Source organism: Microtus oregoni, unplaced genomic scaffold, assembly GCF_018167655.1.
Source record: "Microtus oregoni isolate MIOR12 unplaced genomic scaffold, Mior012 000013F_ref0000133, whole genome shotgun sequence".
Classification (NCBI taxonomy): domain Eukaryota; kingdom Metazoa; phylum Chordata; class Mammalia; order Rodentia; family Cricetidae; genus Microtus; species Microtus oregoni.
The window spans coordinates 14266699-14325254 of NW_024543072.1; the positions used below are offsets into that span (position 1 = coordinate 14266699).

The 58556-nt window shown below is 44.9% G+C and overlaps 2 protein-coding genes across 5 annotated transcripts; one reads left to right on the forward strand and one right to left on the reverse strand.

The window, feature by feature from the left end:
- Positions 1-28953: 28953 nt before the first annotated feature.
- Positions 28954-41470, reverse strand: Rgr (retinal G protein coupled receptor). 4 transcript variants are annotated; one of them, XM_041663096.1, is made up of 7 exons: positions 41392-41470; positions 39250-39406; positions 38246-38367; positions 34406-34559; positions 32880-32997; positions 29660-29773; positions 28954-29206 (listed from the first exon to the last, which is right to left on the reverse strand). In XM_041663096.1, the coding sequence occupies exons 1-7, from the start codon at positions 41468-41470 to the stop codon at positions 29084-29086; spliced, it is 867 nt and encodes a 288-aa protein (XP_041519030.1). In that variant the 3' UTR covers positions 28954-29083. The 4 variants fall into 4 exon arrangements, with proteins under 4 accessions (XP_041519030.1, XP_041519029.1, XP_041519031.1 ...); XM_041663095.1 differs by having other exon boundaries at positions 38246-38394; XM_041663097.1 differs by lacking the exon at positions 29660-29773.
- Positions 41471-47713: 6243 nt separating this feature from the next.
- Lrit1 (leucine rich repeat, Ig-like and transmembrane domains 1) lies at positions 47714-55712 on the forward strand. The gene is made up of 4 exons (XM_041663113.1): positions 47714-47835; positions 49951-50417; positions 52140-52445; positions 54007-55712. Exons 1-4 carry the CDS (start codon positions 47714-47716, stop codon positions 54981-54983), a joined length of 1872 nt encoding a protein of 623 aa, XP_041519047.1. The 3' UTR covers positions 54984-55712.
- The last annotated feature ends 2844 nt before the right edge of the window (positions 55713-58556 follow it).

Consider the following 58556-nt stretch of genomic DNA (forward strand, 5'->3'; position numbering starts at 1 on the left):
CAGCGCCTCGTCGGCTGCTGGGCCTCACTTCTGGCCAGGGTGCTGAATGAAGGACATTTAGCGGCTGGCATTCCTTCCCAGCTCATTTTTGTGCCCACCTCTTTGAGTGACAGAGTGGTTCATCGGTTCGGAAAGAAGCCTGGGCCCATTTTATGATCCATCTCCATACTTAAGTTTCACAGCTCTTCATCAGAATCATTTGCCCAGTTCAGGAAGATACTGAAGGAGTTTGGCTATTGGAAACAGGATCTTTGGTCATATTGTAAAAAGCTGTTGTCAAACCGGGCACGGTGGCACACGCCTTCAGTCCCAGCCACTCAGGAGGCTGAGACAGGAGGATCGCTTGAGTCCAGGAGTTCTGGGTTGTAGTGTGCTATGCCGATCAGGTGTCCGCACTAAGTTCGGCATCAATATGGTGACCTCCCGGGAGCGGGGGACCACCAGGTTGCCTAAGGAAGGGTGAACCGGCCCAGGTCGGAAACGGAGCAGGTCAAAACTCCCGTGCCCATCAGTAGTGGGATCGCGCCTGTGAATAGCCACTGCACTCCAGCCTGAGCAACATAGTGAGACCCCGTCTCTTAAAAGAAAAAATAATAGTAAAAATTTTAAAAAAAATTAAAAATTTAAAATAAAAAACTGTTGTCAAAAATGCTACTTCTCTTATGTTTATTTGTGTGTTTGTGTATATTCCAGTGAATGTGTCAGTGTGGATGTGTATATGTGTGTATAAGTGTGTTTAAGTGTGTGTGTGTGCATGCATGTAGGAGTTAGAGACAATCTGGGGTGTCATTTATGCTGTCCACTTTTTAATTTTTAAGATAGGTTATTAAAACACGATCAGTAAAATACTCAGGGTCAGAAATTGGGGTTCAACCTGAAGATCCAAAAAGCAAAGCAGCCAGCCACTGGCTCATACTTCAACCTCAGTCTGAAATGGCGATCCTGCCTCCAGGAATCTCAGAAGGAGACTCGTGTCTGAGAGCTGTTTCCTCCCCTTTTATAATCCTCTCTAGAGCTGGGATTAAAGGCATGCACCACTGTCATTAAAAGGCATGTACTGCCCTGTTTCTATGGCAACAAGTGTGGCTACTGAGATTAAAGGTGCAAGTCATTATGGCTTCTGCATGTTATTGTGGCTACTGGAATTACAGGTCTATCTTTATGGCTATTGAGATTAAAGGTGCGGGTTACCATAACCTGGTCTATAAGGCTGACCAGTGGGACTATTTTAGTCTCAGATCTTCAGGTGCTCTTTATTTATTAAAATATGAGAAGATGAGCAAAGAAGTCAGGACCACGAGGGGTGCACCCACCCACGGAGACAGTGGGGCTGATCTATTGGGAGCTCACCAAGGCCAGCTGGACTATGACTGAAAAAGCATGGGATAAAACCGGACTCTCTGAACATGGCGAACAATCAGGGCTGATGAGAAGCCAAGGACAATGGCACGGGGTTTTGATCCTACTTCATGTTCTGGCTTTGTGGGAGCCTAGCCAGTTTGGATGTTCACCTTACTAGACATGGACGGAGGGGGGAGGACCTTGGACTTTCCACAGGGCAGGGAACTCTGACTGCTCTTTGGACTGGAGAGGGAGGGGGAGAGGAGTGGGGGGAGAGGGAGAAGGATGGGAGGAGGGGGAGGGAAATGGGAGGCTGGGAGGAGGCTGAAACTTTTTTTTCCTTTTCTCAATAAAAAAAAAATACAACTGAAATGTCACTACAAGCTCTCTCACTGGCTTGGCGCTTACCAAGTAAGCTATACCGAATGGCCAGTGAGTCTTAGGACTGGTTGTCTCTGCCTTCTCAGTGATGGGATTTCAAGTGCATTCCACCACACCTGGTTTTTTTTAAAAAAAAAAAGTAAGGGTTCTGGGGATTGAACTCATGTCTTTGTACTTACAAGGTAAGCACTTTACTTTGTAAACTCTATTTCCAGCTCCATTGCAATATTTATTTCTTTTTAACATAACTTTTTATGGATTCTTTGGGAATTCACACTTTGAACCCTAATTCTGCTCACTTCCCCATGCCCTCATAACCTCCCCTCACCCCTGCAGCTCCCCCTGCCAAAAGAAAGCTTAAAAACAAAGCAAACCAAAATAAGCAAACAAATAAACAAAAATAAGAACAGAACAAACCAAAACCAAACAAATGAAACCCTCTTCCTTTCTCCTTCTTTCCTGCCTCTCCAACACTTCTTCATTCATCCTGGTGACGTTGGAAGCAGTGTGTCACATAGTATATACCATTTCTGTCCAATCAGCTAAAGTTCATTGTAATGAGTCACTGACCTGGTTCAAGATCTCTGGTTTTTGGTACACAACCATCACTGCATCTTCACCGGAACTCCACTGGGATGCAGTTCAGGGATCCACAGCAACCACCCCGAGTCACAAAGATCCTGTCAACGTGGTTCCATTGGGCCACTTCCTTCATGAGCTCCTGCAGATCCTAGATGGGGTGGATGTGAAGGTGGGCCAATCCAAGGCCCAGCTGTGGGCATGGGTAGTAACTGAGCTGATCATTCTGGGCCACTGGGGCCACCTGCCTCAGGTGAGGGGGCAGAGTTGGCTCCTCTATGACCATGCTATCAAGGTCAGTTCTCCCTCACCTGTGGCGAGAGGTGGGCCCATCTCTCTTGAATACAGGGTCCAGCTCTCCCATGAGAGTCTTGAGGGTCAGAGTCAGCTCTCTTTCTGCAGTGTTCAGCAAAAGGCAGGGACAGTTTTCCCTGGGCCAGTAAAGGTTGGGGCCGGCTCAAGATGGACCTCTGATTTCACCATGCATGGTTCCTATGACTTCTTGAGGTGACATAGGCCACACCACAGACATCAACGCAGATCCCAGCTGCAGACGGACCATGGACCCAGGCATGGCCCTCAGCAATAGTCTGGCCCCGGACGACATCCTGGCTCTGCGTGGAAGCACTGCCATTCAGGTTGGGATAGCTCGGGAGGTGGCATGGTTTCCAGACACCACCAAAGCCTCAGGTTGTGGCCCCAGCCTTGGGGTTCTGAATGACCTTTGGTAGCAATACTGTACTTGGACTTCAGCACAGACTCCAACTGTGATAGGATCATGGACGCAGACATGGTCCTCAGCAACAGCCGGGTCTGGATGTCACCGCTGCCCCAGATGGCAGTGCATGCCACTCAGATCAGCACGACTTCAGCACATTACACTCTTTCTTAACATGTTCCTAGTCACATGAGCAGAGGTACATAGTGTGACTGTACGATCCAACTGTTTCTTCTGAGCTAAAACTAACAGTACTCAGGAGATGACGCTCATGGGTTCGAAAGAGCTGATCATGGCTCTTCTCAACTTTGTGCTCAGTGACATCATACCTGCAGCATGAGATTTGTTAAGGTGGGACTATTTATAGCATGTGATAGGTAAATATGACAAATCAATGCTAAGTATGTCTAGAGATGTGGATCACTGGCCAAGGCTATGAGTAAAATATGAGCAATGTCAAGGATTATCAGCTACTCCTGTGACTTTTAACAGCATGATTTTCTAACTACATATGTGCTATATATAACACAAAAAGCAAATGAAAATTGACATTATCATTGTATTAATTATGTATTGTTGCATAGCTTATGATCTTGAAATGTAGTGACCTAAAATAACAAATACTATATCTTGCAGATTATTGGGCCATAATTTGGAATAAAGCTTAACTAAGACATTCTGACTTGAATATCTTATGAGGCTGGGCATCATGGTACAAACCTCTAATCCAAACTCATGGCAGGCAGAGAGAAAGAGAGAGAAAATTATTAATTTACCCAACTTAGTAGGGTAAATATCAAGGTTCTGACTAAAAGAACAAATACAAACAAACAAAAATGTGTTTATGAAACTATAGGCAAGACAGTAGCTGGGATTCCAATTATCTGAGGTGTTAGTCCAAGCAAATTTGTGTTAGCTTTGGATACACCAGATTCTAGCCATTTGGACTTTACCAAAGGGCTATCCCCGTGATCTTTCACCACAGTCAGTGATCCAAGGGAGCAAGGTAAAAGCTGCATTGTCTCCCAGACTTAGCTTCAAAAGTCAAATTCTGCTGTTTGCACAATATCTTTTTGCTTCCACATCACCCTGTCCAGTGAAGGAGAAGACTACACCTGGTCATGGATCCCAGGAGATGGGGATCCCTGAGGGAGATTGCGAAGGCTGGCACCATGAATGCATCAAGATATTGTGATTTGTTCATCCCCTGGGTGTGTTAGCAAATATTACAGGCCCCTGCTCCATATCTGTAGCAAACAGTTTTTTTTCTAAGCAATAAAGGAGGTTGGCTGTTTGCAGGACAGACAAATGCTAGTGTCTGCTACAACATTAGACACTGCCAGACAAGAAACTCTTCCTGTTCTCAGCAGACAATTGGCCTCTACATGCTTTCTCCCATCTTATTAGCCAGAATAAATTACCCTTGTGTCTTCTATGCCTGGTTGGCACAAGGCAACTTTGTGTCTCTGATTGAATAGGCAGCCTTTTCAGGGGAGTAGGGCTGGAGCCCAGAAGGCATCTCTGGGCAGTGAGTAAGAGAGAAACAGAAACTGACACGGAAAATAGGATTAGTTTCTCTGGCTCTGAGGAGCCAGGGCAGCAGACACCTCCAGCACATTTGTTCTGGTCTCAGGTGTGTGGCTCTGACATTTCTGCTTCTGAGCCTGGAATGGAGGAGAATGTGTGTGTCTGGTCCGGAGAGTCCTCTTTGGAAGGGTTTGAAACATTTCCGGTGAAGGAAGAGTAGAGAGCCGACTTCTAATAATAAATCATTTCTTTCTGATTATCAATATCAGATGCCTTCAAAATATAAATGGGGCAGGCGAGTTCCGAGGAAGATATTTTGACATTACAGATTGCTTGCTGTTCCAAACTGTCCCATCTCTGTAAAACACCTCACTGGTTTATATAAATATGCAGGTAAAATGATAGATTTACACACAATCTTTTGTGCACTCGGACCAATTTTCTTTCGCAGTGGTGCTTTGTTGGTATCTCAGTATCTCAACACTGATAGAATTCACTGATTTTTTTTATTTCCACTGTACTTGTCCTGATTTGCATTTTAAGTTCTATACAACTCAACACTGTGCAGAGTCACGTGTTCTCCAACATCACAAGGATGTCCTTTGGTTTTTTTTTTGACAGATGCATCCTCCTCCTTTCTATTCCCATCTCCATCCCTAACTCTGAAAAATACCAACCTGCCATGCAAATCTAAAATATTGTCATTTGAGAATTGTCACATCAATGGAAGCATAAAGCATGTACCATTTTCTGGAAGAATTTTTTCCACTTGGCCTAATTCTATGAAGAGTCATTCAGATGACTGTGTCTAGCTACAGTTGATTCTTTTCTCTTGATGTGGGAGTGTCATATATCAATCTGTTGATTTCATTGGTTAAGTAATAAACAAACTGCTTGGGCTCATAGCTTAGAACATAGGTGGGTGGAGTGAACAGAACAGAATGCTGGGAGGAAGAGGAAGTGAGGTAAGACGCCTCAGACAGAGACGCCATGCTCCCGTCTCCTGGGCAGACGTGAGCCATGAAGCTCCAACCCAGGATGGATGTAGGCTAGAATCTTCCCGGTAAGCGCACCTTGGGGTGCTACACACAGATGATTAGAAATGGGCTAAATTAATATGTGAGAATTAGCCTAGAAGAGGCTAGATAGAAATGGGCCAAGCAGTGTTTAAATGAATACAGTTTGTGTGTTGTTATTTCGGGCATAAGCTAGCCAGGCGGCCGGGGTGCCGGGGACGCAGCCCCGCTGCTCTTATTACTACATTCTCTGTTGTTTGTGTGTGGGTGACTGCAATGTATTGTGTGTGCATCTCTATGTGGAGGTGCATATGCACACACTTGCATGTGAAGCCAGAGTGTCGCTGTTTTCTTCCAGTCATTGCTCACTTTATACTTTTTTAGACAAGATATCCACTAAACCTATATCTCATGGTTTTGACTAAGCTGACTGGATATTTTACGCCAAGTGTCTATTTTCTGTCTCCATCCCTAAATCTGAATACATACTACCCTGGGTCTCTTAGTTCTGGGGTTACAGATGTGTGCTTAACTTGTTGCAAATCTGAACTCAGGTCCTCATGCTTTACTAAAAATCACTTTATTGACTTTGATGTCTCCCTAGTCCTCAATTCTCTATTATTGAACAGTCTACTATGCGTGTATAGGTCACGGTTTGTTTACTTACTCTCCCAGTAAAAGACTGCTGTTGTGATTATAGTCTGGGGCTATTACAAGGAGAGAGAGAGAGAGGGGGGGGAGAGGGAGAGAGAGAGAGCATGAGCGCACAGAAGTCTCTGGCTCTCTGGGATGAATACTAAGGAGTATGGTTACTTGGTGGGATGATAGTTGTACGTTACATTTTTAGTGTGGTTTTTCTGGTTTTATTTAAGCACAGTTAAAGCAAGCACATGCGCCACCGTTTCCTTCACTGCAAAGCCTGGCATTGGAATCAGTGACTGACATCTAGCTGTGCTCCTCATTTCAGGGTGGCTCTGTGGCTTTTGAGGGAAGTGTTGGGAGTGACCTCAGCATGATAAGATCTGCTGCACACTAGGAGTTCTTAAAGCCACCAAGCAGCGCATGCTATCCTCATTGCTCATAACTGTTAGGAATATTCCTAACGTAAGCTCTCTGCCAACATAAAAATCCCAATCAAACCAAATTAAAACTATCCAAGTTTAATGGGATTCCTGTGCTCTCGGGTGGCCCTGAAGGGAACAGGGAAGACACAAACAAAACCACCAGGGGAAAAAGAGACCCTGAAGGGGTTCTCCAGGGACCAGTTTAAATAGACTGGGGGAGTGGTCAAGATTTGGCCGGCTGCTTTGACCCTCCTCAGGCTTGGTGGGCACAGGGGTGGGGCCTCCAAAGATGGAGGCCCGAGACCAGGACTTACAATAACCAGTCCTGGTGTCAGTATCCAGTTCTTGGGGTCTTCTCTAAGCCTTGTTATCCATAACTCCAGGTTTCAGCTACTTACACTTAACTTTGCTGTTATCAGTCTGACTGGTGCTGGATGAACTCCTTGGTTAACTTTTTGACGTGCTGGCTTGTCCCCAGAGATCTCAGGGCAGGCAACCAAAAGCACCTTGCAGGCAGAACTGAGGAAGGAGAAAGAGCTGCATTTTTCATTTTAAAAAATTCATTGACTCTTAAAAGATTTTGTTCATACAATATACTTTTAATGTATTCTTTCCTCAACTTTTCTCAGATCCTCCCCGTCCCCTACTCACTCAACTTTATCTTCTTTCTCACTCTCAAAGAAACAAACACAAACACCAATAAAAATAGATCTCTTACCACCAAGTGAAATCTCCAGTGCCAGGAATGGGTTACATCTGCTTGAGTTTTGGGCCAAAGGGTCCCCATGGAAATCCCCAAACAGCTCAGGCTATTGCCAAAGCTATTGGTTGCTTTCTACAAATTGATGGCAAGGCCCCATGGCTAAAAACAACACCCACATATATGGTTGAACATGGAAAAATCTAGCTGCTGCCTAACTAGAGCCTTCATGTTACTGGGAGGTACTCTGCATGCAACCAGAGAAGAAATGTAAACTCCGAGTCTTCTGTCTACAGGGGTGACCCACCTGAATGAAAAACTGATGTAATAGAGACACAAATGTGGGAGTAACAAACCACTATCTGATTGAGATTAAAGCCCTCTCCATAACATGGAACCCAGCCCTGACACCGCTCAGGGGGCCAAGGATGTGAGACTAGATAGGCCATGAACCTAGAGCAAAAGAAAACACTATTGTTCTGCTAAAGGGACTTAGAAATAAAATAACTCCTAATGATATTCTGCTATGATGTGGGATTCCCTTTTTTATTCTGTGAATATGTTTTACTATCATTGGTTAATAAAGAAGCTGCTTTGGTCTGTGGCAGGGTAGAATAGAACTAGACAGAAACACTAAACTGAATGCTGGGAGAAAGAAGGCTGCATCAGGAAAATGCCATGTAGCTGCCAAAGGAGACAGACACCAACTGGATGGAACTTTATCCATCAAGTCACAACCTTGTAGCAATATATAGAATAATAGAAATGGGTTAATTTAAGATGCAAGAGTTAGTTAATAAGAAACCTAAATTAATAGGCCATGCAGTGATTATTTTGGGTCTGAGCGGCTGGGTAATGAAGGAACAGCCTCCGCTTACACTGCTATAGACCCATAAGGAAGTGTCTTGCTCAGCTCTCATCAGAGACAATTCCTACTATAGTAGATAAGAACTAATGCAGAGAGCCACAACTGACAATGTTAAGAAAGCAAGAGACCTTGGAACACCTAGTCCTAAATGGGATGCCTTTATCAAATTTCTCCAATCAGGACTAAGTGAAATATGCTGAAGAAGAGATGAAACAATTGTATGTGCCAGAGAAAATGGATGATACCAAAAAAGCAATGTCTTCCAGACACAGCAAGAATGATTTACTGATGGATTTACAGAGACTGTGGCAGCATGAACAGGGCCAGCACAGATCCAAACCCAATGGGTTCCCAGCCTTGAGAGAGGAAGTAAACACAGCTCTCATGCCCAACTAAAAGGCTATCACCAATTAGCAAGCATTCCCAAAGAAAACCTTAGTTTCCCTAAGGGAGTCTCAATGGGGATTCAGTCCCACTTAAGGGCAAGCCCCATTTCCAATAGTAGATACCTAAAACAAAATAAACTCAAAGGTATTTTTGGACATTTTTGTCTCATATTTCTTTGGTTTATTTTTTTTACTTAAGTTGGTATTTTTCCTGTATATTATGTTTTTCAATTTTGAATTTTTAGGGTTTTTGTGTATGTGTGTGTTGTGTATGTTTCTCTTGCGCTTCCTTAGTTTCTTACTTTCTCTTATTTTTCTTTGTTAGTTTGGCTTTTTATCCTTGCTTGTCTGCCTTTTATATTTGTCTTTTTGTTTTCTTATGGGAGAGAGAGAGAAAGAAGCTTGGAATTGGGACAGGTGGTGGTGGTGCCCAGCACTCAGGAGGCAGGGACAGGCAGATTTCTGTGAGTTCAAGGCAGCCTGGTCTACAGAGTGAGTTCAAGGGCAGGTGGCTCCAAAACTACAGAGAAACCCTGTCTCAATAAACAAAAACAAAACCAAAAACTAAAAACAGAAGTAGAAGGTTTGGAGTTGGAAGGTTTGGAGGTGAAGAGGGCCTGGGAGGAGATGGATGAGGGGAAAGCATAGTCATAGTATATTTTATTTTCAATAAATAATATTTTAAATAAAATAAAGATTAAAAACAAACAAAAAGACAAAAATCAAACAAACAAACCACACAAAACACATGGAGTCCATTTTGTGTTGACTAACCACTTCTGAGCACTGGGCCTGCCGTGGAGTGTGGTGCACCAGCGTCATCCACTAAAGAAAACTGACTTTCCTCTCCAGGCAGGAATCAATTGCAGGTAGATCTTGATCAGGGTGGGACTTCATGTTCACTTCCCTTTTCAGTACCAAGATTTTATCTGGCTTGAACTTGTGTAGGCCCTGTGTGTGCTGTCACAATTTTATGAGTTCATGTAGGTCCCCGTCCTGTTTTGTTTGGAAGACACTGGTCCCTTGGAGTCACCCACCACGTCTGGCCCTTAATGGTCTTTCTGCTTCCTCTTTTGTCAGAAGTCGCTGAGCCTTGAGGGGAGGGTTTTCGAAAAGATCCCATAAACATCTGGTATTGTCTCCACTGATCATATTAGTCATTTGGCAGCTCTATCAGATGATCCCATTGTGAAATGATTAACTGGTGGATTGATTAGTTTTGAGGCAAGGTTTTGCTGTATAGATCAGACTGGACTCAAACTTATGATTGCCCCCTCTCAGCCTCTCAGAATTGGAGCTACCATTCAGTTGTGAACCGCCATTATCAGATTCATTAGGGGCAGCAATTAGTATATTCTTTTTCAAAGTATTTATTTTATGTATGTGTGTGTGCCTGGGAATATGTATAAGTGCCATGTGTATGCAGGACCCTACTGAGGTCAGAAAAAGCATTAGATCCTCTGGACCTGGAGTTAAGCCATGTGGGTGCAGGGAACAGACCCCCAGGGCCCCAGAAAAGTAAGTTCTCTTACACATTGACCCATCTCTCCAGCCCAATTAGCGCGTTCTTAATGGTTAAAGACGTCGGAAAATATTTCCTCAGGGGTATCTGTCCTCTCATGCTTCCCTACATTCTGGAGTTTGTTTTCCTGTTTGTTCCCATCCTGGGGCTTATTTGTCTTTTCATTCTCTTAGTAAGACGTTCCAGAGAAAAGCAGTGTAACTGATTGAAGCTCTCTCTACCTTTCCTTTCTTTCAGCTGACATTTGGCCTCAGATCTGAAAACAGTTTACCTGACTGTATTTACACACATTTTTCTTGAAGGCATGTTTTTCTCAGAACTTTTTAGTCTGTTTTATATTTATATTCATCTCATATTTTGAGTTATCTTTTCTATAACATGTTATATAATATAGTTCCTTTTTATTTATTTTTGCCTATGGTTATACAAATACACTATTTTATATTATTTTATCTTTCTATTGTTTTTATTAAGCTATATATTGTCTTTTTCTATTTCCCACGTAGTTTAGATCCATGTATTTCTCTCTTAGGATACTCATTGTTGTCTAGGTTTTCTGGGATTGTGAATTGTAGGCTGGTTTTCTTTGCTTTGTATCTAAAAGCCATTTATGAGTGTGTTCATATGATATTTGTCTTTCTGGGTCTGGGTAACCTTACTCATATGATGTTTTATAGATTCATCCATTTGCCCACAGATTTCAAGAAGTCATTGTTTTTTCTGCTATGTAGTACTCCACTGTGTAAATGTACCACATTTTCCTTATACATTCTTCAGACGAGAGGCATTTAGGTTGTTTCCAGGTTCTGGTTATGACAAACAATGCTGCTATGAACATGGGCGAGCACATGTCCTTGTGGTATGATTAAGCATCCTTTGGATATATACCCAAAAGTGGTATTGTTGAATCTTGAGGGGGGTTGTTTCCTAATTTTCTAAGAAATCGCCACACTGACATTCAAAGGGGATGTAGCAGCTTGCTCTCCCACCAGCAATGCAGAAGTGTTCCCTTTACCCCACATCCTCTCCAGCATAAGTTGTCATCAGTGTTTTTGATCTTGGCCATTCTTTCAGGTGTAAGATGGAATCTCAGACTTGTTTTGACTTGCATTACTCTGGTGGCTAAGGATGTTGAATATTTCCTTAAGTGTCTTTCAGCCATTTTAGATTCCTCTGTTTAGGTATATACTCCATTTTTTTAAATTGGACTATTCTATTGATAATTAATTTCTTGAGTTCTTTGTATATTTTGTAGGCAAAGTGGGGTTGGTGAAGATCTTTTCCCATTCTGTAGGCTGCTGTTTTGTCTTGTTGACCATGTCCTTTACTTTACAGAAGCTTCTCAGTTTCAGTAGGTCCAATTTATGAATTGTTTCAGTGTCTGTGCTCCTGGGCTTATATTTAGGAAGTGGTCTCCTGTGCCAATGTGTTCAAGTGTACTTCCTAATTTTTCTTCTATGAGATTCAGTGTGGATGGCTTTATGTTGAGGTCTTTGATCCATTTGGACTTGAGTTTTGTGCATGGTGACAGGTATAGCTCTATTCTCATTCTTCTACATGTTAATATCCAGTTATGCCAGCACCATTTGTTGAATATGCCTTCTTTTTTTCCATTTTATACTTTTTGTTTATTTGTCAAAAATCGGGTGTTTGTAGGTGTGTGGATTGATGTCTGCATCTTCAATTCGGTTTCATTGGTCCTCCTGTCTTTTTTTTTTTTTTGACAACACCAGGTTGTTTGCAGTACTATAGCTCTGTAGTAGAGTTTGAAGCCAGGGATTGTGATGCCTCTAAAAGTTCCTTTATTTTACAGGATTGTTGGCTATCCTGGGTTTTTTGCTTTTCCATATGAAGTTGAGTACTGTTCTTTTAAGGTCTGTAAAGAATTTTGCTGCGACTTTGATGGGCATTGCATTGAATATGTAGACTGCTTTTGGTAAGATTGCCATTCTTACTATGTTAATTTTACCTACTCAAGAGCATGGGAGATCTTTCCATTTTTTTTTTTTTGGTGTCTTTCTCAATTTCTTTCTTCAAAGATTTAAAGTTCTTGTCATACAGGTCTTCTATTTGTTAGGTGAGAGTTACTCTGAGATATTTTATGCTATTAGTGGCTGTTTTGAAGGGTGATGTTTCTCTGATTTCTTTCTCAGACCACTTATCATTTGAGTAATAGAGGGTTACTGATTTTTTTTAGTTAATCTTATATCCTGCTACATTAGTGAAGGTGTTTATGAGTTGTAGACGTTCCTTGATAAAATTTTTGGGGTTGGTTATCTATCATATCATCAGCAAATAGTGAGGGTTTGACTTCTTTTTTTCCAGTTTGTATCCGCTTGACCTCCTTTTGTTGTCTTACTGCTCTAGCTAGAACCTCAAAACTATATTGAATAAATATGGAGAGAGTTGACAACCTTGTCTTGTTCTGATTTCAGTGGGATTGCTGTGAGTTTCTCTCCATTTAGTTTGATGTTGGCTGTTGGCTTGCTGTATATTGCTTTTATTATGTTTAGGTATGTTCCTTGTATCCCTGCTCTCTCCAAGACCTTTATCATGAAAGGTTGTTGTATTTTTTCAAAGGCATTTTTAGCATCTAATGAGATGATCATGTGGTTTTTATTTTTCAGTTTGTTTATATGATGGATTACATTGGCAGACTTTTTTTTTATGTTGGACCATCCCTGCACATCTGGGATGAAGCCCACTTGATCATGGTGGATGATTTTTCTGATGTGTTATTGGATTAGGTTTGACAGTATCTTATTGAATATTTTTGTATCGATGTTCATGAGTGAAACTGGTCTGCAATTCTCTTTCTTAGTAATATCTTTATGTGGTTTGGGTATCGGGTAATTTTAGTCTCATAAAAAAGTGTTTGGCAATATTCTTCCTATTTCTGTTGTATGGAACAATTTGAGGAGTATTGGTATTAGTTCTTTGTGAAAAATCTTGTAGAATGCTGTGTTGAAACCATATGGCCCTGGGCTTTTTTTTTGGTTGGGAGACTTTTGATGACTGTTTCTATTTCTTTAGCAGTTATAGGTCTATTTCATTTGCTTATCTGGTTTTGATTTAATTTTGGTGATATTTATCCAGAAAGTTGTTAAAGTTTCCTTTAAGTTTTCCAATTTTGTAGAGTACAGGTTTTGAAAATATGATCTGATGAGTCTCTGTATTTCCTCCATTTCTGCTGTTATGTCCCCCTTTTCATTTCTGATTTTGTTATTTGGATATTCTCTCTCTGCCCTTTGGTTTCTCTGCAATAGTGGGGCTCCTTTGGGCCTGCTCCCAGGGAGGTTGCTTACTTGGGGCTGCTTCCACTGAGGTCACTGCCTTGGGCCTGTTCCCGCCTGGGGAGGTCTCTGTCTCAGGCCTGCTCCAGCAGAGGAAGCTGGCTCAGGCCTGTTTCCATAGATGAGTTCACTGGCTCAGGCCCGCTCCCTTGGAGGTCCCTGACTCACACCAAGGTGGTCTTGAATTGCTGCTCACTCATATCACAGATGCCCGTTGACTGTCACTTATGTCCTGTGGTCTGTGCTGGTGATCAGGATCTCTATGAAATCCTCAGACTGAGTGGGGGGACATCCTGTCTTCTACAAGTCCTCAGACTGAATGCCCCAAATACACTATTTATTAAAAGAAAATTATTCTTCCTCCCGCGAATTGCCTCTAAGCACGTTGGAAAAGGGGACAATTGAGCACAGGCTTGTTTCTGGTCCTCTGATATTCATGACAGTCTTTCTCCAGAGATACAAACCCTGATTCCTATAAGCCTTAAATTCAAGTTGACAAAATCTTACGTATTATCTTTATCCTTATTCAAATTGGGTATGGTTTTGTGTCCACACCTACGCATGTATGTGTATTGTGTGGGTAAAAGTACATGCATGCTTGACATGATGCATGTGTGGCGGTCAGAGAACAATTTTCAGGAGTCGGGGCTCTTTTCCACATTATTGAGGCAGGGTCTTTCCCATTCCTGCCACTCTGTGTATGCCAGGTTAATTGGCCTGGAAGCTTGCGGGCAACTCATCTGTTTCCACCTCCCAATTGACCTTATGAGTGCTGGGATTACATGGCATCTGGCTTTTTTGATGCTTCTGGGACTGAACTTAAGTCACATGGTTTATGCAGCAACTGTTTTTACCTACTGGGCCACCATGCCAGTCACCAAGTCCCATTCAGCACAATGCTGAACATTCCAGATAGTACAAGTAAGGGAAAGAGATAAAATGAAAGTCATGCAGATTGGAAAGGAAGAAGCCAGACGCTTTTACTTACGGGTGATGGGAGTGTCTACATAGAACACCCCAAGTAATCCAGAAACAGACACCATAAGCAATGAGTTCAGCATCAGCGGAAAATGCAAGACAAACGCTGAGGTGGCGATTGTATTTCTGTGTATTGGCTAATAACACGTGGAGCTGAAATTGAAAACTATAACACCATTTACAACTGCTCAGAGAAAGTAAAAATAGGTACAAATGAAAAGAAAGCAGACCAAAGCAGCCACACGTAGGGTTTAATATGCTGAGTAAAGAAATCCAAGCTCTTAAGGAATAGACTCAGTTCATTTATGAACTGGAAGATCAACACAGCTAACAAAAAGTTCATCTTTAAATGGATAAAGAAGGGTAAAGCAATTCCTTCAGAAACCTTACCAAAATTATACTATTGTGAATTCTATAGAGAAACACAGTGTTATTACTTCAGGACTTGCTCTGGCATCGTATGAGTAGCTGAAGCTAGGTTATGATGCCTGTGTTCTCATTCCTGCCTGAAGAATACCTTTCATATTCTTCATAGGGATCATCTGCTGACAGCAAAATCTCTGGTTTATTGGTGTTTATATGTCCTTTGTTACTAACTTCAGGATGTCTTAATTTCTCGTGTGATTTCTTAGGAGCTTAGGAGTTTTTTCTTGTTTGCAATTTGGGCTTACAATCTATCATGATTCAGGAAGTCACAGTGACTGGTCATGTTGCATCCACATTCGATAGGCAAAATATGATGATTGCTCTCTTGTATTTTTGAAGGATAATTTTGTTAAATGCAGATATCTTGGTTGACGGTGACATGTATTATATTCATATATAAAATTTAAGTATGCGTCAATGTGTATGGAATGTCTGTGTGTGGTAGGTGCACATGTGTGCAGATGTATGCTGAGGACCTCATGTGTCCGGCTCCATCACTCCTCTCCTTATTCTTCTTAAGTCAAAGTCTCTCTCTGAACCTAAAGCTAAGCTTGCTGCCAGTCTCAGTGATCCTCCTGTCTCTGTACAGCTCCCCGACACACACACACACACACACACACACACACACACACACACACACACACACAATGGGGCTATAGCACTGCGCGCATTACTATGCATGACTTTTTACATCACTGCTAGGGATTTGAACTCAAGTCATTGTGATTGCACAACACATGCTCTCACCTGTTGAGCCATCTGTCCGCCCTGTTTTTCGTTTGTTTGTGTAAGCTCTTTCATCGTGTTTGCAATGTCATTTCACTGTCTTCTGCCTCTGTGGCTTTTGTTAGAAGGTTAGCTGTTAACTGAATTGAAGACGCTCGATGTGATGAATTCTTTCTTCCAATATTTGGCTGGTCTTTGGCTTTGAGACATAGACTGTCCTTTGTCTAGTTGGATCTTTCAGTTTTAGTCCTTCTTGGAGCTCATGAAGCTTTTCTAGGTGCGCACATCAATGTTTTTCTTAAACACTGTGAAATTATTGGTCATTATTCTTCTAATATTTTTTCTTTCTGTTGTGGAATATTATTTTAACGATATAAAAATGTGTTACATTTGTCTTTGCTGTATTTGTTTAATTATGTAAAGATGTATTGCATTTGCTTCACCTTGCCTGCCTAAGGCACCTGATTGCTCTAATAAAGAGCTGAGTAGCCAATAGTGAGGCAGGAGAGGGGTAGGCAGGGCTAGGTGGGCAGAGAGAATAAACAGAAGGAGGAATCTAAGTTTGAGAAGAACAGGAAGAAGAAGGAAAAAAGAATGAGGTCAAGAGGGTCATGCCCGAGAGCAAGAAGCCAGGAAGCCCCCAGCCAGCCAGATAAGAGAAACTGTGAAAATAAGATATACAAAAAAAGAAAAGAAAAGTAAAAAGCCTTGAGGCAAAAGGTAGGTAAAGAGAAACAGGCCAAATTAAGTTTAAAGAACTAGCCAGAAAGGAGCCTAAGCTAGGCCAAGCATTTTTAACTAATAAGAAGTCTCTGTGTCATGATTTGGAAGCTGACTGGTGACCAAAAAGAAAAAAGAATCCAATCTGGTCCATCTTTCTTTTCTCTCTCCTCCCTCCTTCTGGGTTTCTGGGATGCAAGTAGTGTGGACTCTGATATGCTTGATGGGCAGTGTAGGGCTCAGCGTTTTATTTCTGCTCTTTATCTTAAGAGAGCATCCAATGCCGATCTTTAAGTTTAGCGGCCTCCTTTTTCTGCGTGTTTATATTTGTAGACACATTAGTGAAAATATTTCGTTCAGTCATGAAAATATTTCATTCAGTAAGCTTATGTTTTAACTTTAGAGTTTCTGTTTGGCTATAATCTCTCTTTATTGATATTCTGCACCTGATAGAACCTTGGTTTCATGGCTTTCATTCGTTGTTTAGATTATTTCCTTTAGTTCTTAGGTAGCTGATTTGAAGTTTCGTTTAGTTAGTATGATATCAGGGATTACTTAAAGCACCTTTCTTGTGGGCAAGACATGTATTCTATTTTCTTACATTTCCCATAGGATTTTATCTGTTTGTTTCACGTTTGTTTTTGGTTTTTCCTTAAAATTTGCTAATTGTCCTGAATCCAAGTTACCAGATTGTTGAAAGTACTTGACTAATTTACAGGATTATAGAAATGATGATTTTGCTAACTCATGTGTGTGTGTGTGTGTGTGTGACAGAGAGAAAGAGGGAGGAAGAGAGAGAGAGAGAGAGAGAGAGAGAGAGAGAGAGAGAGAGAGAGGTATGTGGGAGCCACATATTTGGAACTTAGAAGCCAATCTTGGGTGTTGGCCCTGTGCCACCTTGTTTGAGGACAAGCTTCTATTGCTTGCTGCTGCTGCACGCACCAAATCCTGGGATCACAGGTACACACTACTGCCTCCAGCTCTCGTGTGGTTCTGAGGACCCGAACTCAAACCATTACACTTGCAGGAGAAACTTTTTTCCTCTTAGCTATCTCCATAATCCAAATTTTGTTAATGTTAAGAATTAAACCACAATTAATTAACCAATTAATTTATATACACATAGATGTGCATGGGCAGGCGTGTGACCTGTATGCATGTAAAGATCAGACAACTTGTGACAATCATTTCTCTCCTTCCACTTTGAAGGCGTTGGAGATTAAACTCAGGACATCAGACTTGGCATGCATCCTTACTGGCTTTGTATTCATTGGAATCTCTAGTTTCCTGAATAATACTGGATCACAAAATCATGACACTAAGTCTTATTATCTGTAGTTAACACAGGAGAAAACCGAGGCCCTGAGTGATTATACAAACTGTCTTAGGGTAGCCTACTGTCTTAGTTAGGGTTTCTATTTATATGAAGAGACACCATGACCATGGCAACTTGTATAAAGGAAAACAAGCTAGCTTGCAGTTTCACAGGGTTAGTCCATTATTATTATGGCAGGAAACATGATGGTATGCAGGCATGATGCTAAAATAGGTGCTGAGAGTACTTCATCATGATCTTCAAGCAACAAGAAGTGAATCATCTCACTGGGTGTAGCTTGAGCATAGGAGACCTCAAAGCCCGCCCCCACAGTGACACACTTCCCCCAACAAGACCATATCTATTCCAACAAAGCTACACCTCCTAATAATGCCACTCCCTTTGGGGGACATTTTCTTTCAAACCACCACACCTATTAAGAAGTGACACCATTATGACAGAATCCTTCTTGCTGGTCCATAGTTTTTTTTTGTTTTTTATTTTTAATTTTTGATAGTGAGATAGAGTCTTATGTAGTCCAAGCTTGCCTTGAGCTCACTATGTAGCCAAAGATGATCTCAAACTTCCGATCCTTCTGCCTCTACTCCCAAGTGCTGGGATTACAGGCATGTGTCATCATGTTTTGTCTATGTAGTGTTTGGGATGAAGCCCAGGACTTTGCACATGCTACCCAGGTGCTCTACAATTCAGCTGCATCCTTTGCCCTTTAATATTGTTAATCTGTAGAAGCCAATATTCCCTCTGATTTTATATAACAGAGAGAATATTTTACTCCTTCACCTATGCTGATCCCGTGGTAGTTTGAATTATCTTCTGTCATGGCACTTGCAGCCAGTGGCAGTAAATGCCTTGCCCCCTTCCCCTGCTGAGTTATGAGTTTTCACCTTATTCTCCCCTCCTAGAACAAATCAATGTGCTTGGAAAATACCAGGCTGTGGTTAAATGATTAAATAATTAAATTAATAAGAGTTTAAACCTTCAGTGAGGGATAAAAGAGTCAGATGAAACAAAAGAGTATGTGTTGTTTGAAATGCCAGGGTGTTTATTTCCTCTCAAACCTAGGGAATCCTTGGAAAATATTCTTGCATGTGTATGTAGATAGCTCTGAGGAGTTCAGTCCCAGTGGTGCGGCTTCTTGCTAGGTTATCCCAAGGCAGTTTTCATGACCACTCAGAGCCTCGATTTTCTCCTGTGTATAGTACAGAATAAGACTTAGCATCTTGATGTTGTGATCCACTTTTATCCGAAGGATTAGATGTGTGGGTGCACACAAAGCCCATAACAACAAGCCAGGCACTGGTGCTTCCTAATTACCTGGTTGTTCTTCCCACCTTTCCTAACTTTGGGAAGTCCTTTTTAATTACTCGCTCTTTAACTTGAGCAATGGTCTAGAAAATGCACCCAGCAACAGCAACTGATGAATATGAGCTGTAGCTTTCCGAATGTGTGTGAGTTTCCACAAAGACCTTCTCAGGTACTCAGGCAGCTAAACGGTTAAGACCCTTTATCTCTGGGGCTCATGTTCTGGTAGAGCTATGAACAGAGAATACCTGATGCCTTGGAACTGGCCAGGTACACATCTGTGGCACCAGAGCAGAAGGATAGGAGGCAATACCATGCTCTTGTTGAGGAGAGGCCCTGAAATCTCCCAGAAGGAGGTGCAGTGAAAGAAGGGTTTTCTTGAGCCTCGTTTTGATAACATACAGTCTCTCAAAAATGCTTCCTTTCTAATATTTAAAAAACAACTGACCTAATCTAACTCTTTAGAATAAAAAAAAAGCAGCTCAGAAAATTTTGCTGTTGGTCCCCAAACCAGGAAGGGAGTAGCCAGGAAGGGAGTTAGCACTCCAGAATAGGAGTCCGCTGTGGCTGGGAGTCCAAGGTTCCTGCCACCTCACCTGACACATCCCAGCTAAGGTGCCTCCTGGAGCACCTGAAAATGACATCTCAGCACATGTAGACTTGAGTCATGGGTTTTTCTTGTTTGTGTACATCTCGTCTCCAAGGTATCTGACCATAGTAGATGTTTGGATCGTCAGTGCCTGGCTACTGGATTTAGGACCAAGAGGGTGAGTCTCACACTCAGGTTCTGGTGTGAACTGAGCTGTTGCTTCACCTATGCCTGTCCCCCCTTTTCTCTGAGTCCTCTTACCTGCTCTAGAGGTGACTGAAACAGAATATATGAAAAATATCCCTCATTGTAATTCCCCTGAGTTTACCTGTTCACTGAGATCCTCGCTCGGGGCTTTCTTTGGTTTAGACATCTGTAGCACCAACCCTCTATCATGAGGTCATCCTCAGTCTGATCTCTGATCTGTCAAAGATCGGCTGTGCCCGTGGCTGGAAGTTTGCACTCTGTCCCACACCTACAGGACAGTGATTGGTATGGACAAGCCAACCTAGGATATTCCTTTGTCTCTCCATATTTTTGGATGCTTACTGGATACAAGTACCTGACAAGGCTTATGTATTTGTCCTGCTCCAAGCCTAATTTTCTTCATCTTAGGGTATGGTCGGTCCCTCTGAAAATCTGTGTGCCTTCCTATGTCCTCTCATGCCCTCAAATGCATGTAGTGTACACGTGGAAATTCTAGTTTTCTTCTCAGAATCTGTGCCACCCTCACCCACTGCTTACTACCTGGGGCATTTGGTAGGGCTGCCCAAACCCCTTGAGTGAAGCAAATTGAGATAGTTTTCAGGTTACCTCAGTTTCCAAAATGCTCGTGCAAGCTCACCTCCGCATGCACACTTCCTGTAAGTATTATGCACAGAGGTATGAAAATCAGAAATCTGGACTTGAATCCTTTCTTTCCAAAATCTGTTTTGGCTTTGTGATATTTGCTTTCGTGCAGCTTCCAAGCTGCTCCATAACTTGCCACTCTGAGTGACATTATCCCGTAGGGGTTGGTCATCTGGATGAAATGGAAGAGTGGAGTGAAGGTAGCTTGCTAGCTGATGGAGAATGGTCCTCTCTCTGTGCTCCCTGGCTGCTGTGCTGTCATGATGGACTGAAACACTGAATCCATGGCTCAAGATGAGTCTTCCCTTCCTGAAGGCTTTTTTCCCCCATGTGCATTGTTAACAGTGATGGAAAACTAATAGGAACATCCAAATCGATAAAACTATTCAAACCACTCTCTTGTCATATAATCTCTCTTGAAAAACATAAGAAAATCGGCTCACATGTCATTGTGACCATCACCTCTGATTTCCAGACAGCACCCCTAGCCTAGCCTACCCCAATGTTCCCTGTTCTTTGGGTCAACATTCTTACCTGCACTGCAGGCCCTGCCCATGGATGCCAAGGGATCGGCTGTTGGCTTTTTTTTTTTCTGGTTAAAACTCTTTAAAGTCTTCAATTACTCTCAAAATAAAACTCAGTTATGAAATCTTGCTGGAGGTGCATGCTCTCCCAGTACTGAGAGAGGCTGAGGCAGGAGAATGGATTGTTTGAGGCCAAGCCGAGCTTCTTGGGAAGGTTCAGGCTAACCTGGAACAACAAAACAAAACAAATATACAAAAAGCTTCATTGCTCTCCTCCCTTTATCCTTCTGCCTCGAGGGACAAGCATGGCCCTATGCTCTCCAGGCCTTCCTCTGGCTCTCTGGTTTTGTCTTAGCTTCTTGAGCTGCCAGGGTCTTCTCCACCGGCCACTGTTCCTTCAGCTGGACCGTGTCCAGTTGTTCCTCCCCAGCTCCATACTCCCATCCATGAATCATTGTTCAAGTGTCTTCTAAACAATGTCATTCCTGACCCCCTTTCTTGGTTACTTTTGGTGCTTTGGAGTGTTTCTCTCCATCAGTAACAATCAGTCCTAATCTTCCTTCTTATCATTATGCTGTAAACTGGAAGGATGTTGTTTATTTAAATTGCCCCCCCCCCCGATTTCAAGTTAGGCTTTATTATTTAATTGCTGTTGAATGCCTCAAAAATGCTCTGCAGTGGGAAATCCTGTAGCGAGATTCTCAGCAGGTCTTCCAGCTTCCGAGGTATAGTCTTCAGAGCTGAGTTCAAATACGAACGAACATGTGGAGCCAGGCGTTGGTGGCGCACGCCTTTAATCCCAGCACTCGGGAGGCAGAGGCAGGCAGATCTCTGGGAGTTCAAGGCCAGCCTGGTCTACAAGAGCTCGTTTCGGGACAGGCACCAAAGCTACAGAGAAACCCTGTCTCGAAAAAAAAATACGAACTTGGAATCATTGGTCCCTGTCATTGTGTAGGTGAGAAAGGCCAATGATATCCCCACTCCCCCACATCCGCAGCTGCTGAGTGGCACAGGAGTGGGCTCTGGGATTCTTCGTGCTGATTTGGCCATGATTCCAGCAGTGCCAGCCTTTCCTGAGAAGCCTAGGAAATGCAGACTATGGCCTCACTCCCCATTTGTCAACTTGACCCAAGTTAGAGTCATCAGTGGAAGGAGCCTTGGTTGAGGAAATGTCTCAAAAAGATCCAGCTGGAATTTTCTCAAGTAGTGATCAATGGCAAAGGGCCCAGTTGGTCCTGGGTTCTACAGGAAGGTGGGCTGAATCAAGCCAGTAAGCAGCTCCTCTCTGTGGCCTCTGGACCGGATTCCACCTCTGGGATCCTGCCCTGTTTGAGTTCCGGTCATGACTTCCTTCAATGATGAACAGCAATACTGAATAAACCCTTTTTTCCCTAACTTGCTTTTTGGTCGTGGCATTTGGTCGCAGCAATAGAAACCCTAACCAGACACTTCCCCAATATACCACACTAGCGTCTGTGCTCATCAGGAGCCCAGGAGGGTCCTGTGCACCCTACAGTGGGCAATGCTGCCCTTGCCCACTCTGGACTCACTCCGCCTTCACTCGGCTCTGAAAATCTCTGAGACAGAAGTTAGGAGTCAGGTGTCCGATTTGCAGTGCAGTGTGTCCTCTCATGCCTTGTGACTTCCATCATAAGACCTGGCCTTATTATTCTCTAAATGATATCATGATGATAAAGCAGAAAGCCTCGGACAGAGGTAGCTCCTCATCTGTGACCTTTGAAATGTTAGAAATTAGCAAGTGAAAGATGGAAGTAAGCCGTGAGACAAATGGGGACAAACAAAAAGAAACTTCTAGAGAAAAGTATATGCACGTACACACCACACACACACACACACACACACACACACACACACCATAGTAAAGGATAGCCTCAGAGGTATCTCAGAGTGTTCTCTCAGCGATAGCTCATGCTCCACAAAGCGAGAGGGTCCTTAACATCCAATCACAGTGTTTTTCAATCCTATTTGCCTATTAGAATCTCTGAATTGCTTGAGAAGTTCCGCACCAGTCCAGGCCTTCAAAACCACTGTATCTAGTCATAGTTACCCACACAAGACCTTTATAGGATGGCACAACCTGGACATCCCATCTTGGATGAAGAAGGACTCCTGATGTCCCCTTTCCCTGGAGCTTACAGCAGTCAGCGACTGATGGGGAAGGAGAGAGTCATTTTCTTTAGCGCTATCTCTACTGTTGAAGTGCGCATGCTCAGTAAACAAGCCCGCAGCTCACCCGTGCTCATGCAAGCAACACTTAACTAAACTCACTGGGTCAACGAACAGACCAAAGGCACGAAAGTAAAGGGGGACTTATTGAAAAGAAAAAGGGGTTCAGTCAGAGTGGGAGGGGAATGAGAGAGGACAATGAGGGTGAAAACATCCAAAATATATTACATGTAAATTATACATATGTACATGAAATCATCAAAAATAAATTAATAAACAAAACTGCTATATCATCGTCTCTGTAGGATGAGTCAGACACCTGTAGGCTCCACAGTGCTGTGTTTCTACTCAGGTTTTAAAGCACACGCAAACTCCCTTGACCTTGTTGTTTAAAGTTTAAATCAGATTTAGGAGATGCAGGTGGACCAGAGTCTGCGTCTCTGACCCACAGGTGAGGTTGACTTGCCTGGTCCAGATCCCAAGTGATTCAAATGTGCAGACAAGAGGGAGAGTTATGCTTTGAGGGTTCTGTGGGAGTTAAATCAGCTTGTAGGTGGGACTCATTTGCATGTAATTGTCACTTAATCATCATAACACTGCTGCCCGCTCTTTTCTTAAGCAGCCAATGAGATCCAGAGGGTACCCCAAGGCATCAGAGAAGGGCTGGATAGAGGAGAAAATCTAGCGTTCACTGAGTGCCCACTGTGGCCCACGCGCTGTGAAATATACTACCTTCATGGAGCCCATTTGTGTGCCTTTGCTACAGATCCTCTCAAACTGTGTCCTGCATTTGTGAAAGGGAAATTAGTCTATAAACCTTCTCAATGGTCTCTAAGCAAGGAAGACGCTATTTGGGATCATCGCTTTGGGGACACGGACCGCTTGCCAGGAGACGCAGCGGGGAGAGGTGCAGTCAACATGGGCTAGTGGGAATTCAGAGCGAAGGAGAGGGTCAGCGGGTAGAAAGTGACATAGAGGAGCACCCGGGTGGATGCTGGATGATTGTGCTAGCCAGCCGTCTGTTATGTAGCCATACCTGGGGCAATCAACTTATAAAGAGGGAAGATTCGCCGTGCCTCAGAGTTCTGGAGGTTTTACCCCATGGGTGCTTTGGGACCTATGCCAGAGAGCCACCATGCCAGGGGGCATATGGAGGGGTAAAACTGTTACTCTATGGCAGTGAAAAAAAAAGAGGGGGTGAGGGCTCAACTGTCCCCTTTACGGGAACACTCTGGGTGGTCTAAGCTTTCCCATTAGGCCCCTACTCTTAAATTTCTCACACGCCCCCTAATAACAACACAAGCCTCTGATCCACTCTTAAACCTGTCAATCTTTAGGCGACACTCAAGACCTGAACTGGATCACCACCTAGACAAGGACGGAGGTCAGACATCACACGTAGGCAGTGGGGGGGATAACCCTCTCACTCATCAGATACCGAGGATGGGAGTATTTTTGCTAAACCAATTTAACTAAAACCGTCATGAGGCGTTTTACAGAGGGGCCGAGAAGAAGAACGGAGACCTTACATTTTGGCTAACCAGAGACTGTCATGTTGACTAAGTGGCAAAACTTTGGATTTCTGCCCAGGTCTTCCCGACCCTGGATGCTAAGAGCTTTCCAGGCTGCCACACTACCTCCTACCTAGGAGGGCGAAGCTGTTGCTAGTGCCCAACAGCTGTCGGGAGAAGAGCAGCTGGGCCAAGGGAGACAACGAAGGCTATTGTTAAGAGAGCCCAGCGGGCAGAGGGAAGGACAGGTGTGCGGCGTTAGGGCCAAGGAACAGCTTGCGAAAGAAGCAGCCAGTGACCGTGACTGACAGGAGAGCAGAGTTTCAAGGGATTGTGCCTTTGGTTTTCATCCAGAAGTTTCCCAGCTCTTGTTTCTTCGGAAACGTTGCTCATCCTTAATGAATGGCAGGCAGTGCACATGTGCATAAGCTGCTTCTCTAGGAGCGGTGCTCAGAGTGCCCTGGAGCCCAGCTCTCTGGAGTTTACATTGTGTGTCCACATGTAATCTCAGCATTCGGTGCTATGACTATCACCTGATTTTCACACGAGATTTGAAGGCCGAGGACCGTCCCAATTGCCCAGTTAGACCAAGATCAGACCCTTAATAGCCTACCCACATTCCTGCCCTGTTTGGGAGGGCTCTGGTTTTACACCGGAGTAGACTTTCTGTGAGGACTTTGTAGACAGAGAAAAGGGGGCTCTGTCTGCGACCCCTCCAGCCACTAAATATATAATTTGTGTCTTTCAAGGAGAGAAAAGGGATCTTAAGGTCACCCACTTAGAGACAGCCAGGCATCAGGCTTCAGTACCTAGATCAGACAAAAGAAAGCAACCTGGCCTGAAGGACTAAGTCATCGTCGAGAGAGCACTGCCACCTCGTGGCACCAGCCTGGCACTGCACACCCTCACTGACTCCGGGTTGATTTCTACATGTTAGAACTTGCTTTAATTGGCTCATAAGACAAGACCAATAGCGTCGGCGCTTCCTCTGATGGGAACATCGGAACCAGGCATTTGTGAAAAAAAAGCAAAAAAACAAAAAAAAAAACGAGCGAGTTTATATTTGAATAAATTGACCAAGAATCTTTTTAACTGGGAAACAGAAAAAGACCTTTCAGGTTCAAGACCTGGGCTACATTAGACCTTGTCTCAAGATTTGTGTGTGTGTGTGTGTGTGTGTGTGTGTGTGTGTGTGTGTGTGTGTGTAAAAATTGTGCCCACATTCTTGCTATTGAAATAGGTGTGTGTGTAAAAATCAGTATCTCCTTCGCTTTTAAGAAGAAATATAAAATGCATGTAATTGATATTGTTTTGCTAAGCACAGTCCTGTTCCTCTTCTGAAAAATGGTTGGTTCCATGAAAGTCTTTTGGTCTGTTACTATGAAGACAGTCTGATACTTTGAAAATAATTTGCTGGTTTACTTGTGACTATAACTCACATCTATTTGGCAAGGCAGGGAGAGCAATGTTTCCTAACAAGACGATATGGATGATGGAAAGTCTTTTACTAGACTTATATTTGTTAGTTAAAACACACTAAGCACAATGACTCTGTATCTGAAGAGGTCTTAGGAGGCAAATTTCATATCTCATATCATAAATATGTATTTTTGACCTAAAGAGTATATACATATATGCTGCAATATCACATGGTGTGTGACACCGTGCCTGGCTCACACATTTTAGGCTAAAAGGAATACAAGCTAGAATTCTGTACGAGTGGCCCTGGCATTCCAGGGGCCTCATTCCAAGCTTTTGTTTGCCTCTGTTATTAATCTCTTTGAAATGAGCTCCAATTGAAAACAATTTGCTTGCTAGAGGCGCGCTAACAAAAGCTCATAGATGCAGAGGCTTAGATCTCACACCTGCATCTCCCTTGGGTCCTGAGGCTAGAAAGCCAAAGGAAGTTCCTGCTAGAGGTGGTGTCTGCTGAGGTCTGTGCTTGGGTGTGCAGACGGCAGTTGTTCACTGTGTGCTCACAAGGACTTTTCCTGATGTGTGCATGGGAGTGGACAAGTGGCCAGAGTCCTGGCTCTGTGCTGCCTCCTCTTAGAAAGAGAGCATTTGGGGGCATTAGGGTGCTTCTCTCACTTAACCCCACTTCCTTGGAGACTTTGTATCCAGGGTGCTTTGGTTTTTGTTGCTGTTAATTGGTTGGTTGGTTGGTTGGTTGGTTGGTTTGGTTTAAGTTGGGAGGAGATAACTGAGCCCACATAAACATTTTGGTTGAGGAAGAGACTTTTTATAGTCTCAGCACCCTCTGTCATGATCAGAATCCACTGAGATCAAGAAGACAGAAAACATGGACAAAGAAAGTTTCTGTCCCATGGCCACCAAACGAGGGGGCGACACAGACAGATGCTGATCATGGCACAGACGCTGGTCATGGCACAGATGCTGGTCATGGCATACACACTGGTCATGGCACACACACTGGTCATGGCACAAGAGAGCATATATGGAGCCTTTCTCCTAACTGGTCTGCCCTTTAAAGGAAAATTGAGAAACCATGGTGGCATTTAAGTTTTCTGGTTAAACTTCACGATTTTTTCTAACCAGAATGGGGCGGCTAACATGGAAACACATTCAAATTCCATTGGCATACAGAGCTGAACTGTGTTGACTGTAAATTGGATGACATACTTCTTACTTCATATGGAGGAAGAAACACGGTTCCGTTCTGTGGTAGGGACTTAAAGATAATCGGCAGGAACTCCAGCTGTGGTAGGGACTTAAAGATAATGGGCAGGAACTCCAGCTGTGGTAGGGACTTAAAGATAATGGGCAGGAACTCCAGCACTGTCTTTATCCTCCCTATATTGTTCTGTCTAATTGCACTTGCATGGGTGCAATTGTTCAATAATTTCTACCTGGGCTTCCGAGTCATGTGCAAGGCCAGCTTAGACTCTGGGATCTCTGGGCTTCTCTCTCTATCCACAGCCTAGGTCAAGCATCCTTTGTGGGCCCTGAAGTATGGTCAAGTGTAACCTTGTCTGCACAGCACCTGGCTCAGAACATAATCCAGAAAAGGTGCCATGGGAAGGCACCCCATTCTTCTCTTCCTCAATTCATCCTGCAAAACAACTAAACAGAGCTGGTTTTTGTTGTGTTGCTGTTTTTGCTTTTCTTTTTTCCAAGTCATGGTTTCTCTGTGTGGCCCTGGCTATCCCGGAACTCAGTATGCAGACCAGGCTGGCCTTGAACTCGCAGAGAACCACCTGCCTCTGACCCCCAAGTGCTGGGGTGAAAGGTGTGTGCCACCATGCCTGGCTAAGGACTCTGTTTTATGCAAGCGCCTTCTGGGTTGTTTCTATGTGACCTGATTTTGTGCATCTGGAGAACCAGGAGGAAGACCCAAATCTACAAATTATTCTCATGACTACCCCTCACCCCCAGAAACTGGCCTGTTCAGGTTCTTGGCTTCATAAGATGTGATTTCTATCTCTCACAGTGCCTGGGCCCTCTGTTCCTTCCACCATCAGACTTCCAGCATGGGCTCCATCACCCTGTCAATCATCCCCACTTTCCTCCGGGACAGCGGGTCTCACACAGGACTTTGCACCTAGTATGTCTTGATCCTGACTTGCTGACTCTGTAGAAGACACAGGTGAACTTCTAAAGGTGGCTGGAACCCCTCCATTAGTGGCACAAACCCAGAAGCACATGGGCTCTACAGGAAGCATCTGAGCTGGAACAGGACCCTGTGTGTTCTGGGCTCGGCAAAGAGGCACCCTGAGCTCTGCAAACTGTCACCGTGAAGAGGAAGGCAGAGCTGTGGGTCCACGTCTCCTGACATCTGGACACTTAAACAATTGCTTCCATTTTTTTTAAATATGGGCAATGAGTTCCAGAACATTTTAAATCAAACTTCAATCCAAATCTCACATAACCAAGGACTCATTTTGAATTCTGGTGCTGATGGCTGACCCAGGCAGGAAGTAACCAGCATGATCTGCCTCAGTCTGTATGGTCAAATCGTCATTACTGTCATCTCACAATATGAATCATGTCTTACAATATGGGACACAGAGCAAGGGGCAGAATAAGCCATCGATACCATTACAATAAGTGTTATTTGGAAGCTGGAAGCCTCAGATGAGTCCCCCCCCCCCTCCTTTTAGGACTGGGCTCATGTAGAACATGGCCAAGGCTTATTTCAGTAGCTCTGTTTCAGTAAACATTTTATGTGCTGGCAAGTATGTTAGCTTGTTCAACCATACAGCATCTTTGTTAGTTCATAATGATGTCTTTGCTCTGGGCTTCAGATAGCTAAGTTCAGAGAGAGTTATGTTTCCAGGGCCTCTTTGTCCATGTGTAAAGAAAGGGCAGAGACTAGTACTCTTTCCATGAACCTAGTATCTGAATTCTTGGGTTCAGCCTAATTCTGGACTCAACAGGACTCATAAGGCTGCTGGATAAGGGTCAGCAAGTCTCTGGGGCTGCTGGAAAGTGTGATAGGGCATCTTCCTGCCAGGGACTCAGCCCAAGCTTGCAGAGGTAGGCTTGACTGTGAGCAGCGCCTTGAAGAATCTCACTGGGTTCAGTTCTGCTTGCTCTTCTGTGGAGACAGACACTGCCAGACTCCTCTGTAGATCATCTCGCTGGGCAAGGCGTAGTTGATGGCATTGACTGTGGGCATGGTTTTGGCAATGAGGGCAGGCACCTGTTGTATTGGAAAAAACCCAGGATAAATGCTCTGAAGCCTCTACGTCTCTCCCAGGCCCACTTTATGACTCATCCCCTTGCAACTGCCAATCATTTGATTCTTCAGCCTGAGTCTTTCCTGATAGATGTCTATGGCTCATCAAATGTCACAGAACCCCCTCCCACATCCTACCCATGCCCAACCTGGGTGTCAATCCCAGCCCCTGGTCTCAGAGCACATGCTCACTCCATGTCTAGCTGACTCTATCATCTCAGTATGGCCCAAGGGTTGAAGGGGTACTTCAGAACAAAAACATTTTCTGTACTTTGCAAACATTTAAGGGAAGAAAGAGGGAGGGGAATGAAAAAGAGACCAAGTGGGTGAGTTAGCAGAAAGCCAGAAGGTGTGATACAGTGAGGCAGACAGATATTAAGATGTAGGGGATTCTTTGGGCTTTGGAAGAGTCTGTACCATCTGTAGCTTGGGAGAGATGAAGCCCACATCTGCGACGGTTGCATATAGGTACAGGAGGGCATAGGGGCCCCAGCCCAGCAGCAGCATCCTGCCTGGCAGAGTGGTGTTCACCTAGGGAGGAAACATCAGAAGAAGCATCCTTCACTCTAGGTGGCCATAGTCATGCAGAGGCAGGGTTCCTAGCACAGGACAGGCTCTAGGAAGGGGTTGATCCAGAAAAATATCCTGGTAGCACATGAGCTCTTTGCCTTGAAAGGCTAGGTAGCCTTAATCCTGGTATTTAAGCCTACCCGACCTCAGTTTCCTTGTCTATAAAATGGTATGATAGAGCTGAGTTGCCTGGATGTAGGAACTGGGGTGGGATGGATAGTGAGCAACATTCTTTGACATGACTCTATAGCAAAGGAGATTTAACTGGATGAAGACACATTTCCTTCAATGTTGAATCTTTAAACTATGTTGAGCAGTGAGCCTGGGAATACACCTCAGTGGGTAGAGGCCTTACTGTACAAGCAGAAAGATGAAATTCGGACGCCCAGCACCCATGTGAAAAGCGAGATGCGGTGGCACATGCCTGTAATCCCAACACTGGGAGGCGGAGACAAGAAAGATACATGAGGCTCACTGGTTACCCAGTCGAGCCAAGCAGCAAGCTCCAGGTTCAATGAAAGTCTTCTTCTCAAAAACCTGGAGAGTGGCAAAGGCAGTAAGCATTGACTTTTGGGCTTCACAGCCACGTGAACACCTTCTCCCGATGCTCCTCAATTGTGAACCAGGAACCATTTTTATTTTCTTGTGAATTAGCCCTCTTCTGGAGAAAAACGTGTAGTGAAGACAGATGGAGCATCTTCCTGGGAGACGGACATTGAGGCGAGGAGGGAAACTAGCTCCTTACAGTAGACAGTTCCATCTCCAGAAGCTCCCAGCTTTGCTTGGAACCTTGGTGCCATGGATAGTGACCAATGCTTGAGCAAGCAGAGCTGATGCCTCAGAAAGATGAGGAAATCATGGCAGTGGTCTTCTAGCTGATGGACCCCCCGATAAGTGTGAAAATTTCATGTGTACAGATCAAAGTTGGGGTGGGAAAGGCCAATGAAGCGGCTGGGTAGACAAATGCGCTTGTATCCAATCCTAACAATCTGACTCCAATTCCCGGACCCACATGGTGGAAGGTGAGAACTGACTCATGTGAGTTGCCCTATGACCTCCATGTGTGTATGCCCATGTAGACCAGGATAGCCTTGAGCTCGCAGAGATCAGTCTGCCTTTGCCTCCTGTTAATTGTTTTGAGTTGCAATGACATTCATTGTTGGAGCAGTGTGAGCTGATGCAGTCACTATGGAAACAGATCTGTCATATGGCCTAATAATATCACTCCTGGGCATCCAAAGGACTCTGCTTCCTACCTCAGAGACACACGCTCACCTATGTTCCCAGCTGTTCTGTTCACAATTGCTAGGACACAGAGACAGCTGAGAAGATAACCGACTGGTGAACAGATCATGACAATGGATAACAACAGACAGCAGAATTTGATTCAGCTGCACAGAAAATGAAATTCATAGGTAAATGGGTTGAATCGGAAAACACACTGACTGAAACCCAGACCTGGAAAGACAGGCATCGCATACATGATCCATTCATATGTGGATCTTAGCATCAAATCTTTACAATTGTGTGGTGAGAACACTCGAACACTTGAGAGAACACTCAGGAACTATAGAAGAAAATGGGACACAGACATACACACATAGAAAGACACACAGACAGACAGACAGACAGACACACACACACCAGTTCAGGAAGTATAGAGGAATGTGATGCACACACTGTTAAAGCTGGAGCTCAGGTAGGATGGGAGTAACAGTACCTTCAGGGCATGACATGAGAGCTGAATTCATGAAACCACAGAAGCTGTGTCTGTCTGCATGAAACCAAGCCAGTCAACTTTCTAGCATGGAGTGGGAAGTGGTTCATGAGCTCCATCCCTAAGAAGCTATGGCCAGTTGGTGGCTTTCAAGGGTGTAGACTCAGGTTGACTGACCGTTCTCCAGTTGATGGTCCCATGTGTGTAACTACATGGGCAGAACAAATTGGGGTTGGTGGATTATGTTATTTAAAAAGAGAATGTGAGCTGGGGATGAAGAAAGTAGGGGTGAACCTGAGAGGAGTTATGGGAAGGGGTGTGGATTGAATAGAATACAACCACACACTGTATGAAGTTCTCAAAGAATTAATACAAATAATGTTTAATGTTGAGGTGAGCAATGTGGAAGAGAATCGAGGAGGTAGCACTCTGGCCTCCAGGGTCAGGGTCAGGATTTTTGTCCCAGGGCAAACCTTGACATTTTAGTTAGATCCACAGATGAAAGTAATATATAATCTTGTTTTCTAATTCCCAGGAATAAATTTCAGTGGCATGTTGTCTTACTAAAAAGAATATTTTTATGCACTAAAATCGAGCACTTTGTGGAAGAGCTCCAGGGCTGGGATTTGATCCACCTCTGCTGTTACTAAATGTGAGGCATTGGTGAGTCCTTTAGCTCCCTTCTCTGCACCTCCTCCCAGTCTATGACAAAGCTTCCACTCATTAGAAAAGATTCACAAGGATGAAGTGAAAATACATATAATGTCTACAATATCAATATTTGCTTTCCTTAAAAACAACCCTTTGCTGCCAGTTACGGCTCATTTGTTAATTGATTAAGGGGCAGAGTCAAATGAACATCTCTGGCACGGGAGTTTTAATACCGGGATTCTGAGCTGGCCAGGAGGTCTTATTTTAAAGCATCGTTTTCTTGGACAAATGTGCTTGCAGGTGTGGTTTGATGTGGTGGGTAATAGCCTGTGAATGTGGTTAAATTAAACATCTCAAAGCAATTTAAAAAGCAGCATTTGAAGAGTCCTGCAATTTAATGCCAAGCCTCAAATCCCTAGGGAGACTGAAGCATAACAGCCTGCAGGATGTAATGCGGGAGCCTGGATCTCGGGGCTGCAAGGTCTGCACAAATCGGTCTTGTTTGGGCCCTTGCTGCCTAAGCTTTGGAAATCTGAGCACCAGGAAGGTATTTTCTAGCCCTAACAATATATCTATGCAAGCTGTTTTATTTTTTTCTGATGACTTTTGCAAACCCCTTACTTCTGTCGTTCCATGAATGTTGCCAGGGTCTCTGAGAGGACCCAGCGGCCCCCGCTGCTGCAGGAGCTAGCTTCTTACCGGAGGATGACCACTCCTGGAGAGTTTGTGTTCCATGAGCCGGTACGAAGTGAGCGTGATGAAAAGGGGTACCAGGAAGTTGAAAAAGGCCATGGTGAAGAGGAAACTGATTTCGTTTCTACAGGCAGAGGGGAGCAAAACAGAGGTCAACTCACCCAGGATACCAGCAGCTCAGGATGCTACCATCAGGATGTCCATCGGTGCTGGACAGTGAGTGGCGGCACCCCATCTTAGACATGCTCACATAGGAGGTGCTCCTGTGCCCAGCTGATCTCTCTTGGGTAGTCAGGAACCATAGGTCTTCATGAAGTTTGCCTTTGGGAATCAGGAGCTCAGAAAGGATTTGTTTTCCAAGCTCAAATGCTCACTCAGCCCTGCTGTCTTATTGGCCAAGGGTGGATGGAATTCTTCACTTTGGGAAATATATTCACTAAATTCTGAAGGTATCAGTGGGCCAAGAGGAAAGAATATCCAAGAACATTTCTTAATTTTCACAAACATTTGAAAATAACCCATGGATGCTGGAGACTGGGTACTGTCTCTTTAAGCAGCCAGTGAAGGGGCTGGGTATGGTGACTCACACCTGGGAGGCCAGGCAGGAGGATTGCTACAAGTCCACTGCCAGCCTGGGCTCTAGAGTGAATTCCAGGCCAGTCTGAGCTAGTGTGAGCTAGTGTCTCAAAAATCAACAATAGAAAACTCATTAAAGGGACTGCCAAAGAGCCTGTGGTCTCGGTTCAGGCCTCGAGGGGCTGGGAGGATGACCAGAAACAACTGGGAGTCACATGGATGCATTCCTGACTTCATGAATGGGAGGCTTCTCAAGGGCTACATTTTACTTGTTCACTAAGGAGAAGTATAAGGAATCCTTGTTGGGTGATGTTCTGTAGGACATTATTAGGACCATCCAAATGCATAGGTCAGTTTCACATAAGAAGCCTATTATCAGGGGCAAATGAGTCTGCCTTGTCTGTAAAACACAAATCCAGTGTAACTGTGCTGGAAACAAGATGGGGAGAGGTGGGAGGCATGGAGCTAGAAGCCGTTGTGACCAATCCCAAAATTGATACCTGATGGATTTTCTAAGCTCTTTCTCCCCAGAGCCACACAGATGGTGCGGTAGCATAAGAAAATTCCAAGGTTATGAAGACTGCATGTATTCAATCCTATTTTGACAGGGTTTAGCCCACATTACATGCGGAGAACGTATCTCCATGCTGGGAGGTCCCTACCTATGCAAAGTCCTTATGTGCTTTAGATATGTTTGTCTGAGGGCCTGGGTGCCTCCCCAAATCAATGCATTTTGCACCAAGACAACTCCCTGTGCTGAACAGGGCCAAAGGATAGTGGAGTTCCATAATAGTTATGACTTACACAGACCAATGACCCACTGCATAATGCTCCTTTGGGTTTCCCCAAATTTGACATTGTTCCAGTTGAGTTTTCAACTGGAACACCCTTCTCACAGAAGCTTAAAGTCAAGATTCCTGTAGAGGTGAGCCTCAAAGCTACAAGTGCCATCTCACCTGTCACCTCTAGAATAGTCCAATGTACAACATGTCCCCAAAGGCTCGTAGTCATAGTGGCCCCAGCCCATCAGGGGCAGGGATGCCCAAAAGGCAGATGATAGCCACACAAACAGCACCAGAGGGATGGCTGTGTTCCATGCCAACTGTCTACCTGCAGAGATAGAGGAAAGAAAGATAGGTTGTAAAGAGATAGCTTGACTATGTGAAAAAGAATGGACTTTGTCACTACAAAGTCCCCAAATCTCTAGTCCAATAGTAATAGCATGGGTATCTTTGAACCTCAGTTTTTTCCATATTGAGCATGAAGCCCTCTGCGTTTGAGGACTATCATGAGCAAAAGAGATCATTGGAAGTGATGGTCTCCTCATATATCCTAAATCATCCTTAGAGAACAGAGAGGAGGAGGGAGGGAGGGAAGACAAAAGGCAGAAGTATCACCCAAGGCCAAGGTTGAGGAAGAGATCTATACAGTAGTTTGGGTAGATGTGGGGTGCTTGCTGAGAGGCAGGTGTCTGCTCTCAGGATGCTCTACAGAAGCTCAGGGACCTGGATTCAATCTCAGGGCTGCTGGCGGAAGCTATTGTACTGACAGCCTCTTAGGGTGTGATGTGGTCCAGTCTGACTGACCTGCCGTGGTCCTGTTCTCTATCTTCTGCAGCCTCTTTGACTGGCCTGTCTTCAGCACATCTGTCCCAGGTGTCCTTATCTCTCTGTGGATTATTTTTTGAGCCCTTTTGACCCCAGGGTAGAAGACAGGGCTCCCGATAGGACAAGCGTAGAAGAGCAGGTTTACAACCTCCCTCACATCACACCTTGTAGTAATAAGGGCGGCGGGGCTGCGTCCCCAACACCCCAGCTGCCTGCCCGGCTAGCTTATGCCCCGAAATAATTACACGGACACTGTATTCTTTTAAACACTGCTTGGCCCATTCTCTTCTAGGCTAATTCTCACATATTAATTTAGCCCATTTCTAATCATCTGGGCTTACTGATGATAAGGTGCGCTTACTGGGAAGATTCTAGCCTATGTCCATCCTGGGTTGGACCTTCATCGCGTGTGTCTGCCAGGGAGCAGGGCATGGCGTCTCTGCTGAGGTGTCTACTCCGGAGAGCAGAGCTGTGGAGTCTGAGCTCACTTCCTCTTCCTCCCAGCGTTCTGTTCTGTTTACTCCTCCCACCTATCCTCTAACCAATAAAATGGGCCAAGGCAGTTCCTTTATTAGCCAATGACCTTCCTCCATCAACACCTAGCCTCTCTTGATAATACAACAGATGAACTTTGTTTGAATGTGCACTTCCCTGCTAAAGATAGGTTGTGTCCCTCCAATGCAAGGGCCGAAAGTGTAATAGCTAGTGTGATGGCCATTGAAGGTAAAACTTTGGGAACTCATTCATCATGAATGGGGAGTCCTGAGTGAACTTCATGCTCCTTTAGTATGGATCTTTCTAGACTGCAGTGTAGTTCACAACTCTCATATTCATATCAGGACAGACATGAGAGCAGTTTGGTGTGGTGATGCACACCTTTAATCCTAGCACTCTGGAGGCAGAGGCAAGCAGATCTCTGTGCGTTCAAGGCCAGCCTGGTCTACAAGAGCTAGTTCCAGGAAAGCTGGACTGTTACATAGAGAAACCCTGTCTCAAAACAAACAAACAAACAAACAAGTATGTAGTTTGGTGAACATCTAGAAAGAGGAACTGCACCAAGCAAGACCAGACATGCTGGCACGCTGATCTCAGGCTTGAGAGAAATAGAGTTCTATTGTTTCAGCCATCTACTCTTTGATGTTTTGTTATAGTATCCCAGGCCAACTAAGGCACCCTTTACTCCATCAGAGGGCGAGGTAATTAACATCCAACTTTTCCCCTGTGGGGCAGAAGCTTTTTTGCACGAAAAACATTTCCATGATAGAGTGTTCACAGTCGCCCAGTAATGGAGCAGATGAGCCTGGCCTCCCTCCTCACTAGTCCCTGTCTTCAGGTTGTTCCGTTGCTCTCCTCTTCCTCCATCTCCCCTCCCTCCACATATGTGTGTATGCATGTCTATATGTGTGCAGGCATACATATGTGTGTGCGCATCGTGCATATGTGTGCACATGCATGTGAGTGTGTGTGTGTGCATGCGTGTGTATGTTTGTGTGTATGTTGTGATGATCTTGAGGATATTTGGAAAAGGCAGTATGGAAGCCATAAAGAGGAATCCCCAAGGCCATGTTAACAGAAGAGGCTAGCTTATCCTCACTCAGAATAAAATCAAGGCAGTTTTTCACCAAGAGAGGGGCTCCTGATGCCTGGAGGTTAGGCTTGTGGGGGTCATGGACCCTAAAGAGCCTTCATGCTAATAAAATCCACCATGCAAGACTTGGACTCAGTTGAGAAAGGAATTAACAACCTCTGGAGACATCCTGGCCATGCTCAATGCCAGCTCTATTTACTGGGCTAGTGTCATGGGGCTGGTTGACTACCTTCTTTTTCTTCTCTGTGCCTGTTTCTTAGGCTGTACACTGGAGGTTTTCCATCTAGGTCAGTTGAACTACAGTTTTTCAAAGTATGCTCACGTGCCTCTCTCTGCTAGTGGTAATGTTGCATGTTTTAACATGTATTGAAATTTAAGTACACTACACCTGTGATTTCACAGCTATTATTTAGAATAGGACATTAAGAAGAATGAAAAATAGCTTTTTGTTGTTGTTTCGGAGATAAGGTCTTTTGTAACTCAGGTTGGCCTTGAACTCACTAAGTAACTGAAAACAACCTTGAACTCCTGATTGTTCTGGCTGTGCCACCCTTCAAGTGCTGGCATTAAAGACGTGCACCAACATGCCAGGTTTTTGTGGTATATAATCAGATCCTAAATAAGTTCTAAAGAGAACTTGGCAAGGCACAGTGATACACACTCATAATAGCTGGTTTGGGAAATGGAGACGGGAGGACCAGGATTTCAGTAACCCTGCCTTCATATGGAGCCTGAGCTACCTGAGACTGTCATAAAACAGAACTAATGAGATAAAAGAAAACCCATAAAACTAAAATAAAAGTCTGATATTTTTTAAAGTAACTCATTTGCTGGGGGGAAAAAATAACAAGCAAGGGTTAGGGACTTAGCTCATTAACACAGTGCTTGCCTGGCGTGCGTGAGCCACTGGGTTTATCCCTAGCAGTGCATGAAGCAGGCTTGGAAGGGCACGCCGGTCATTCTGGCACTCACAGGGAGTCTGAAGCCAGCCTGGGGTACATAAGAGCCTGCCTCAAAACAAAATAAAACAAAAGACAACAGAGCAGGTGGCGCACTAATGACAAAACCTACAGAGAGGCTTGGGAAATCTAGACCTGGGTTCATCTTCATGTGGCTCTGCCATGGACCCATGAAATGGCAGGGTGGGAACACACCCAGACCCCACCTTCACACACACACACACACACACACACACACACACACACACACACACCCTTCGCCCTTTTTCTGTCCCCCAAATTTACCTGACTTCCAGGATGTTTTCTATGCCCATGATCTCATTTGATTTTCAAGATGAATTTCTAAAGATTGTTTTTTAAAATAATCTTGCAGAGAATAAAACTGAGGTTCAAAGCCTTGAAGGAAGACTGTAGCAAGGACAGACACAGTCTTTCTAATGAGCATCTCAAAGCAGGCCTTCCCCACTCTTTCTCTCCCTCCTCTTCTGTAATGAATGTAATACGTTATGTGCATGTGGCCTCACTCCTAACCACACTCTCCTGTTTGGAAAACGCTGAGCTAAATTGAGTACTGACCACCCTGCCCTCTCTTTTATCCTCCTATGCTCAGTGTCCCCAAAGTCAGCAGGCCCAGAGACATACGGGTGCAGTAGTGGTGGTAGCGACCCCAGGCGATGGCTGCACTACCACTGATGCTTGCGAGAGCTGTTGCAAAACCCTGGAAACCATGAGCCTGGCAGCCTTCTGAACCATATGGCCAGCGCCTGCGGGAAACAATGGGAGTAGTGAACCTTCCCTCCATCCTTCCCTGCATCCACACCTGCCCAGAGGAAGCTGGAAGATTCCTGGATGTTATCCCTGCTCCTGCAAGGAGGACCTTATTAACAGTGTCTTCCCATGGTGGACCCCAGAGTTTAGGTCAGTGGTATAATGAACCACCAATGGGCCCAAAGTTCCTTTGGGATGATCATCTGTCTCTATTACAGGTGGGTAAACTGAGGCCAAGAGAAGCAAAATTTTTTATCCAGGGTACCACAACAGATGAAGGCAAACCTAGAGGGTAAACCCCCAAATCTTGGATTCTCATTCCCATGGTGAAGCTGAGGAAGAAGCGCTGGTTCACTGTTAGAGGAGGAAATCTTACTGATGTAGACTCCAAAGACACCTTTGCAGACTGCATGACAAGACCCTGGTGTGCACATGAGGTACTAAATGCTGGTCTAAATCCTGTTTGCTTTAACAAACACCTACTTAAGTCCTACCAGAGAGTATTAGTTCAAGCTGTTTGTAAACAATTAAACCAGTACATCCAACAAAACATAATAATTAGGTTGTAATATGTAACTGGTAGAAATGTCCCAGGACTGGAAATAATAAAGCAAGGACTCAAGGCTCAGTCCCTTGAACACAGGGTTCAGGTTCTGAATCCCTCCAGTCCACCGTCTCTTTGGTCAGGTCTGAGCAACCCCTACAATTACAGACACTGGCTAAGTCTTCATCAATAACCAGGAGTTTGAGTTTAACTTAATTCTGCCTACTTAACCTCTGACCTTGTGACAGTTCTCTATAGGTAGAAAGAAAGGTTCTGGTTTGCTTGCCCATGACCCCGAGGTGCCAGAGACTATACAAGGGGAAGGGGCTGGTACCGGAGGAGGCTGGATACAGCTGCAACAAGGGCATTCAGGCTGATCCCACTGTCTGCCAGGGCCAGGCTCATTACCAGCAGGTTGTTGGGAGTCCGTAGATCTGGAGTCTTGCAGAAAGAGAAGATTGTCAAGCCATTGAGGCTGAGGCCAGAGAGCGCTGAAAGGAAGGGTGGTATCGAGGCTGGCACCGAGGTGAGGCCCATGTGGGCATCAGAAGCAGGGTCTGGGATGGGTGGAGTTTCAGGAACCTCCCAGATTCCACCTCAGCACCCTCTCACGCATCTTTTCAATTGCTACTCTGGTGGGATGACCCAGGATATCAGGCGACAAGGTGAAGCTGCTGGAGGGGTTCTTGAGAAGCAGAGACCCGACCCTCGATTTCAGCTTGGTCACTCCCTTACTGTTCCTTAAACTTTCTTAACCTTAGCTTCTTGTTTTAAAAGAGCAAGAGCTGAACCTGGTAGGCAAGATACTGAAGAATCTGAGACAGGAAAATTGCACGTCCATGGTCAGCCTATCTAGCCCTGCCTCAAAGCTAAAAGGTCAAAACAGGATTAGGCATCTCCTTAGCGGTAGAGAACTTATCTGACTTGTGAAAAGCCCTGGGTTACAGCCTCAGTAGCATCCCACTCTTGCTAAAAAGGAGGGGTGGTGGGAGGGATGATGGAGAGAGAAAGCTTTTCCTTTAAAATTGTGGAGGTCAGTGCATGGGAAAGTATCTTAGAAAGATTGCTTTTGGTAGAATTGCCATTTTTACTATGTTGATCCTCCCAATCTAAGAGCAAGGGAGATCCTTCCATTTTCTGGAGTCCTCTTCAATTTCTTTCTTCAAAGACTTAAAGTTCTTGTCAAATAGATCTTTCACTTCCTTGGTCAGAGTTACCCCAAGATATTTTATGCTATTTGTGGCTATCGTGAAAGGTGATGCTTCTCTGATTACCCTCTCTGTTTCCTTAGTGTATAGGAAGGCAACTGATTTTTTGGAGTTGATCTTGTATCCTGCCACATTACTAAAGGTGTTTATCAGCTGTAGGAGTTCTTTGGTAGAGTTTTTGGGGTCACTTATGTATACTGGCTTTGTGGGAGCCTAGGCAGTTTGAATGCTCACCTTACTAGACCTGGATGGAGGTGGGTGGTCCTTGGACTTCCCACAGGGCAGGGAACCCTGATTGCTCTTTGGGCTGACGAGGGAGGGGGACTTGATTGGGGGAGGGGGAGGGAAATGGGAGGTGGTGGCGGGGAAGAGACAGAAATCTTTAATAAATAAATAAATTAATTAATTAAAAAAAGAATCCTAGAAAGAGAAGCAATGTAAAGATATAAAGTAAATTTCCTAGGACATTAGAGGACCCAAAAAGCTGGCTAAGTTAAAGGGTTCCCAGAAAATGGGGCCTACTCCACCATGTCCAGGATCTGCAGGGTCTGATGGTCACTCCCTCCCCCACTGTCAGTCCTCGCCATTACTCTTCTGGGTCTGGTTTGAATGGAGACTGAACCCCACAAGCCTGGCTTTGGGGAGAACCCCATTTCTGTATTCACTGAACATCTTAGAGATTCTAGCTTGAAGTAGGCATCTCTTGGACCTAAGTATCTGTTGCTGGAGAAAAAACTTTGGTTGTCAAAATAGACCTGGTGGGGGTAGTGGCAGACTAAGTGGCCGGGGGCTAATGAACTTAAATTCCCTGTATATCTATTTAAACCATGATTTTATACTAATGATTCAACTTTGCATCTGCAGACACACATTTATGACTAGGCAATGCCCTGATAATGTCCCCCAGTGGGCAGCTAGCTAAACTGTTTGTCTCTGGAGACTTCTGAGGACATGCTCTTATAGGTGAGTCTCAGCAAAATTTCTGGGGAAATGGATTAAATTTTCTCTTGGATTGAGGGACATGAAAAGCACGGGCCTGGTCCAGTTATCTCTTGAGCAGTTTTCACCTGTCCAAAGGGCTCTGTTTTTGGCCCTTGCCTGACTTCTTTATTTTGGCTTCTACACAGCATGCTACATCCTAAGGGGGGTGAGAATAATCCCTGGATCCAGAAGAGAGGCAGCCAGGATGGCGTTCCCCTTCCACGGCTGTGGCCTGGGTTCTGGTAACCACCAGGTCCTTGCCCCACCCAAGGTCTTGCTTAGCTCACCTTCTATCAACAGCACTGTCCCCACAGCCAGCACCTCGAGTTCCCCAAAGCCAGCAGGCAGGGCCCTGGTTGCTGCCATCCTCGGACACCCTCCTCGTCGGCCACCCAGCTCTTTCCTGGCTCTCTGAAGCCAGGCTCCTCCTTTATAAAGGGTTACCCCACCCGCTGGCACATGGTGCTTACTATGGTAGACTTTGAACACCTTCTGTTTTCCTCACCCTTCTAAGTCTTCCTCTTGGCTCACACAGAAAGAATCCATTCAGCAGAAGGACAGTGGCGCCTGTGTGAAGCTGGAATGAGCCCTGCCTTGTTCATTTCAGCCCCCTGGGCAGGATTAAGGTCTAGCATCTAAATGGTGTGTGACCAAAAGCCGAATTGGGAACAGGTTACATAACCAAGAGAGGGAAGCGGAAGAAAGGATTTGAGCGGCAGCTGTCCCTGAGAATTGGATAGTGACCCGGTCTTTCTTTGTGCACAGTTCCTGACAAGCTAAGTGTCTGGGCGTTCATGTGCATGTGTGTGTGTGTCCGTCCGTTAATAGGATCATTGGCATATATAGGCAAGCATCCAGGGAAGGGTGATGCTTTTGAAGTCATGTGCTGCCATAACAACAAGTGTTGACAGGGATCAGACCCTCAGCTTTTAGTTTCAAAACTGCCCCTTGTTGAAATACGGAGCGGCGGGCTGTGTCCCGCCACCCAGCTAGCTTTACCCGAAATAATTACATGGAAACTGTATTCTTTTAAACACTGCCTGACCCATTAGTTTCAGTTTCTTATTGGCTAGCTTTTACATATTGATCTAACCCATTTCTATTAATCTGTGTAGCCCACGAGCTGGCTTACCAGGAATGATCTTAACCTGCGTCTGTCTGGAGTGGGAGAATCATGGCGACTCCCTGACTCAGCTTCTTTCTCCCAGCATTCCGTTCTGTTTACTCCGCCTACCTAAGGGTTGGCCTATCAAATGGGTCTAGGCAGTTTCTTTATTAATAAGAAATCACCCCCACATAATTTCCCCTTTTTCTGTTTAAACAAAAAAGAAAGGCTTTAACTTTAACACAGTAAAATTACATATAGCAAAACAGTTATCAAGCAAGAATTACAGTTACAATATTTATATCTATTTTATCTTTTATCATAACTAAGGAAAACTATAACTATCTATTCATTCTTCAACTCCATCAAAGACTCCAGAAGGATATAATACTACCTAAGTAAACAAGAAATAAGAAAACTCTAGAAATGACAGAGACATCTTGCTGCCTGGACAGTCACCCAAAGTTCTTTTGTATGGTTGGGGCATCCATCTTCAGCTTTCAGGCCCATAGTATCCAGCAGACATTTCCATGAAGCAGGAAATTTCAAAGACAGTTCAGTCACTATCTGCTGTGTCCTGCAGAATGTCTCGCAGACTCTTTCATGAGTCATGAACCCCAAAAGACCGTCTCACCTTTAGGCAAGTTCAGCAGTCCTCTCTCTGTGGGTTCTCTGTGTCCATTTTATGCAACAGTCCAGGAAAGAGCAGTTTCTTGCCCAAATGGCTAACCAACTCCATAAGGATCCTCTTCGATGCCCATCTTCCTCTCGAAGTAGATTGGTGCCACCAGGAGCAGATATGTCTCATTGTCATGAAAAGTCCTAAGTTATTAAAACATTAAATGCCATATTCTGCAGTCTTTGAAAGATATGAAGAATGTCTATCTAATTGAAATGTATCTCTATATATCTAGAAAATCTAACTAACATGACTACAAGCTTGACTATTATTGGTGATTAACCATTAACCTATATTTCTTAATTATACATTACATTTTTAAATGAACTACACAATCACAATACCTTAATCAAGATCAGAAATACATATACATATAACAAAATTGACTGTAAAATCCACACCAATGCAAATTACTCATACCTATACCATTTCCCCCTTTAAATGTAAAAGAACATTTACAAACAATATTTTGGGAACATGGGCGCAGTTTTTTCTCTCCAAACTGCTTCCTGCTGAATGGGGGCGCTGTTAATCAGATCATTTAGGGTGTATCCTGTGTGCCAGGTTTATCTCAGTTGCCAGTTGAGTGAAGTAATTTTTTGAGGGTGTTCACAGGAACTTTTCGGGAGGTCATGGTCTATCATACCATATCGGGATAGATGCAATCCACAGGGTCTGGTACTCTGTGAAAACAAAAGAAGACCCTTTCCAAAGCATCATATCCTTAGACCCAAATTCTGAAGTCATACCCTCATGATATCCATTTTGGTTCCATTTGGCAGCCCATAGAATGAAATGTCTCTCTGTACTTAGCTCCTTCACAGTCAAGAATTTTAAAGAAAACACAATGTACATAATCCAGACTCTCTGTGAATTTTCCATTTTTACGTGGCTTATTTTTCTTTATTTATTTTAATCTCTTAACTATCTGTACTCTGTCTCTTTAAAGACTTTACCTTTTTTTTTAAACCATTAACTTTATTTTCTTTTCTTTTTTTTTTTTTAAAATATTTATTTATTATGTATACAATATTCTGTCTGTGTGTATCTCTGCAGGCCAGAAGAGGGCACCAGACCTCATTACAGATGGTTGTGAGCCACCATGTGGTTGCTGGGAATTGAACTCAGGACCTTTGGAAGAGCAGTCAGTGCTCTTAACCTCTGAGCCATCTCTCCAGCCCCCATTAACTTTATTTTCTATATTCTTTTTCTTCTCTCTCTCAAGTCTATGTGCATTCATCCAACAGTGTGGTCTTTTATGTCTGAATCTGTTTTATTGTGAATCTCTAACATTTTTTTACTATCCAGGAGCATTTTTTAAAATGTTAAGCAGTTCTTAAAAACTTAAGTTGCACCATGTACAAGTAATACAGTACCGCCTGTGTCCTGCCCAGTTGAAACCTTAAATGCGCTGTTTTTATGGTAATTACGGTAGTTCCTGCCTGAGACCAGCTCAGTTCAGCATGGCAGAGCTGAGCCAAGCCGCTCCTGCCTCAGAGCCATTTGGTGCCCCTGAGCCACACACAGTTCCAGGCACACAGTAAGTCCACATTGCCATCAAGCAAGCCGTAGAGCTTTACTCCAAATGCTCCATTCAAAAGCTCTGTCTCCCACAGGAGCCAGACAGAGATCGCAATGGCGGCACAGCCCAGAAAGCCGGCATTTTAAAACAGCCAGTTTTTTCCTGCTGCTGAGTCAGGACAATTTCTTTGCAGCACGCAACCCACAAACAGCAAAAAGCTGTCTTAAATTCTCTCTCTCTCCTTTTTAAGCCCTCTCAGGTTTTACGTGGAGTTCATTAGCACGTTGGGTGCCACTCTGTTGAAATACGGAGCGGCAGGCTGTGTCCCGCCACCCAGCTAGCTTTACCCGAAATAATTACATGGAAACTGTATTCTTTTAAACACTGCCTGACCCATTAGTTTCAGTTTCTTATTGGCTAGCTTTTACATATTGATCTAACCCATTTCTATTAATCTGTGTAGCCCACGAGCTGGCTTACCAGGAATGATCTTAACCTGCGTCTGTCTGGAGTGGGAGAATCATGGCGACTCCCTGACTCAGCTTCTTTCTCCCAGCATTCCATTCTGTTTACTCCGCCTACCTAAGGGTTGGCCTATCAAATGGGTCTAGGCAGTTTCTTTATTAATAAGAAATCACCCCCACATCAGCCCCTACTGGCTATAGCTCTGCATTGCAACCATTGGGTCATTATCTATTCAGCTTAGGCATTTGTGCTCCTTGCCTTTTCGTAGTTAAGTGCCGGTTTAAATACATTGTGAATTTAGGCTTTGGGTCTTCACTTCCTATTTCCCATACAACCTTCAAGCTATGCATGCGTAAAGTATCACCCAGCATGAAGGATGGCTTGCACTCTTTTTCAAAGTGTCTCAGAACTCATTTAACACCTTGACTTCTCCACACAAGGTCTTGACACATACTGAAATCCACATCAGAAAACAGTGATCTGTGCAACAACTAACTTTCAGATGGAAAAACCAAGTCCCAGAGGGCTATTAAGAAAATAGCTCATGTCTCCTGAAGTTAGGGACCACGCTAAAGGTCGTCATCAGAAGACTCCTCAAACTAACCCCATGTTGAGATGCCAGGGCCCCTCCTTTTCGGATGAGGAGACTGGAGATAAATGAGTTAGAAATCAACCCAGGGCCATGCAGTGAGTTGGAAGTGGAGCTGCAGCGATCCTTACCTTCCAGGCACTACCACTTCGCATTGGTACCCTCTGATCCCCTCTAGAAGAGCAACTCATTCTGCCCAGGTCACAAACCTTCCCTCCTGTGAATACCTACCTAAGTCTGAACTTAATGCTTCTTTGAGCCCAAAGTTGCCGCTACATCCTCCAGGGCCTTACCTACTCTTTTCTGATTTCTACCTTGCTGGTTAACACCTATGGCTGTCTTCTCATGCCCACAAGATCCCCAAAGACATCAAGAAAGAAGAGAAGGGACAAAGTTAGGAATAAAGTACAGAGTCAACAAAATGAAGTCTGAGTGAAGGCATTCCAAAGAAGAAGAAAAGGCAGCCTGGGTATGGCAGCAGGCAGGGACATCTTTGATTTTGGAAGGAGGATGAGAGGTACTGTATTAACACTAAGAAAATGCTATTGGCTGGATAGAAAGAGAAAGTATGAAAAGCATCTTTTTTGGGAGATGGTCCTGTCTAGACAGGCTTCTAGAAGTCACTGTGTGTATGCACTGGGTTCTGTCTTAGTTAGGGTTACTGTTGCTACAACAAAACACCATGACCAAAGCAACTTGGGCAGGAAAGAGTTTGTTGGCTTACACTTCCACAGTACTGTTCATCACTGAAGGAAGTTAGGATAGAAACTCAAACAAGACAGGAGCCTGGAGGGAGGAGCTGGTGCAGACAGAGGCCATGGAAGGTGCTGCTTACTGGTTTGTTTCACATGACTTGCTCAGCCTGCTTTGTTATAGAAACCAGGACCACCAGCCCAAGGATGGCCCCACCCTCAAGTGACTGAGTCCTCCCCTGTAATCACTATTAAGAAAATGTCCTACAGGCTTGAATACAGTCAGAGTTTATAAAGACCTTCTTAATTGAAGGTCTTTCCTCACAGATGACTTCAGCTTTTGCCAAGTTGACATTAAACTATCTAGCAAGTCCCCAGGTGTCTTCCTGGGTCCAACCTCACCAGCCTAGGTTTGACTAGGCCATTAAGCAAGCCAGACTTGGAATCTACCAGAAAAGCCAGAGGACCAAGTATTCTGAGACAGAAAGCAAAGCCAGTGAATGGGTGACTTTTCAGGAGATCTCAAATTCCCTTCTCCCTGGCATCTTGGGAAGGTTTTGTAGGATGGGCTTGGAGAAGAGAAAACAAATAAAAACCTCTGTGAGATCCAGCTCTAGGACCCTTCCTGGTAGGTGCCCTTGAGGAGGGCAGACCCCGTTCCCCTTGCAGTGACCCCCCCTTACTGTAAGCATGGGTGGAAATGCCTCAAAAGGTAGCCCACTGATGTCTGAGACTGAGCTCTATGGGATGCTCAGGAATGGCAGTGTTTACCCTCGTTCTTGAGCAAGGTAGACATCACTAATATCTTCCAGCAATACAGAGTCTTCCCAGCTTCTCAGTGAGCAAGTGCGTGTAAGTTCCGGAAATTTACAGTTTGTGGGAAGGCTCTGTCCCCCAGACAGTCACAGATGGGCAAGCCTGGGCTAATTTTCAGCAGCTCTCAGGTGGAAAAGCTTTACTTTCCTCTGTAACTGGTGATCTGAGATCTGAGTACAGTACAGAGGTTGTGCCCTGAAGCGTGGACTCTTACTAATGCTTGCATTCACTTCAGAAGGCCTTGCTTCCTGTCACTCCTACTTTTTTTCTAGAGACTGTCATAGGAGACAATTTTCAAAGAACTTTATTAGAGACCACAGTTCTGTTTGTTTGTTTTCCTTGAGCCTTGCACCCCAAGGAGACAGATCTGTTACTCATGGCCTGGTTGAAATGAAGTTCTTTGCAAACAGACAGCCCAATCCGCTAGTCAGCTAGTCACATGCTTCTGGGCAGCTGCCCATCTGCTTTATCTTGCTGTGCCCCAGCTTCTTCTGCCTGGGGCTGTGGCTCTAGAGGGATTCTCTCCCCTCCCCTCAAGACTGGGTGATTCAGAGAGCAATAAGCTGCTGAGTGCCAGGACTGGGGCTCCCTCCCTAATCCCCAGCCTGTGTTTATCCCATGGCCTTGGGTGGGGGTTGGAGAGGGATGAGCAAGTTGGTAGCTGCTGGACTTACTGGACAAGCAGGACGGAGCATTCCTGGGGACAGGTTCCCTGCCTGGGCCCAAGAGGAGCCAGAAGTCATGTGGGTGGCCCTGGGCATGGTCTGGCTCCTAGCACTTGGGGGACTTCACCAGGCCTGGAGCTTCTGTCCCTCTCAATGCAGCTGCAGCCTGCACATCTTGAGTGACGGCAGCAAGGCCAGGTAGGACACCTCCAGGTGTGGGATGGGCCATCAAGCCTTCACAGATCCACCGGCTAGGCAGAGTAGGGAGGGGCTGGATGTCCGGCAGCTGTCCACTTACTCACGAGTCACCTGCTCCCACCTGAGGCTATCTGATACACATCAACATGCTGGATCAGGGACCCTTGAGACCCAATGTCTTGGGAAAGCAGTGTGTGACAGTTCATATTCAGTACTCAGGGGGTTTACTCTGCCTACGAGGTGAGGGACATGCAGGGGCCAGGGTCTGGAAGTTTTTCCTGAGCCTTTCTTCGTGTTTTTGGTGGGGCAAAGCCCTCTTTTAGAAGTCTAGAGGTTTCTTCCTGCTCTCATTCTTTCTCTTCATCTGCTTCCTTCCTGTTTTCCTTCCTCTTTGTATCTCCCAGACTTCTTTCTAGGCATCTCCCATTCTCACGCATGACCTCCACAAGACACCCAATCACATTCAGGTGACTTTGCCTCCTACTGCATGGTGGGACACATGCCTCCCCATGTGTTTCCTCACACTTGATTATCTACAAGGCCAGATATGCCCCTTTCATAGCAGGAATCTCCCTCCTTCCTCAGCCCACTCCTTGATTTTTCCCTCGTGCTTTCTTCTCCTCTTCATGGGCCTTGAAAGGCAAAGCCACTGTGGTTGGTGGACTCTTGCCTTTCTCGTGGAGCTCATTTTCTTGCTGTCATCAGAGAACTTTAAGTGCTCTTTCCTCAATGTCCTTGGCTTATTCAGGAGGAAATTAGTTTCTAATGGGTTCAGGGACTTCAGTCCCTCACGCGGGGCTTTTCCTACCAACTTCTCAACCTTGTGGCGTTCATCATCCTGTCTTCTTTGCCTCACGTGAATACTGGAGAACCACTCATCATTTCTGAGCATGGAATTGATGTTGTTGGAACTACCCTCCTCTCGATGTTGGCTTGATTGGGGTTGATGGTGGCTGAGAGTGGAGGGAAACCTCCAGAAAAGAGAACTTGTCTGTTCCGGAGGAAAGAAAGCATTCTGTTTTTGATGTGTTTGATGACTTAATTCATATGGGAAGTAAATTTGCTTTTACTAAGTAAGACAGGCTGATCCGTAATGATGCTCAATCAGCCTTGAAAATGGCTGATGACTAAGGACAGTGTGGTGAGGGTGCTTTTGTCACCTGGTCACAAAAGTGACACCATCCACAGAGAGCAAATGCCTCAAAGTCACATACCATTGGTGATGGAGCCAGTACCAGAATCCATGGATCTATTTTTTTCGGTTGCTTTTCGTTTTTAGAGACAGGGTTTCTCTGTAGCTTTGGAGCCTGTATTGGAACTAGCTCTTGTAGACCAGGCTGGCCTCAAACTCACAAGATCCACGGATCTAATTTTTAGACTCTGGGAATTCTGCCATTCATGGACATTCAGCTATCTGCACATTGTCCTGAGAGGGCAGTGAGGCCATGGAAGGTTGCAGAGAAGCCCCAGTCTCTAGTGGTCACAGGAATGGATGGCACACTGAGATAAAGCCCCTTCTGTATGTCAGATGCCTTCCTCAGACCCAGTTCTAACCTTGTAGAGCAGCACCCTAGCTCCCTTCCTGCTTCACGCTGGGATCCTGAACACAGTACGTGAGCCTCTGGGAATTACAGTTGCAGCTATGTGTCCTGGGAGGTGGCTTGGTCGGGGTAACATAGGCAACTAAATAGATGTTTCTCTTTCTCTTAGTGCCCAGTTTTTTAGGGTGACTCATGTTAGGCTCTTTTGACCCTGTAAGCCCTCCCTTGACCATACCCCTCCCCGGAACCGCATTAAGGGACAATTTCTCTATGAAGTCCCTTCCTTTACGTGTATCGAAGCCATCTTCTTTGTTAACATCCTACCCATATAGATAGGCACTGCATGTCTATGTATTATGTATTAGGGTCTTTCTATGTATGCATCCAGATCTCTATTCTTTGGGTAGATTATCAACAGCAATGGGCAGGCACTGTGACTTTGATTCCATGATCTGGGGTGCTCTCTCCCGAGCATACTAGACACTGCGGTTGGTATCTTTGTTAACCAGCAGATCTGGGGCCTCATAAGTGAAGAATGCTTGTTCAACTCCCCCACCCCCATTTCTGTGACCAGGACAGTGGTGTGCAGCGACCCTGACTTGACCCTGCCCCCAGCTTCAATTCCTCCGGACACCTGCAGGCTGCGCCTGGAACGAACCTCCATCCACAGGGTGCCTGGAGAGGCCTTCAGGTCTCTCAGCCGCCTGGAGCAGCTATGGCTGCCTTACAACGCTCTCAGCGAGCTCAGCGCCTTCATGCTCAGGGGGCTGCACCGCCTAAGGGAGCTGCGTCTGCCTGGGAACCGCCTGGCTGCTTTTCCCTGGGCGGCGCTCAGGGATGCTCCACAACTGCAGCTGCTGGACCTGCAGGCCAATCGCCTGTTGACATTGCCACCTGAGGCTGCGCACTTCCTGGAGAACCTTACTTTCCTGGACCTCTCCAACAACCACCTGATGAGGCTTCCTCTGGAGCTGCTGGACACCTGGGCTCACCTGAAGACCGGACCCTTCCTTTCCGGCCACCGTGCCCGACTAGTCCTAGGTAATCAAGAAGGCAACCATCACCAAGAACCATCCCGGTGCATGTTGGGATTTTTAGGCAACTCCTCAAGCCTCTCTGAGTCTGATGATATCATGAATTTTAGCATGCTCATCGTCTATACTTGAGGGACGATGGAATGATGTCGACATTAATTTCAGGTTTAGTAGTTCCAGACAAACCGAGTCAGCTCAGATTCCAGAAATCAGAAAACTGAGAATTGGGAGGTTTCTAGTCACACAACCAGTGCGTGGCCCCGTTAAACTTAGTTTCCCAGCTCAGGATGGAACGAGCCGGTGCAATATGTCAGCTAGAGCCTCTGCCTCTTCTATCCTTCTTTGCTCCTGATAAACCAAAAGTTTACCAAGTAAATAAGCAAGCCTTTGCTGCCCAGGGCACCTGCCTGCTCCTGGGGCTGATGGGTAACTGGAAAAGCCGTGAAAAACAAAGCAAAGAGGCTAATGATCTCTTCATCCCTTTTCCTAAAGCCTCTCCCAAGGACAGCTGCCAATTATCATGTTTACTTACAAGATTCCTATCTTTTACACCATGTTTACATGTGCATACAAACATATATATACACACACACAAAGAAAAGCTGTGTATTTTTACAATTTTTGAAGTATTTGTGTATCACATGTGTGTCTGGTCCCCTCGTAAGCCAGAAGAGGGCATTGTATCTCCTGTATCTGGAGTTATAGATGGGTGTGAGCCTACATGTGGGTGCCAGATCCTCTTAACCACTGAGCCATCTCCAGCCCCTGCTGTCAATTTTTTTGAAAATCCTATTGTATGTATTAAGCAGCACCAATTTTCTCATCCAACAATATATCTCTGAGATCTTCCTAAACAACTGCAATGAGCAGGTTCATTTGCCGCGGTAAAGCAGCCATCCCCTCTTCAAAGGTCTTTACATTGTTTTCACCATCTCATCAACACCTTCGGTACTGGAGACTATTCTCAGCCATGCATTCTTAGGATGTGTGTGCAAATGCATCTGAAGGATGAATGGTGCGAAGTGAACTTGCGAGATAATCCAGTACACCTGTGAACATTTTTATAATCAATTTGATCGCTTCTAAGGCAGGCGGTACTATTTTCAGTCTTTGTCCCTAGTGTGTGAGACTATGATCCTTTTTGCATATTTATGTGCATGTAGCATGTGTGTGTGCATGCTTGCATGTGTAGGGGCATATGTGTGTGTAAGCAGGTGTCCACGTATATGAATGTGCAAACCTGAAATTGATGTCACTTGCCTTTCATGGTCAGTCTCCATTTTATTTATTGATGCAGGGTCTCCCACTAATGCCGAGCTCACTGGTTCAGATGGTTTAACTACAGCTTGCCCTGGGGATTCACTGCCTCTGCCTTCCTAGTGTGAAAACTGCAGGCTTCCACCATGCCTGCTTGGCTTTTATGTGTATTAGGAAATCCATACTGTTCCTCAGGCTCATCCAGCAAGGGCTGGATTATTATTTACCGAGCCATATCCTTAGACCCAGGGAGTATTTGTGAGTGTCCTCTAATTCTTGATACTGTAAACAGTTTATTTATAAAGAAAGAAACAGTCTCAGAAAATGGTGCTGTCACTGAACCAAGTCTCGAGTCACATATTAGCAAGGCAAGGAGCTGGGACTGGAGGTCAAGTTCTGCTCGTTTTCTCAGGGGAACATGCAGCTGGACCTGGAGATGTAGCATGAACCTCTTGCTCTCTCCCTTCTGCAGGGCTACAGGACAACCCCTGGGTATGTGACTGTCGACTCTATGGCCTAGTTCATCTGCTAGAAGGCTGGACTTTAAACTTGGTCTTCATCGAGCCTAGACTGAGGTGCGCCAGCCCACGCACCCTGGCTGGGGTGGCCTTCAGCCAGCTGGAGCTGAGAAAGTGTCAGAGCCCAGAGCTCCGTCCAGGAGTGACCAGCATCATGTCCCCCTTGGGTAGCACAGTATTGCTACGCTGTGGAGCAACGGGGATCCCAGGTCCTGAGATGAGCTGGAGGAGAGCCAATGGACGCCCACTCAATGGCACAGGTGTGTGAGCAACAAGGCCGTCTGTGTTGAGTGCTGGGTTCATACAGGTTGGTCAGCTTCCCAAATGGAGAGAGGACAAAATTAGCAGGGACTGGAGCAAGCCAGGTTGGACTCTGATTTGTCCGAATGAGGTTGGCTAGAATCTGCTCGCATGCTGGACATTGGTTGTGACAATGGCTCTCAACGCATCCTGTCACTTCTCCTTAGTAACTTAATTATCAGAAACTCAGGGCCCATGTTAGGAGCAATACAAAGTTAATTTGTTTTGTTTTGATTTGAGTCAGGGTTTCTCTGTGTAGCCCTGACTGTCCTTGTAGAACAGGCTGGCCTCTAACTCAAAGATCTGCCTGTCTCTGCCTTCCTAGTGCTGGGATTAAAGGTATGTGCTCACAGCCCAGCACAAAGTTAATTTCTTTTTTTTAGAAAGAAAATACTCTTCATGTATTTAACATTTTAGCAGGTTTTTCCTTTAAAATATTAACCCAGAAACATCGGGGTTAAATAATGATAGAATTGCCATCTGTTGAGATCTTATGGGTCTAACATTGTGTTAAGTAAATTATGTCCATAATGTCTTTGAACTTTAAAAAGTCAGTGTGGTTGGTGATCTGAGTCTATAGCCCTAGCATTTGGGAGGTGGGAAGATCAGAAGTTCAAGGTCAATCTTAGCTACACAGAGAGTTCCGGGTTAGTAAAATGGGCTACATGGGACCATCTGTCAGAATCAACCCCTCCCCCGAGCCAAACCAAACCAAAATTGTCAAAAGCAACCTGATTATCTTTTCTTTTTTCACACAAATAAATGGAAGCGCTGAGAGGCGAAAGCTCGCCCCATGTTTCACGGCTCATACATGAAGAAGCTGGGATTCCAGTCAGTCTAGCCCTGGCTGAGTGGTGTGCACAAATGTCTATTCTGGCTGAGTGGTGTGGGCAGAGATGGGTCATTTCTGTTATGACGACATCGGGGACCAGAGTCACAGCCAGACACAGGCAGAAAACAAGTCGAGCAGAAATCATTTCTTAGCACCTAGCCGGAAAATCTCACATCACCCCCAGCTTTCTTCCGGCTCCTCAACAAGGCTGACTGCTGTTGCTCTAGGGTAGGGATTTTAGGTCAGTTCGGTGCAGAAGGCTCCACTGTGTAACAACACAAAGGTGCGGATGGTAATTCGATGGGTCAGTTGGGGTGGGCAGAGGTGGTTATGGCGCTTCCGGATTGTCCTCTCTTCCTCATACTCGCCCCTGAACCTACCTACCCTCAAGGCACTTGCCTGCGCCCTGATGGGACCGCTTTGCCATGCTCTAGAACCTGAAGGGTAAACTCTGAGGAGATTTAACTTTGCAGGCAATTCGTCGCACTTAAGCAGTTTGTTCTTGAGTAACTTAGTAAAGTGAGCCGTGAGGGACTTGAGATTTTTTTTTCTTGGAATTCTATTTTCTTGGAATGAGTGGTTTTCACTATAGTGTGTGTAGACCAGGGACTGTGTGTGACATTGGCCTTAGAAGGGAGCCTGTGAAGATAATTCATTAATTCCTTCATTCCTGCCTCTTCCCTCTCTAGTGCACCAGGAAGTTTCCAGTGATGGCTCAAGCTGGACTTTGCTGGATCTGCCTGTTGTGTCTCTCTTCGACTCTGGAGACTACATCTGCCAGGCCAAGAACTTTCTAGGGGCTTCTGAAACTCTTATCTCCTTGATTGTCACTGAACCCCAGACTTCTACAGAATATAGTGGGGTTCCGGGGGCCCTGTGGCCAAGGACAGGAGAGGGGGCAGAAGCTGCTGCTTACAACAACAAGCTGGTGGCCAGGCATGTCCCCCATATTCCGGAACCCGTAGCTCTGGCTACCAAGCCCTCTGTGCCCAGCGTAAAGGAAGAGTTGGAGCTCCAGCACTTTCAGATGGATGTCCCAGGAGAGTTCTCCAGAGATCGAGCAGAACACCAGGGGGCCCAGATGGTCAGGTCTCTCAAGGTGGTGGGAGATACTTACCACAGTGTGTTGCTGGTGTGGAAGGCCCCTCAAGCTGGGAACACGACGGCCTTTAGTGTCCTTTATGCGGTCTTTGGGCAGCGTGACATGCGAAGGATGACTGTGGAGCCTGGGAAGACTAGTGTCACCATCGAGGGGCTTGCTCCAAAGACCAAGTATGTGGCATGTGTCTGTGTGCGGGGCCTGGTGCCTACAAAGGAGCAGTGTGTCATCTTCTCTACTGACGAGGTGGTAGATGCGGAGGGCACCCAGCGGCTCATCAACATGGTGGTGATCAGCGTGGCAGCCATCATCGCCCTGCCTCCCACCCTCCTGGTTTGCTGCGGGGCTCTCCGAAGACGCTGCCACAAGTGCCGCACTGGAGGCTCCGCGGAGGCATCAGGTGCCTATGTTAATTTGGAAAGACTGGGCCACAGCGAGGATGGCTCAGAGGAGTTGTCCCGGAGCAGCCTCAGTGAGGCGGACAGGCTTCTCTCAGCGCGCTCCAGCCTGGACTCGCAGCTCTTGGGAGTCAGGGGTGGCAGACGCATCAATGAGTACTTCTGCTGAGCCCGAGTCTCCATTGGCACCTGCCTGGTCACTCTCCCTCTTCAGTCTCACACATTTTCACACCCTGACTGTGTGCTCAGCCACCCTTATGGTTTGGGGAATTACATGTACATTTTCTTCAACGACAGCTAACACAGCTTATTAAGCCCTTACTATGGTCCAGCAGGTGTCCAAAGCACTTCATAGGTATTAACTTACTTGACTCTCATAACAGCCATTAGTATCTGCAGGCACCATTGTTCTCTCTAATTTCCTGGAGAAGAAGCAAGTGTCAAGTATTTTGCTTGTATCAGTCAGTTTCTGCTACATAACAAATAAAAGCAAAAACTCTGGTTTGCAGTGCTAAGATACTTACTTTTCCACTATGTGTCTGTAGGTTGGCATGATTCTGCTGTGTGTTCCATTGGGCTCCAAGGTGGAGAGTAACAGTGGCTACCTAGGGCAGACTTTTCTCGGATGACGTTAAGAGGAATGAGTTAAATCATGCAATGCCTCTTTGTGTGAGGTTGGTACCTTGCTGCTTGTGCTCATATTATATCTGCCAATGAGAGTCTCATGGCCAAATGCAACTTTAACCAGTCAAACGAAGTTACTAATCCTCTGAAAGTGACGATGGAAGACAGAACATCTGCAAAATGAATTTACTGCATGGTCCACTGTACCACTGCCACTGGGGAGTGGCAGCTCTAGCTTTGGACCGGGCAGTTAGACAGTTGGTTGCACAGGGAAGTCCTTACCACGTGCGCTCATCCATATTGCACTTCCTTCATTGAATTTGAATATTTAACCTTTGGGATGCTTGGGGATAAACATTTTATTGGCAATAAATTTTTGGGAATACTGCTCATTTGCTCTCAGCACGGTAGCCTGGAGAGAGCCAAGAATCATCTACAACAGAGGAACCTGTCATACGCATCCCATCTCACACCCAACCCATTCCCATGGAGCAGCCTTTACAATGTTCTCTGAACTGTTCTTGGTTTGGGAGAGGATCTAGGAGCTTTCCTGGTCACCCAGCAGGCTACTTCAGAGGAGAATCCCTGCTGAGTTCTGTCCAAGGCAGCAGGAATGTTTGTGCACAGACGTGGGTCTCTGCTCTTAGCAGAAGACCCCCATTCATCCCTTGTCTACAGAGAAGATGGCTATCAAATCTTCAGGTAACAACTGTGGACTTTAGAAGTGATTCAAGGAAAGCATTTAGCTGGTACCACACAGGAAAATTCAAATGATGTGAATGTTGACTAGATATAAATCTCCTTCCTGTTTGCAAAAGACCTCACAAAATGCTCCAGCAGCCCATTGTGGAGGCCGGGATATTTGATTTCATAGAACTAAGAACAAGGGAGAGATAAAGTGTCTTTTGGAATCCATATCTTCAACAGATTTCTGGACACCATGCCTTTATTCATATTAATCTATGAAATTCAGTTCACAGCAGATTTACTAGGAACAATGAATTTTTTTGGCAGTCACCAAAACCTGGGATCAGAACCACAAGAACATATGTGCACATGATTATAGATTCACCAAACTTAGGAGGCTTTTTTGGATGACCCCCACAAGGTTGCATTTAATTATAACTTATGAATCATCGCCATCAGAAAGAAAAATTTTCTGGTTAGACAGTAATGGCCTTGTCTACATCAGGGAGCAACATAATTTTTTGTAAACAAAACCAGATCATGGATATCAACAGACTTTACCTTTACTAATGGAATGAATGGAAGGCAAACACAGACTGCATGTTAATTAATGCACATGGATTTAGTCCAGCAAAATGTTGTTTACAAGAACAGATGACAGACTGGAGACAGCATTGAATTAGCTTTGTTGAACTTCGTGGGAGAAAAATCAGGAACTTGAAACCAAAAAAATAAAATTAGTACATCCAATATTGACCAAGAAACAGAGGAAGAGGAAGGAGAGGAGAAAGAGAAAATGGGGGTGGAAATCAAAATCCAATAGGACCACCCTTCAGGGTGTGGGTGATCATTGCCCGCAAGATGGCTGGCCTCTTAATGTCCATGTATCAACTATTCTTTGTATGTCTGCCTTGGTTTTTCTCTTGTAGGGAAGAGTAATTCTGGATTGTTCTCATGAGTGTTTATCCTACCGAAACAAACTCCTCTGGCAAATGAATAAATAAATGGTGTCTGGTTTACATTCTAACTTTCTAGTGTAGCTCATCCCCTGAAAACTGGATGTTCTCTACAAAGCCTAGAAAAAGAATTCTTGGTCTTTCTGTCCTAAAGGCCAGCTGCCATTTTGGCTATGGTGAGCCTGTGGTCCACGGCCCCTGGATGGCTAGTTTAGGAGCCACAAATCAATGTCAATAAGATTACATGTTTCATGGCATCTCCGTTATACATTTTCCAGAATACAGCTTGACTGTATTCCTCATGCCTACACAGATGATTTGTCCAAAGTCACTTATTTTCAGTTGCAGGATACCAAAAGGCAAAACCAAGTTATTTGCTTGAAAGAGGATTGTAAGGCAGCAAGCTAGTTGTCAGTCTAGGGTCCCACAGAGCTCGTTCAGAGGGTTAGAGCTGAATCTACTGAAGATAATCACCAGTTCCCAGGGATTCGAGCATTTTGTTTATTTGCACGGTTAGGACATATCCAGCAGATGCTATGGCAGCAGCTTCTACACTTCAACGGTTTGGACGTAGTGATTCAGTCTTGTTCTAACAGTCTGCTCATTGAGTGAGCGGGGATGAGGGAGGAAAGGTTTGACTTCACTTACTCAAAGACCTAGGCTAACAGAGCCCACCATCTAGAATATCAACAGTTGCCTCAACAAGGAAAACTCAAACGAAACTAGTGAGTTGTGGAGGGGCTTTTCAAACATCTTTGCTTCTAACGTCTCAGTAGCCAAAACATGGGTCGCCTGGCTTGAATATTTCACGGGAGCTTTGGAATGTGGTCTTGTGCATTTCCCTCAGTGGCATACTAGCCAGCATGAGTGGCTAAGAGACCATCTCCATCAAATATTGACAAAAGTTAGAAAGGGAAGCCAGGCTATGGTGACACACACCTTTAATCCCAGCACTTGGAGATAGAGACAGGCAGAACTATAAGTTTAAGGCCAGCCTGATCTACAGAGCAAGCTCTGGGATATCTGGGGTTACACAGAGAACCCCTGCTTTCAAAAAAGATAGAAATGGAAAAGGCTTTATCTAGAGAAGACAGGGGAGTGTCTATATGCTACTTAGTAACTCTCTGCTCTAGGCTTTCTCAAAGTGACTCACAGTGGGGAGTAAGGGACACTTTCCTATTAAATAGGATATTCTCTTATTGAGAGTCTATTCAGATAAGGCAGGAACTGTTTCCCAGTAGTAATTCATATCTATGCCACAATCCCACAGTAATTCTCCAAAAACTATCTCTTGAGACAGTTCCACAATCCAAATCCCTAAAAGCATCCTTCAGGAGGGGAGATAAAGATGAAATACCCTCAGATTCTCTCTCCTTTGATGTCAGGGTCTCATGATATTTAAGACTGCATTTGGCAACAGGTTTATTAAGCTAAACAACAATACTAGTCAAGTAAGTCAGGGTTCTCCAGAGAAA

What these genes read in the sequence shown, in the direction of transcription:
- Lrit1 (XM_041663113.1), top strand. Translation starts at nt 47,714, where the DNA reads ATGTGGGTGGCCCTGGGCATGGTCTGGCTCCTAGCACTTGGGGGACTT. An exon ending in AGTGACGGCAGCAAGGCCAG is followed by an intron (nt 47,836 to 49,950) that starts GTAGGACACCTC and finishes TTCTGTGACCAG; the next exon opens with GACAGTGGTGTGCAGCGACC. An exon ending in CCGTGCCCGACTAGTCCTAG is followed by an intron (nt 50,418 to 52,139) that starts GTAATCAAGAAG and finishes TCCCTTCTGCAG; the next exon opens with GGCTACAGGACAACCCCTGG.
- Rgr (XM_041663095.1), bottom strand. Translation starts at nt 41,470, where the DNA reads ATGGCAGCAACCAGGGCCCTGCCTGCTGGCTTTGGGGAACTCGAGGTG. An exon ending in GACAGTGCTGTTGATAGAAG is followed by an intron (nt 39,407 to 41,391) that starts GTGAGCTAAGCA and finishes CCTTCCTTTCAG; the next exon opens with CGCTCTCTGGCCTCAGCCTC. An exon ending in GCTGTATCCAGCCTCCTCCG is followed by an intron (nt 38,395 to 39,249) that starts GTACCAGCCCCT and finishes GATGGAGGGAAG; the next exon opens with GTTCACTACTCCCATTGTTT.